At 46.2% G+C, this 72,089-nt stretch overlaps 1 protein-coding gene across 1 annotated transcript; it reads right to left on the bottom strand.

The window, feature by feature from the left end:
* Positions 1 to 19,014: 19,014 nt before the first annotated feature.
* On the bottom strand, positions 19,015 to 29,363 carry LOC125542062 (disease resistance protein Pik-2). The gene is made up of 5 exons (XM_048705139.2): positions 29,195 to 29,363; positions 27,294 to 28,244; positions 24,530 to 26,141; positions 19,852 to 19,906; positions 19,015 to 19,473 (listed from the first exon to the last, which is right to left on the bottom strand). The coding sequence occupies exons 2-5, from the start codon at positions 28,124 to 28,126 to the stop codon at positions 19,445 to 19,447; spliced, it is 2,529 nt and encodes an 842-aa protein (XP_048561096.2). The 5' UTR covers positions 28,127 to 28,244; positions 29,195 to 29,363; the 3' UTR covers positions 19,015 to 19,444.
* Between the last annotated feature and the right edge of the window lie 42,726 nt (positions 29,364 to 72,089).

Here is a 72,089-nt window from a genome sequence, read left to right as displayed (position 1 = left end):
TGCTGAGAGTCTGTGATAGCATCTACGGGGTAGCTAGCAGGAGCCGTGAAGACAGGCTCCTGAAGCAGCTCCGTGGAAGCCACGCTGCTTCTCCGCTGAGATGGCGGGGTAGCTTCGGCAGGTCGCGTGCTGCGAACTGCCTCTCGTTCCTCTAGCGCTTGTACCCTTGCGTGCAGCAACTGTATTTGGGTCAACTCCTTTTTCTTCTTCCTCTCCCTGCGTTTGTAACTGCCTGCTTCGGGAAATCCAGCCTTCCACGAAAGGGAGCCTGGCGTGCCTCGTGTCCGTTCGGGTGCTCAGGATTCCCGAGGGCCTCTGTGAGCTCGTCGTTCTCTCTGTCCGGAACGAATGTCCATTGCTGCGCCTTTTCGATATACTACTGAATCTTCTCGATGGGTGTGTTCAGCTGCTCGTCGGTCCAAACGCACTTCCCTGTTACAGGGTCCAATTTTCCCCCAACCCCGAAGAACCAAGTCCTGCAACGGTCTGGCCAGTGTCGCGTCTCTGGTTCAATCCCTTTGTCAATGAGGTCATTCTCAGCCTTGTCCCACAACGGCCGGGCTTTCAGGTAGCCACCTGACCCCTTGCGATGGTGATGCTTCTTCTTTGCAGCATTTTTCTTGTTTGTCACTGACATCTTCGCTGCTCTCTCAGATTTATTTTTGGTGACAAATTCGGGCCACTGATCTTTGATCTTCTCAAATCGACCGATGAATTCTGGAGTCTTGTCTTGGTCGACAAACAATGACTTCATCTCATTCTTCCACCTCCTGAATAGCTCATCGATCTTCTTAAGAGCATAAGCCTTGATCATTGGCTTTTTAACTGGATTCTCCGGATCCTCCTCTGGCGGGAAGGTAAAATTTTCCTGCAGCGCGGTCCAAAGATCAGCTTTCTGCCTATCGCTGACATAAGACACCTGAGAGTCTTTGTCCTTAGGCTTCAACCATTGATCGATGCTGATCGGGATCATGTCCCTCACTAGAACCGCGCACTGAGCATTAAATTTTTTCTTGGTCCGGAGGGCTTCAATCGGTTGGCCAGCGCGATCAATTTCGATGATCGGGTACCTTTCATCCGTGCGCAACTTTCTCTTCGGGCCTCGTCTCGTTACCGAAGTGCTGCTCGATCCGGAGGGCTAGAAAAGAAGAAAAAGAAGAGAGTTAATATGTGTACATACCAAAAACAATTATTGCTCATCAATTAGCTATATAGTCAGCACATGCTTAATTAATTAATATATATACCTGGCTGGACTCCGTTCAGTCACCGGAGCCGTCATCACGGTGTCCTTCCCCCTCCATTCGGTCTCCGGAGCCGTCATCACAGTGTCCTTCCCCCTCACTACTAGGAAAACGCTTATAGATAGAAGTTCACCAGTAGCGTTTGTTTATAACCCCACGCTACGACTAGTTAGTAGTAGCACTGGCTATAAAGAGCGCTATTGGTATTAGTTAGCAGCAGCGCTTGTTACATAGCCCCACGCTACTGCTAAGTGTAATGCACCACACCCCCCGGTCAAAAAATAGCAGCAGCGCTTGTCGTCCAACCTGCGCTACAGCTAGTGGGCTTAGCAGTAGCGCTGGCCCGTTGCCCGTGCTTCTGTTAGGCCCACTACCTCCCCCCGCCCCCCCCGGCCCGGCCGGCCTCACTCTCACTCACACTCCCACACTCCTCCCTCGATCCCCCGCGCGCCGCCGTCGACCCCCGCACACTGCCGTCCCCCGCGCCGGCCCTCCTCCCTGCGTCGGCCGCCCTCGCCCGCGCCAGCCCTCCTCCCCGCCGGCCGCCCAGCTCCCCCGCATCGGCCTCCCTCCTCCGCCCGCCGCCCTGGCCCCCGCGCCGGCTCTCCTCCCGCGCCGGCCCTCCTCCACCGAGAGGTACTCCTCCCTCCTTCCTCCTCCTCCCTCCCTCCCTAGTTATAGTTACTAGAGTAGTTATTTTGAATTCTATGTAGTTGAAAAAATGTAGGTTATTAGAATAATTTAGGGTTTGATCGAACCCTTGCTTGGACAGATTAGGTATGAACCCTAGGTTTTTAAATTTAGCTAGGTTTTAAAGTTAGGACAGAAATTTAGCTATGTTTTTAATTAGGTGTAGTTAATAGAATTTAGGTGTTTAAAGTGTATTTAAAACAGTTTTAGGTGTTTTAGTTGTTTTAGGTGTAGTTAACAAAATTTTAGGTGTTTTACTTGTTTTAGGTGTAGTTAACAGAATTCTAGGTATTTTTTAGTTAAAGCAATTGTTGTTATTTTTTTAGTTAAAGCAATTTTTCCTGCTATATGCAAATTTGAAGTGGACATGTCATATTTTGAACATGTCACATTTTGGACATGTCATATTTTTCCGAGTGGCCTATGTTAAAAACATAGGTGAGTAGCTGAGGCAGGAGAAGGAGGCGGACGAGGAGGCGGACGAGGAGGGGGAGTAGGTGAGACAGGAGGAGGAGACGGACGAGGATGCGGACGAGGAGGGGGAGTATGTGAGGCAGGAGGAGGAGTACGTAAAGCAGCCGGAGTAGAGCATCTCTTTCTTCTCCTCGACCCTCTGATGCAGTGCTTCACCGTGCTTAGGAGGAGGAAACAGAGGATGGGGATGAGGCATGTGAGGAGGAGGACGAGGAGGATTTTGCGGAGGAGGTGGTGGAGGATGAGGAGGAGATGGTGGTGGAGGACGACGCCACCGAGAGGAGGCTGGTTGTTCGTCAGGTTTCTGAGGGTGGGGATGGACCCTCACGGGTGACATAGCACCACGATGTGAGCGGTTCGCAACAGAGCGGTTAGACGTGTGGCTGAGCGGTTCGCACCACGATATCAGCACTACTTCCGGAGGGAACGTGTGGCTGCGTGGTCCTTCAAAGCTTCCAAAATGTCCATATGTGCATAGAGACGTGTTGATTAAACCAATGGGAGAGAATTAAGTGGTTATCTTGACTCATCCCATATAAATTGTACCTTTTGTTATTTCCTCACATATAATATGACTTCACTCTTCGAAATACACAAGCTTAGTAAAAGGTGGTGAGAGGCGTCTGCCACGGTTGCCGAGTGGCATCGTTGGGGGTCTTTGTAGGTTAAATTAACCTGGACTGGTCACTTTGCCGAACGGTATCTTGAGCCAGCTTGGTCATGGGATCACTACAAACTTGCACCGGATTTCCTGGATATGCGTCAGAGGGTTTATGATAATAGAGCCATGCGCGTGGTCAACGATTTCTGGGTATGTCCTTTCAAACACCTAAATGTCAATACCAAAAGGTTTAAATTTGCCATAGTCATGATTTAACCCTTCTCACATGTATGCATGTTTGTAGGATTTCTATACATGCGTTGAGGGTCAGAAGGATCGTGCAAATGTGGTGGTCGAGAATATTGCCAAGAAACTAGTCCACGACATGCACTATGAGGAGCGCGTCCGGTTAGTGGTCAAGTATCATGCGGACTATCTCAACCATAGGATTTCCAAACAGGAGGCTCGAGGGACGCATCTTTCACGGGAAAATTACTTCAAGGCAAGTGACGATGGATGCTTGCTATTCCCTACATTACCGCAAAATTAGAATCCTTACTAAGATGTATTTGTTTAATTTACAGGTGATTCCTCAGTGGTGCGCTGACAAATGTCCGTGCTGGGAGAAGATCGTTGAACGGTGGACAGATCCAGGGTGGCAGGATGAACACAAAGTAATATCTGAACGATGTAAGTTGATGGGGGGTCGAGGACACCGTCAAGGCAACCTCACCATCCAAGGTGTCGTCTCAAAACATATAGGAAACCACATCCTTTTCATCATGTTCTCTTTCATTTGTGAGCATTCCCTTGATTGTTTGGATCGCTTTCTTTTGCAGAAAGAAGACACTGGCAAGGATATCACTTACTTCGAGGCATGGACCATCAAACGTACCAAAGAAGACAAGGACAAGGACCCTCTACACCCGGAGAGGGACTGGATCAGCTCTAAAGCCCGGTCAGATGGAGAGAACTACACCAAACAAATTGAAGGAGACGTATGGGTCTGACGCTGATCCTCACGTGCTACCGTTTGACCCTCTTGTGGCCATTGCCGCGGCAGGCAGTAGACCGAATGGCCGGATGGCGGTTCACCTCGATTCTTTCATAACCTCCTCCCTTCCGAGAGTCAACATGCTCTGTGCTATGAGTAATGGCTCTACTCCTACCGTAGAGTGTCACGTACCACATTCCGTGAGCATTATTGAGGATATTCAGGTCAGTGCTTCTTCATTGATCCGTCATGGTCCTGCATATTTGCATTTCAACATGAATGACATTTGCATTGCCATATTGTAGACTCGACTGATTGACACCGAGAAAGAATGAGATGAAAACCGGGCCAAGCTGAAGGCACAAGATGATCTAGTGAAGTCTTTACAATATGTGGTGGCCAATCTTTATTCCATGCAAGGCCAACCAGTGCCAGAGATGCCACCGACGCCAGAGTGGAACATTGTGAGTTTCGTTCAAACTATTTCTATCACCATTTTCGGCATTACCATATGCATTCATCTCACTACAATCCATCACAGCTCAACCCATCACAAGGGTCGAACAATGTTCCGGTAGTTCCACCTCAAGTTGGTGGAGTTTGGGCAGCAAAGGGAATGATGCCTTCTAATGTTGATGTTATCACTCCGGTTGATGGAGTTGGGGCAGCAAACGGAATGATGCCTTCTAATATTGATGTTATCACTCCGATCTCCAAAATCGCGTGAACTTCATGTTATGTTATGTTTGAAACTGTTCCTTGTATGTTGAGAACTCTTGCATCTTGAGACTTGTAAACTTGTGGTAGTCGAGTGTCTTCACTACTATTTCACCTTTTATGCACTATTGCATTTATGTGGAATGCTTTTCAGAATCATTGCTTCTTTTGTTCAATGATGCCTATACACTACTAGGGAAAACCTTATACACCGAACTTTAGCAGTAGCGCGGGTCAAAAAAGCATGCTGGTGCTAAGTAGCAGTAGCGCGCCTGTGCAAACCGCGCTGCAGATAAAGTTCTAGCAGTAGCGCATCTTGTTCTAAACACGTTACTACTAAAATTCCCACGGCTTAGCCGATAAGCTACACATAGTAGTAGCGACCTATATCGAATCGCGCTACCGCTACTTTCTTTGTAGCAGCGCGTTTTAATCTAAACTTGCTACTGCTAAAGGATATAAAATTAAATGGAAAGCAAATAGAAAGGTAATTGAAAATGAAAGAAATAGAATAAGGTGAAAGGAAAAAAATAAAATGTGATGAAAACTAAATGAAAAAGGGGGGAAAGAGAAAGGAGTAGCAGTAGCGTGTATCCCAGAACGCGTTGTAGCTAACTTAGCAGTAGCGCACTTTCTAGAACGCGCTACTGCTACTTCTGACTTAACCACGGGGTTCGTCCTTCCCCACGGCCACTTCCCCCAAATCCAACTCTCCACTCTCGCCGCCGCACGCTCTTCGCACACCCTCTACGCCGCCCCCGACCCCAGATTCAACGCCGCCCCCGCCCCCGACCTCAACGCCGCCCCGGACGCCGCCCCCGACCCCGACCTCGACGCCGCCATCCGCCGCGCGCCCGAGACCCGACCCCGACCTCGACGCCGCCTGCCCCTCCCTCGTCGCAGGCACCCGAGGTGAGCACGCCTGCTCCTCCCTCTCCCCTACCTCTGCCTAGGGTTTCTTTATATTTTAGTTGCATCAAATTAGTTAGGGTTCATGTAAGGGTGGAAACGAATCGGATGCGGATGCGGCTCAAATGAGTTAGGTTTCATGTAAGGGTGGAAACGAATCAAATTTCTAAGATGAATCATAAAATGAGTAAAATTTGACCACTTATTTCACTTTATAGTTGGATAATGGAATAGGGCAGTAGTTCCTAGCTACCACTTTCCACCCCTAGGTTCATCAAATTAGATGGTAATTAGGGCAGTAGTTCCTAGGTACTAATTAGTTAGTAAGAACTAGGTACTAATTAGGTACTAGTTTATTTTTATTTATAGTAAGTTCATTTTTAGTAAGAACTAGTTGAATTAATAGAACTAGTTAGTAAGAACTTTGTGCTATTTTTTTACTTAAAGCAATTTTTCCCGCATCGACGTGGACGATGCCTATCCCGCATCCTCGTCGTCAAGTCGGCGGAGGACGAAACCTGCTTGACCAGATGGGCCATGTCCGGGACTGGGCTCCGCCGGGGTGGTACTGGGAGGCGCTACCTACTTGGGGGCGCAGGTTGGTGAGGAGCCAGCCTGTTGTTGACCTGAACCTTCTTTGGTGGCGGTCGCGTGGGCCAGTGACAGTCTAGAGGCTCGAGGACCCCGCGGAGGTGGTGCATCACCGTGTCAGTGAGGAGGACGCGCACGTCCGTCGCTACTTGTTTGCGTTGGAGCACAGGTTCTCCAATACCTGGCAGGTTCTCCAGGGATCTCACTTGAGCTATGATCCCGTGATGGTTCCTTCTCTGTGGGTGTCCACCACCCGCGCCGATACCCGTCATGTGCTAGGGTTTTAGTTGTATTAGTGATGTTATATGTATGACACTATTCGGGATGTATTAGTGATAATATTCGACGATGTACGGACGCATGAGATGATTTACTTTTGCTTATTGAATGCATGCTAATTTGAGTCCTATAAGATATTTTGAAATGTATATCTTGTGTTGCTCAAATAGGATATGTGCTTGCCCAAGTGGCCAGTCATGTTTGCAGGTTACACCTCCGAGTGGCCTATGTTTCGCCGGAGTGTTGATTCATTTCCGTTCCGGCAAATTTCAGGCGCACGATATGTCCTATTTTAGCAAAGGTCATGCTGAATTTTTTCGTGAATTTTGGCATGACTTGTGCCAGAATATGTAGGAAATATCCTGGTAGTTGTCTTCGATCGATTTTCAATTAATGTTTTAACTATAAAACATAGGAAATGTCTGATGACGAAAAGGATTTCGGTATTTGCAAATAGTGCGAAGATGAGCGCGGCCTGTGCGACGGAATCTTCCTAGATGATGATAGGCGCTTCAGCATCAAGCTGGACGAGAACTTCGAAGTGGATACAGTAAGTCATAACGACAAGTCTTTTTTCGTAATTAAGCATGACATCTGCTTCATTTGCTTCAACTTATATTTTCTTTACTATTCTACTAGCGTATCCCCTGCCATGCAAGAGTTTTTGTATTGGATAAGATAGGTTTCAGTCATACTATGGAGGTAAAGAAAGTTTACTTGAAGACCGAGCATGGTTATATTTTCCATGCAAAATTATACAATTCAGAGGACTACACCTATTTTGGATGCAAAACATGGCGTGCAAGACTTATGCATTTGAGCCTGATAGGTTATCACCTTTGATATTCGTCCAAAAGATGATATTGAAGGTAATACCGATATCTGGGTCGATGTGCAGACACCTCCAGTTATACCATTATGTAAGTTTCTCAACCATATTTATGTCTTTGATATTGTTTATTCAAAAATAGTTGACAACTAATTTGTATTGTTAGCTTATTTCGGTGCAAGCAAATATGTCCAGCGCTTGGTAGACAGGACCTACTACTATCCCGGGGCTAAACTAAACTGCGAGGAGCTAAGTCATTATATTTCATGGCTTGAGGATCTTGATACTGTCAAGACAAATTTTCTTCCTGCACTTAGAAATGTTAGTACTGAAAACGTGTGAACAATAGTGTTCGTAATGAACTACGGTCACATCTATTTAGGAAGGATGGTAAGATTTTTACTATTTTTCCTTAGTGCATCTTTTCCATACATTATTTTTGAAGCTAAACTTCATTGCTAAGTATGTTACCATACGATGTTCTTCAACAGGGACTCCCGATGAATGTTGTGCCTTATGGGATCGAGACTAAAGGTACCATGAGTATTATTAGCTTACGGCCAAGATATCCTACAGATTACTTTAGTGCATTCAAGATTAGCGACGGATGCTTAATAGTGCAAGACTGGACCAAATATGTGATGGGGGAGCGCAGAGAAGTACTAGGGGGCAGCAAACAGATGAACTACCTATGATTAGGAGACAGGTTCATCTGCATGCTCCAACTTGATCAAGGAGGAGAGCTACACATGTTTTATGTTATTTTACCTAAGAGAGAGCAGCAGGAGTGATTAGCTAGCTAGAAATGAGTTTGAGGATGATGATGTCCTACACTATTACTATGATGATAAAATAGCTAGTGTTGGTGGTAATGACTATGATGATTATTATTAGCTAGTGTTAGTGGTGATTAAATAAATACTATTGGTGGTAATGACTATGATGATGATTAAATAGCTTGTGCTGGCGGATTAGATTCAACTGGAGGCAACATGTGGTGCACATCAAAAGTACTACTAGTAGTATACTTTTGACATGCACCACATATTGCCTCCACTTGAACCTAATCCACCTTCATTTGACACATTGTTATGGACATAATGATGTAAACCTCATAACTGGTATTGTACCAATATTTGTACAATGGCGCATAAATACACTAAACATAAAAAAATAAAAAAAGAATACTAGTAGCGATGGAGAAAAAACAAGCTGCTAGTAGTTACATTAGGAGTAGCGTGGGAGTTAACAAGCGCTGCAGCTATTTGTCCTAGCAGTAGCACGTGCGGGCACGCGTTACTGCTAAGAAATAGCTGTAGTGCCTTCACTACAAGAAATATGTCAACTTATGACCTTCTGTCAGCGACCCTCGAAGAATTGGTCATAAATTTATGACCATTTTAGACCAATTGGTCAAAAGCTGTCTGGGGGGCTCCAAACCCTAAACCATTGCGACCATTTTGGTCAGAAAGGTCATAATTTCCTTACACGAAATGGTCATAAAGCAAACAGCGCTAGTCCGCTTCCTTATTTCTAGTTGTTAACGACCAATATAGATGGTCATAGCCTTGTAAATTATGGTGGGTTGCGATGACTAGGCGCCATCTCATCAGTTTTGCCTATGTGTCATGTCCATATGGCAGTTTTTGCCCTAGGTTGTGAAGCAACCTATATTTCTGTCATTCCCAAAATTCCCAAAAAAAATCTCGTAAATTCTTTGGGTCATATCTTCGTCAAATATGTAAAAACCTTCCTTTCCTAGTTCAAAAATAATTCAAAAATATTCATTTTCCTATTCTGTTCAGAACAACAGTTTGTGAAGGAAGTACCACTTTGGCATGTCCAAATGGTATCCATTTTCTACAATGCTTTCCTATGCCCAAATAACCATCCTCCACCAAATGCCAACTCAATCCATTCATTATTTTGAGCCCAGCTTCAACATTCGTATTTATGTCCAGTGTGGTACTTTGTAAAGCAAGTACCACCTAGGCTCCTCCTTTTGAGGTGAAAATTTGTGAAGACGGTCTTCTTAGTAACTGATCATCCTCAGCCAAAACTCACTCCCATTAGCCATGTGCATTTCCCGTACCGCAAATCAAACACTTGGCTGCTTATTCATTTTTGAGCATCGATCGGTCTCCTCGTGAGAATCTTATGTTGTGATTTTCTTCGTAGCACCTACCTGGGGAGTGCCCAACCCACTAGACATGCCTAGGCCGCCCAGAACACATGGCAACGCCACGGTCACGCGGTGACCACGCGGCGGGCATGCGAGCTTACGCGCTCTAGAGTTGGGGCCCTCGGCCACCGTCCAAACCTCGATGTCTCGCCATCAAACCAGGTATTTCTGATTAAATAGATATTTATTTACCTAGAAATGATTTTTGAAAAAATAAAGAGCAAACTATGAGGCAGCTGCAGTTCAAATTTGACCCGCTTCCAACTGAATCGACGGGAATTTATCTTTTTCACCAGAGGTGGATCAAAATTTTTGACACCCAACCATTTTGTCAATTGTGCATTAAATATGGACTAGTATTTTATAAAATTGATTAGGTCCAATTTTGCAACAAATATATGGTAGGTCCTTCACAAAAAAACTCATTTCAAGCACTCAGAAAATGGAAAATGGTTTTTTCGTCCAAAGAAAATGAAAAGTTCCTTAGGCAACATTGTTTGCCATTTCAATATGCACCCTTGTGCATAATATGAGATCATTTGAACAAACTATGCCATGAATGTGGCCATAAGATTGATCATTTGGCTTGAAAGCCATGAATCTTCACACTTGATAGCTCATTTCTGAGAACACTTTGTTAAAATAATTACCGTATTACAAGTTTATTATTTTTCCTGGAGACTTGGTCACATATAATGACACAATGCGAAGGTTTTCCAATTTTTTGAATTTTTTATGCCCGTTTCAAAATGCGGTCAAAACGGCGGGCTTGACCGTTCCTAGCTAGTGGTTGAATCTTGGAAAACCTTTTATGTTTCTCTGATTAAATAGATACTTATGTACCTAGAAATGATTTTTGGAAAAAATAAATAGCAAAATATGAGGCAGCTGCAGTTCAAATTTGACCCGCTTCCAACTGAATCGACGGGAATTTGTCTTTTTCACCAGAGGTGGATCAAAACTTTTGACACCCAACCATTTTGTCAATTGTGCATTAAATATGTCCTAATATTTTATAAAAATGATTTGGTACAATTTTGCAACAAATATATGGTAGGTCCTTCACAAAAAAACCTCATTTCGGGCACTTGAAAAATGGAAAATGAATTTTCCATGAAAAGAAAATGAAAACTCCCTTTGGCAACATTGTTTGGACTTCCAAGATGCACCCTTGTGCACAATATGAGATCATTTGAACAAACTATGCCATGAATGTGACCATGAGATTGAGTGTTTGGGTTGAAATTCATGAATCTTCACACATGATAGCTCATTTATGAGAACACTTTTCTAAAATAATTTCCGTATTACAAGTTTATTATTTTTGCGGGAAACTTGGTCACATATAATGACACAATGCGAAGGTTTTCCAATTTTTTTGATTTTTTTTGAATTTTTTATGCCCGTTTCAAAATGCGGTCAAAACGGCGGGCTTGACCGTTCCTAGCTAGTGGTTGAATCTTGGAATTTTTTTGGTGTTTTTCTGATTAAATAGGTACTTATGTACCTAGAAATGATTTTTGGAAAAAATAAATAGCAAACTATGAGGCAGCTGTAGTTCAAATTTGACCCGCTTCTAGCTGAATCGGCGGAAATTTGTCTTTTTCACGAGAGGTGGATTAAAAGTTTTGATACCCAACCATTTGGTTATTTGTACATTAAATATGGTCTAGTATTTTAGAAAAATGATTTCATACAGTTTTGCAACAAATATTTGGTATGTTCTTCACAAAAAAACTCATTTTGAGCACTCGAAAAATGAATTTTCGTGCAAAGAAAATGAAAAGTTCCTTATTACTATTTTGTTATTTTTTTTCTTCTAAAAACTAGGTCACATTTGATGACATGATGAGAAGGTTTTTCATTTGTTTCATTTTTTCCAATGTATCAGGTCAAGTAAATAGCTAAGATGATCTAACATCTTATTTTTAAATTTATCACGACCAATTCAATTGGTCATAATATTGTATTGCGTTCTGATTGGTCCGTGGACAAGGCACACGGATCATGCACAAAACACCATTGGATCTTCCCTGATCCAACGGTAGCCGTCGCTCCTCGCCTCCCCCACCAACCCCACCTGAGGCGAAACCCTAGCTGGCATCTTCCATCCACCCCCACCCCCCCGCCTCCTTTCTTTCTTTCTTTCTTTCTTCCTCTCCCCTCTCCCCCGATGCAGATCCCCTCGTCCCCCTCAGATCCCCCTCCCCCGATCCCACCAGCCGGCGGCGACCTCCCCGCATCCATGGCCTCCCCGCGCCCATCCTCGCCGCATCGCCACCCCGACCCCTCCCTTCCCCACCGCATTGCCACCCCCAAGCCACCTCCCTTCCCTAACCCTACACCCGTACCTCAACCTGCGCCACAACCCGTCGGATCCCCCTTCTCCGCTGCCACTCCCCCTCCTCTCCCCTCAACCGGCGGCTAGATCCACCCACTCCCTCTCCCCACCCACTCACCCAACTCCCTCTCCGTCGCCGCCATCTAGGCCGGCAACCATCTCCGGCGCGCAAGGCATCGGTGACCAGGGAGGAGGCATGGAGATGAGCTTCGGGGGCGGAGGTGGAGGGGAGTGCTCGTCATCGTTCGCGGCGTCGATATAGTTCAGTGGTGCCCCTCCCCCTCCCCGCCTCCCACCCCCCTCGCCGCCGCCTCCTCCTTCCTCCAGCACTACGTATCCAACCTCGCCTCTCGCTTCGCCGCCCCGCACTCTGGTCTCAAGAGCTCACCAGAATGGTCGCCCACAGGGTAAGCTCCTCCTCCCTCTCTCTCTCTCTCTCTCTCTCTCTCTCTCTCTCTCTCTCTCTCTCTCTCTCTTCCCCGCCCCGCCGTCCTCCCCCAGTCCTCTAGATCCGCCGCACCGTCGATCTTACCCCCATCGTGGCTGACCTCTTTGTGTTTGCGCGCAGTTCCACCAGTACCAGGTGGTGGGTCGCGCGCTGCCGACCCCCGACGATGAGCAGCCCAAGATCTACCGCATGAAGCTCTGGGCCACCAACGAGATCCGCACCAAGTCCAAGTTCTAGTCAGTCTCCTCCCCCGACCTCGATCTTCCTCGCGCGCTGGTTTCGTCGGCGCTTATGTGTTTGATTGTTTGGTTGTTTGCGCGCAGGTACTTCCTGAGGAAGCTCAAGAAGGTGAAGAAGGCCAACGGCCAGATGCTCGCCATCAACGAGGTATATCACTTCTCTCCAGTTGCCTTGATCCGTGGATGCAACTTCAACTGTGCTGGCTGGTACTAACTGCCGTGCTTGTGCAATAGATCATTTTTGGTACCGTGTTGGTCTTGTGTATGGCGAAGACACTTGATTTTAGTTGCTGCATAGGGAGATGTATGCAGCATCGGAGTGTTCTAGCTTTAACCAAACGGTAGAATAATATTTTTTCTGTGGATCGTGCCGAGGTTTTGGTGGTTTCTACTGAAGGTCCTTGGTTCCTTACTAGGTCATGTATATTGGTCGTGACCTCACTTGTATGTTAGGTTTAGTTCGTGTGTTCTGTGATGTTGCTGAAATAGGGTATTTGGTAGATTTATACCAGATCATGTAAGTTGGTTCTGGCCTCATTCGGTGTGAATTTAAATTGAACGAGCCGCTCTCTTAAACAACACTGCGACACTAAGTTCACTTTGCTCTTGTCTTGTTATGTAATAAGTGTTCTCAGTTGGTATCAAATGCGGTACCCTGTTCACCCTGCTTCTGTTATGTTACAAGTGTTTTGAATTAAGTCCATAAATGATTGTTGTCCAGTGCACGCAGTAGCATTGCAAAATGCAAGTATGCTGATTAGTTTTTGAAAACTCTACATCTTATTTCTAGCATCTTATACATGTAAAAAGAGAGTTAGAAAATGTGAATTAAGTGTAACCATGAGCTCTGTTTGTTCTTGTACTCTTTGTATGTTCCTGGTCGCCACCACCGACTGCGAGTGGGGGTCCTGGTCCTCTCCCTCGTCGTCCTTGGCGGCGGCATCGCGGCTTGGCGCCATCGCCGTGCCCTGCGTCAACGTCACGATCAGCTTCACAGATCGCCGTCTTCACGGTACGCACGCACACATTTCTGAAATCCATAGTCAACAGTTTGGTGTACACGCTGACTACTGAATCATGAGACATGCGTGTGGTTGTGCTTGTGCAGAGGTTGGTCGAAGAGGGCTGGAGTTCATGCCGTTCCTGCTGTCCCTGTTCGTGTTCCTCTTCGGCACCTCCTGGTTCATCTTCGACCTCATCCTGGTGAGATTTCCATCCAACCCTCCCCGTCCCCATGGTGCTCTTTCTAGTTAGTACTCGTCCGAGAGAGTTGCTTGGAGTAACTATACTCAAGATGCAGTCGCAGTAGGATTAGTTGCTTGGAGTATTTAACAAGACCGAACAAGATTTAACTTGTCAAGATTTAACAATATTTCTTAGTAAAGCTGAGTAGAGTATATATTCTGAACATGCAAGCATAAATATTCTTAGCATAATTACATGATTAGGAGTATCATGCTTCTGAATATCTCCAAGCTGGATATTTCCATTAAACATGTTTCTGAATACCTCCCATATATATTTCCGTTAGTCTGCTTAGTGCATCATTAAGATTATAAGCATCATTTTCATTGAATCCTGGTTACATATTTGTGTGTACTCAAGTTGAAAATGGGACATGGAATAATATGCAAGTTTCATCTTTTCTATTGCAGCGAGTGGGTCGGTTATGCACTGGCAGCATCCTTGCTACAAGCGGTGGGCGCGATGGTCCGGGCCAAGCAGAGAAAGATAGGTGAGATATGCTCAGAGGTGATCATCGACAAGTCCTCGGACAAGATGACGATGGAGAGTATAGTGGAGGCCCAGCACATCATGAAGAAGGTGCACGAGTACGTCAAGACAACGAACGTCGTGATCCTCAGGCTATGGTCCATTATTCTAGCCCGGTCACCAAAGGTATATATCATTGCACACTAGTCTTGATCATTGACCATCCTTTGTGTAATGTTGGGGTACCGTCCGTCACATATGGTTCTGGACTATAATGTTTTGTGTACTATTCATTGTCCTGATCATTGTTTCAGTTAAATTCAGTCCAAATTCAGTACAGGAGTACTCCAAATTTAGTCCAAACACAGTCTAGATATTGTTTTCGTTTCCTTGTACTCCAAATTCATTCCAAACACAGTCCAGGAGTATAAACAAGTTTACAGATTCAGTCCAATTTCACTTGTGCAGGAAATTCACCTGTGCGGCGGCGGCGAGGAAGGAGCAGCACCGGCAGCCCTGACAGAGGAAGCCATGTTGCCGTTTTGTTTGTTCCCAACCTTGACTATGGTTGTCCAGCGAGTCCGGCATGTCGTCATTTTCTTGTAAAGCAGTATTGTATCACACTTGTAGAGCTCGTTACACATGTAGATCTTGTAAAGTACTGTATTACACATGGTCATATGTATTGGCAACGTGTGATCTGGTTGCTCTTATTTGAAGTATCATGTGTGCTTTTGTCTGCCAAGTTAAATACTAGTTGAAATATGAAGAATATGAGCCTGATAGATGGGACTCACTTACCAGACGCAAACCTGACAACTGGGACCCATCTGACTGGTGGACCCATTTAATAAAAAAAGGAAATTATAATTATTTAGACGAAAAGGCCAAGGCCCAACAATAAAAAAGGCTGCAATGTTGGGCCAGGCCCATGAAGTCGACCAAAAATTGACAGAAAAAAATATAGAAAGGCTGAATTAATGGGCTAGGCCCATGTAGAAAACTGAATTGGACCGGGCTGAATCTTGTGCCACATCAGCTTGCCACGCTGGATGCCTACGTGGCATGGGGAGGTTGCTAGTGACCAAAACGCCATAGTGGACATATTTTGGTCGTAAACGTCTTCGACCATTCCAGAAGAAAGGTCGCTATAGTCAGTTTATGACCGCCAGCTTTTGACCTTCTGTTTTTGGTCATAAAAAGGTCGCAAACGGAAATTTGTGACCTTTCAGTGACCAATAGTGGTGGTCACAAGTTGACATATTTCTTGTAGTGCTTATTAGTAGAGCGTCTACCCGCGCTACTAGTGAGCACAAAACCAGCGCTACTGCTAGGGTTTTCCCTAGTAGTGATATGTGACATGTTCTATGTGTGATGAACTATATGCTGCTGCTGTATATGTTTCGCTGCAGGAAAGAAACAGAAACAGGAAAAAAAGGCTCCTGGGCACACCATTACCTAGGGTGGCTCTCGGTAATGACTGTGAAACTGGACCAGAATGCACCCTTTACCGAGAGGCCTCTCGGTAAACATGTACCAACCAGTAGAACCTGACACCGTTACCGAGAGGCCTCTCGGTAAAGGATAATAACCTGTGGCGCCCCTGACAACTTTACCGAGAGGGCTCTCGATAAAGGGAAAAGGATTGCCGAGGGTGGCTCTCGGCAAAGTTGGCCCTCGGCCTGCTCTTGTGGTCCCACATGTCAGGAGGTGACACGTGTAAGCCTCCTAGTAGTTCTCTTTGCCGAGAGTGGCTCTCGGCAAAGTTGGCCCTCGGCCTGTTCGCCTGGTCCCACATGTCAGGAGCTGACACGTGTCAGCCACCTACTGGGTGGCTTTGCCGAGAATGGCTCTCGGCAAATATGGCCCTCGGCATGTTCGCCTGGTCCCACATGTCAGGAGCTGACACGTGTCAGCCACCTACTGGGTGGTTCTCTTTGCCGAGACTGGCTCTCGGCAAAGATGGCCCTCGGCATGTTCGCCTGGTCCCACATGTCAGGAGCTGACACGTGTCAGCCACCTACTGGGTGGCTTTGCCGAGAGTGTCTCTCGGCAAAGATGGTCCTCGGCATGTTCGCCTAGTCCCACATGTCAGGAGCTGACACGTGTCAGCCACCTACTGGGTGGTTCTCTTTGCCGAGAGTGGCTCTCGGCAAAGATGGCCCTCGGCATGTTCGCCTGGTCCCACATGTCAGGAGCTGACATGTGTCAGCCACCTACTGGGTGGCTTTGCCGAGAGTGGCTCTCGGCAAAGATGGCCCTCGGCATGTTCGTCTGGTCCCACATGTCAGGAGCTGAATGTGTCAGCCACCTACTGGGCGGCTTTGCCGAGAGTGGCTCTCGGCAAAGATGGCCCTCGGCATGTTCGCCTGGTCCCACATGTCAGGAGCTGACACGTGTCAGCCACCTACTGGGTGGCTTTGCCGAGAGTGGCTCTCGGCAATGATGGCCCTCGACATGTTCGCCTGGTCCCACATGTCAGGAGCTGACACTTGTCAGCCACCTAGCTACTGGGTGGCTTTGGCGAGAGTGCCTCTCGGCAAAGATGGCCCTCGGCATGTTTGCTTGGTCCCACATGTCAAGAGCTGACACGTGTCAGCCACCTACTGGATGGCTTTGCCGAGAGTTGCTCTCGGCAAAGATGGCCCTCGGCCTGTTCGCCTGGTCCCGCATGTCAGGGGATGACACGTGTCAGCCACCTACTGGCTCTCTTTGCCGAGAGTGGCACTCGGCAAAGAAGCCCCTCGGCCTGTTCCCCTGGTCCCACGTGTCAGGAACCGCCGGCACCGTCTGCTATCCGTTAGCTACTTTATTTTTCCGAGTGGTACTGTTTGGCTCTCGGCAAAGTCTTTGCGGAGTGCCCGTATTCTGGCTCTCGGCAAAATCCTGTTTGCCGAAAAGGTGTACGCCGGGTGGCTTTCGCCGAGGGTGACACTCGGCAAAGGCTTTGCCGGCGGTTTTCGGGCCTTTGCCGAGTGTCCGTGGCACTCGGCGTAGCCAGAATTCCAGTAGTGTTTCCTTTTCTTTATGCCCTCATCTCTTCTAACTCCATATAGATTGCATGTCAGTACTACATACTAGACGAGCTAGCTAGCAGCTCTGTGAAATAGTATTTTGTATATGCTCTGCTGGACACTACTTCCATTACTCGTGTGACATATCAGCCGGATTTAACTTTTTAAATTTGTAAACTGGATCGATTTGTTCATAATACTTCAGTACAGACAGTAGAGACTAGATGACGGACGCTCATGTGTTTATGTGCGTTTTTGGGTTAGGCCTGATTGACACTTGTACCTAGGTAGCAGAGTATGTTTACAGCAGACCACACTGTTTTACTTGCTGAATTTTGTGAAGAGCTGATCATCACTCAGTGGACGTGGGTATATATATTTTATATGACGCTTCCTTTTATTTCTGCCGTGATTTCTTCTAGCTCGATATAGATTACAGGTCAGTACTACTCATACTAAACTTCACAGCTACATAGCAGACTAGCATGTGTCAACCATGTCAAGTTGATATGTTGATAACCACTGTGCCCCGTTTTTCTAATAAAATGGGGAGGGGGGAAACCCCTTTGGATCAAAAAACGTTGATAACCTGCATGTGTCAACCTGCTTCCCGGGCATGTCAAGCAACAGCAATTCAATGCTGGAGTTGCCGTCCAAACTCTGAATCTTGATGTGAGACTAGTGTTCTGCTAGTCAAGGGTGGTGGTGACTACTGACTAGTAATAAGACGACATATTCTTTGGTTCTTCCTGATGATATGGTAGTAGTATTGGACCATTGGGTGATGCACTGTCCGTTCTTAGGATTTGGTTTGGTATGTGTTAATATTATAATTCTCAATAGCACGCTACCTCATCGCGCTGTAGTGTTTGCTGGGTGGTAACGCTTCGGCCTTTATTTGTCATGGCCTACTATTCAAAACTTATTACCTCATACGGAGTATTGAACACAGTAGCAGAACAATTGATACAAGCAGGGTCAAAATGTTCATTTATCATCTTCTACTTACACAGTTTACACGCATTTTCCTTTGCTTTGGCTGTCATACAATTGCTTGACTACAGAGTTTACATGCATTTTATTCTCAGCGAAAATATAGGTTGAATCTGCCTAGTGTTTAAGCCCATCAAGGTTCGGTCTCGACGGTGTCCTCAGTTAGTTCAGTTTCGTCAGTTAACACTGGCAGTGTTATTTCTTCAGCAAACTTTGCAGCTGTGGTGCGTGCGCCCGTGCGAAGCCAGAATGTTGCTTGCGTTTCCTTGTATAGCTACTCCAAAGCCATTTAAACCTCCAATGAAACTACGGAATGAAAGATTCTTGCGCAGAAAGGGAACTATATCTTCTGCATGCATTTTGTTTGGTTCAACTGCATGCATTTTGTGTGTTGAACCAAACAAAATGCATGCCAAAAGGTAACTATAGCAGCAGCTACTAGAATGTTCTCATCTGAATTTTACACATCTGGCCATAGGAAGATACTCCTATGATTTACTGTTGGGCTCGTCTCTCTAGAATTGCCAACACAACACCTTGCCAAAGCCATATTCGTCACTTGTCATGGTCTTTGTGCTAGTCCACAGAAACTGCATGCAGTAACTGTGGCTGCAGAAGCTAGAATATAAACAGATTCACTATAGCAGAAGACTGCCATGCCCAGACCACATTTTGTCAATCTGATTAAAACACTAGTGCAGGCCTTTTGATAACTTGTGGCCTGATTTTGCTAGGGCCTCAGGCTAGTTAATAGACTGAAATCAAGCGACTACTATGGGAATGTTTATAAATCAACCAAAATAAGCATGAGAACCCAATCATGTTACAAGGTTTCAGATTATCCAGCAAAGTCATTTAATGTTGCCATTTGTGATCATTGACACTCCAACTCCATCCATCAGGGTGTGCTGATGAACAATTGTCGATGGACTGGCTTTGCCTTCCTTCAGGGACAAAAGGCACACTATTACAAGGTTTCATTTCTTATTTGACCAGGCAACGGTTTTGTAGGGTCTTGCTGTTGAAGATGAGCAACTAGCAACTGGAGCAAGCAGAGCGTGAACACACGCCTCATGGAGTCAGAAGCAGAGCTGCCGGATGAAACCAGCTGATCCTCATGGGAAGATCTTCAGACAAAGAGAGCCAAGGCGCCAGCATCGTTTCCTGGGCAGCACCTCTGCTCTGGTTATTCCTCTATGAACAGCACTTCAAAAGCTGCACCCACCAAACAACGCATTAGATAGCTCCCATACAAACTAATTAAGATGCATCTTTCATTGTCTAGTTTATCTCTACTGTTTCTGAAATTTGTCAGAAATATCAAAGTTCTCATGAATAATCATTTTGAATTCTCTAATAATTCATCCCAACAGCCACGCTATGAGTAGAATAACGTAATCTACAAACCCCTAGTATTACACCATTTTGTATGGAAATTTGCGATATTTTCTACAACATTTTACAACCAATTATTTATGGCATCTTAAGCAGAAATTTACTATATATGTACCACTCTTATCAAAATTACGAAATAATAGATACAATTATTCGCTTAAACTGAATGCAATTCCTTGAGAGGATTTGGTGGCATACCCTTTCCCAGCATAAATTCCTCCTGCCAGTCAGTTCCTACAAACCCGCCAAACATCTGTGGAATAAAGTGGAAATATCAGCAGGAAACATTTCTAGTGTTTTCGTGTGTGTATATATTTTCAGATTTGACTGAATTCTATTATCCAGAATGCTCATTTTCCCTCGCTCCATACTGATAAATAAATTGACAAAATGATCCAAAAAGATTATGAGATATGAATGTACACCAGTACAACTTGCATAAATAAATTATTATAAAGTACTCCCTCCGTCCCATAATGTAAGACGTTTGTCGAAAAACTTCTTACATTATGGGATGGAGAGGGTATATTATTATTCCCTCTGTTCCATAACTCCTGTCGTGGTTTTACTTCAAATTTATAGGAATTATGGAATAGAGAGAGTAACAAATAAAAAGGCAATGAGTAAGACTAAACAAAATATATATAAAATGAGAAAAGTCCACTTTTACAACCCTCAACTAAACACAACGTTTAATCTTTATCCCCCTCAATTCCAATACTGGTTAGAATAAATTATCTCACCCATTAAGTTTAGATATTAACGGCTCAGATTTAAAGATGTAAATGTTACATACTAATATTGTTATGTACAAACAGATCAAACTTGTCACGTACAGTTAATTTTAAGAAAGTCATGTATATTTAATTAGAAACAAGAAAAAGAAAACAAGGACTGCTTTTTCTTTAACCAATGAGCGCTCTTTGAACAACAACAAAAGAGATCACGCCTGGGTATCGGTAATTAAAAGTCTAGCATGGCTTTTTAGCGGTGACCTATACTAGCAGGTTACGTGGAAATACGACATACTAACTACAACATGTATGAGGAAGTGATTTGTATACAAACAAAAAACATATATAATATAAAACGTTCATTTCAATTTCAAGTATGTTTTCAGCTATCCATGGAAAAAATGTGTATATCATATTGTATTTTTTTATTGATTATTAAAATAAATATAAAAAATTAAGATATAACAAAGATATAGATAAAACTATATGACAAAAACACCAACAAAAAGTAGTAATTCTAGAGCAACTAAAAAAAGAGTAATCATAGAGAGAGCACGTTCGCTATGGAGTCTTCCAGCGCGACCGCTTTTGTATCATTGGATTTTGGTTACCAGCCACTGTGTTGCACGTTGCAATGAAAGAATGACATCATCATGGACATCCTCGAAACGCATTGAAACAGTCGCACGATAGCCACGTCACGCCGTCCTAAAAATTTCCTCCGTAAAACCAAAAGCCGCTTTGAGGTCACTTGAAGTTATAGAGTGCTATGATCATTGAACATGTTATTGGCTACATCACCTCCTGACACATGCAGGCTACCATTTGAGGCTCCATGTAAGTATGTCCATGAAAAAGTCATGATGATGAGTAGCTCCATGGGGTGGCTTTCAACAGTCACCACATGAAAAAATGCAACCGGGATCGAAAAGTTCTTTATGTGGGATCCTAGTTATTAGTTTGACTACAAAAAATATAAATGTTCCACCTGATTTAAATACGCCTTGTGTGATGTCACAAGGTGAAACTTATAAACTCCCCACTATAACTATAATTGCGAGTTAATGCCGGAAAGAGCGATCTCTGGTAACTTGACGTGTGCTCGCTTACAATTACTTTTAGATATAATTTAATTCCTTTTTTCATATAAAGTTTAAAAATTGTAAATATTCAACCATTAGAAATTTATTAACAAATTTGATTTAATGTAGGAGTATAAACACATAAAATTATTTCTATAGATAACAATCAGTTTGACTGTTTTAAACCAAAAGCTATTTTAGTGTAACCGGATGGAAAAATAGCAATTGACCTTGAGTCTTCATTCCTTTCTTGATATACTTAAACACACATTGCTGGCGCTCTATGGTTTCTTATCTATTAAATATAAGAGATATATTTTCAAACGTCTATTGAAATCAACTATTTGTTAAGATGCCAAAACTATGTCGCCCTTGGCGCTGTAGTTATGTGTTACATGACTTAAAAGAAAATGCTTAATAATAGTGCTGTTAGTGTTTCAAAATAAATGACATTCTCGAAATCTTGCGATGATACTCTGAATATTGATGTGTGCAAAATCTATACTATTTAAACATGTTGAGTTATCATTACATTGATCTGAAAAATATAGTTTTCTTTCTATTCGTCTGTTTTCGAAACAAACTCAATAAATACAATAGAAAAAATTTGCATGTTTGAGATTATCCATATAAAAGAACTCAGATATTTCAAAACAGATGAAAATTTCACGTATTTCTGGAAAACCAAAGTAAATGAGGGGAAACAAAGAAATATCACATACTTTAGAATAGAGGGGAATTTCATGTATTTTGAAAAGAAAGAAGTATAAGATGGAAAAATACTTTCACTCGCTCGATAAAGAAATTTATTTTACTATTCTATTCCAAAGGACTTCATTGCTACCGTTGACTCACAATTTGGACGTTGTCATAAAATAATGACCCAACATCACAACAAAAGTATATGCTAACTCACATATGAAATTTAATTATATGTATTAATTAAACATCAGGTGTAGATAACACATAATGTCACAGTGATTAATTTACTGCGATCTTATGACCATACTGCAAGTCCTGACCATGCGCACAAATGTTATATGATTCAACGAATCAATGTATGATTTGGCCCCTTATTGCTAAAATCATAGACTATTCTCATGCCATGTGATGCTTTGTACAAGTTAGTATCAGGAATGTATAGAAGTCACCATGACCCTGCTAATGGACGAGTATCGATAGAAGTACTAATTGCTAGAACCGAAGGCTTGATGGTGTCGTGATTGTTTATTTATTTTTTTATTTTCTTTCAGATAGATAGATTCAATTATTTATGCAAATGAGAATGTCCATCCAAGCCTACTTTTTGCAAAGAGGGTAGGAACATACAAAATGGATTGCTCGGTACGTCCATGGATCTATATATCTGCGTTAGCGAGCATATAATAATTGATCTAATGGATTTGCAGATTGTTTGTTTGTTTGCGAAGTGTCAGCATAACTCAAAGCCTAACTATATATAGAAATATGTTGTGAGAAAATGAAATCAATATCATGAGATTTATTTGTTAAAAATGTTTTGTTACACCTTTCTAATCTATTACCAACATAATCATATAAAAATGAAGATTAAACGTGCACCTTAAGGAATATTTTGATGACTACAACACCGTCTGTTTTGTAGTGAAGTAGTAAAAACAAGAAAAAGATTGTATACAAATATAGAAAGAAGTACTTAGCCCATTCTATATACTAAATATGATGCCCTCACATTTGCGAGGGCCACCGTGCTAGTTTCCGAAAAAACGAATTTCGCCCGTTTCGCTGCAGATCGGTAAAAATCACAAAACGAAACCCAAAACTCTGGGTAGGTGAGGCGGAACTACAGGTCATGGGGAAGCTCGGGAGAGAGAGAGAGGGGGGGGGGGGGGGGGGGGGATACCAGGCGGTGTGTGCTCGGGGTCACGGAGCTTCAAAGGTACAGCAGCAGAAGCTTCGTTACGGCTGTGGAAAGCCTAGGAGGTTGATGGAGGAAGCCGGGATGTGCCAGAGCAGGAGATCACATGGCGGCGGTGAGTGACTAGCCGGAGGCAGAGAAGGGGGTCACTGTGTAGGCGATATAGAGCCTCCCCGGTCGATTCTTTTCCACCCTAGAGCACCTAGAGACGAATCGAGGCTACTGGACAATGTTTTGTGGCGCATAGCGGACGTTGGCCTCCCAAAGGACGGGCAAGGGCTGCGCTTGGGCGCTCTGTGTTGGCTACAGGCCCGACTCGACGAGTACTTTCCGTCAAGACGACTTCGTACGCAGCAGCCGCTAGCGACACTAGCTAGCCAATTGTCCGTCAGATGATGCGTACGTACACAAGGAGCAAGCAGGCAGACTAGCTGGTGGATGGATTCCTCGCGTACGTAGCTAGGTAACTAGCACATGCCCAAACCAAACAACCAGCCGCCGGCGCCTTCGATCGTAACTAGCACAACTCGCGGAGACACACGAATACGCACGCGATATTATGGCCACGGGACCGTGTCGCTCCCGTTTGATTGCTTTGTATTGATCTGTTTTGCAATTACAGAGGTAGGTTACATATAGCTATATAAAGCAGCCGGAGCAGCTATACTAGTCCTATACGAATCCTATTTGATGATTGTACTAGTCCGAGCCCGGACACAGTCTAATTATCGTGGTTAATTCCAACACTCTGGACGTCAAGGTGGGGCGCACGCGACCCCGCATGTGCCTATCGCTCGCCTTCGCGTTGCTTTCTTTCCTCCAGCATCGCCGTTCGCCAGTCACCGGTGACGGACGGATTCGTGGTCGTCGGGGGGCGGCTCTGGTGGTGGCGACTGTGTGGAGAGGGGTTGGATCGCGCACGCGCACACACACACAGCACGCACGGTTCCGCACCCAGCGGCACACGGCACACCGCACCTCACAGCTCACGCGTTGGCTGTGCGGCCGCATTAATTCACTAGCCTATGAAGCTGCATGGACTGAACTAGTACTTGAAGCGCCAAATACCAGAATGGAGAAAGAATCAATATACAAATAGTAAAGAGCAGACAAGTAACAATAATTAAGTTACTGTGAACAAAGGTGAATCAGCATGGAGTTACCTTCGGTGTCAGTGTGGGCTTGTTGGGATTAATATCAAGCATTTTCTCAAGTGCACCGATCAGCTCACCCTCACTAACATAACCACGAACAACCGCATAAACATGCTCAAGCGAAGAGAGGTTCTCCAGCCCAAACTGATAATCACCAAATTGGTCTTTTTTCCAAATATAAAATTCTAACTCCAGGATTTGGAGCTTTTGCAAGGTTCCTTGTGCAAACATAAAACTAGTGGCTTCTATAATATTTATACTGAACCTTTTCAGAGACCGGAAGGGACAACCATTGTCAATGACTAGCCTTTTATGTGTGACTTTTCCCCAATACATTACAAAAAGAGAGAGGTCACGCAGAGACGGCATGCTCCCAAGTATTTGGAGGTCTTCCTTTCTCAGTTCTCTTAATCCAATTGCAAGGGAAGAGAGGGAGGGCAAGGTGGACATTGATTTTAGAAGCAATGGAGAGACTTGCCTTGTACCCATGTCAATAAACACCAGTTGTCTTAGCTGAACAAGGGTTGATGGCAATTTTTCCAATCCGTAGCACCTTATGTCTAGCACTTGCAGAAGCTGTAGGTTGCCGATCTCTTTCGGGATCTCAGTGATAGGTGTCCATTTTAAACTCAGATACCTCAGGTGAAATAACTTGCAAATATCCTTCAAATGATGATTACCCACTTCGCTACAACCACTTAAATCCAATGCACGTATGACAAGAAAACCTGAAAGTGCGGACAACAAACTGAGGTCTTTACTGAACACAGTAAGTGATCTCACATGGGACAAGCTGCTCATGGTTGTCATTGGCTGGACATCCTCTTCATTGCAGGTTTGGAGAGACAGTCGACGGATCTTACTTGCTAGCGACCTGGTCTGCTGACCACCCAATGTTGCGAGAAAGTTCTCCTCATTTGACAAGGAAGTGATAAGGTCAAGCACCATGTCGTGTACACGGACAGAGCTCGCCTTATTAGCAATATTGATATCCATTGGTTGGACCAAGCTTTTGTTAATGAGCTCAGCAATGTAATCCTCGCCTACTGCATACAAGCTCTTCCCCTGCTCTTCATGAATGAATCCTTCACCTATCCATTTCCATATCAACTCTTTGGTTTTAATATGATAATCCTCTGGATACAAACTGAGATACAGTAAACAAGTCTTCAGATTTGGAGGCAGGTCATAGTAACTGACATATAGTATCCTCCTCATGTCCATCAGGTCGGGATTATTTCCAAGCCCAGAACCCATAGATTGGTACACCTTGGACCAATACGTATATGTATTTTCATGTTCCTTTTTACTAGCCAACATACTAGCCAGTGTAATGATAGCCAATGGTACTCCACCACATTTCTGCAAAATGTTCTCACTTACTTCAGCCAACTGAATATGAGGGCACTTGTCCTCAGTTCCAAATATTCTTTGGTAGAATAACTTTCTTGAGTCACTAGTAGAAAGAGGTTTAAGCTCATAAACACCACCAACTTCTTTGGCAACATCTAGAATGCGAGTTGTTGCGATTACTCTACTACCACATTCATTCTCAATCAGAGCACATCTAATATTATTCCACACAGATTTATCCCATATGTCATCAATGAGAATGAAGTACCTGTGAGGGAATACCAAAAGGCCATATATTAGTAAAAACTAGGGTATGTGCTTTGAGCACTCTTCAGCTATACCTAAGTGAAATATTGCAGCAATGAATAATCAGGACATGACTCATCAAGTATGGTTGTGACATACCATAAATAACCTGATCCTAATTTGCAGGATTAAGGGATGGTTCTTGAGTAGGAATCTGCAAATCGAAACCTAATTTAAAATCTAATCTTTGTTTAACGACCAGACTTGGTAGTTCTGTTCATCTCCTCCAAGTGAACAATTTGGATTATATGTTTGTCCAAATTAGAGACCCGATATGGTTGACCAATAAAGACAGTTGAGATAATTTGAAACTTAATAAAGATAACAGATAAGGGGCTAGAGGAGCCATCGAGCACCATGCCGGGACCTCCCCTGGATGTCTAAATGCCACCTCATGGCATCCGTGCACTAGTTTAGATATATACTTGTGATAGTATTATGATATTCAATTTCCCGTCGTGGATGTTCCTAATACAAGGGAGGTGTAGTCTAATTTTATATTAGAATAGCATTTGAGGTGTGTGGTTAGCAGTGTCAATACATCCTTAGTGTTATGAGCTGACGTTAATAATGTTACCAATATTCAAACTACATCTAATTATTGTAGAGAAAAGCCTCTAAACCAAAAGAAGATCCAGAAGAATAAAGAAAGATACGAACATATAAGCAAGTACATGATATAGCAATTAATTAATTATTTTACTACAGAATTTCAATATTAGAAATTTTAGCTTCAAAGTTAATTAATTATTTTACTTCAGAGTTTTAAACGCAAAATGAGCATATTTCTTTATATAACCTCAAAGCTTATTTGACCTTTTTTCTTTCTAGAATAATTTAAGAACTAAATAGACTTTACTTTTCATGATCTATTCATATATATATATATATATATATATATATATATATATATATTCTAGTAATGGTATAACAAATGTTGTTTTCGGACAGGAGTATTCTCTTAACACTCTCATCAAATCTAAATAACAGGAAAAAGATGAAAAAAAATGTAATGATAGATCAAACTGTAGGAAAACTTGCCTACATGAACTCCAGAGCTAATAACATGAACTCCTAGATAAAATATCAATGGCAGGGGCACCAATGTACATACCTCTTGTCTCGAAGGAAATCTCTTATCTCACTAATGAGTTGTGTTTCACTCCACGCTGACTCGTCCATGATGTTCTTGTAGTTGCCCTTGTCAAGTTGATGGAGCAAACTCTTGAAAAGCTTCTTCATGTCAGGATTAAGAGACACAGAAACAAAAGCTCCACAATCAAAGTCCCCACGAAGCTTCTCATATACCACGTTAGCAAGAGTTGTCTTCCCTAAGCCTCCAAAGCCAACAATAGAGATCATCTTGGGCTGTTTCTTGAAAACCTCGTCTCCCTCCATTAGCATCTTGACTATGTCAAGGCTCTTCTCTTCGGTGCCAATAAGCTCTGTCGCCTTTTTGAACAAGGCTAACTGGCGAAGTGTATCAGTACTTGTGCTAGTGGACTTGGGCACAACGCTATCAACCTTGTACCTATCACGCCTCTCACTGACCTCCTTGATGCGCCTCTTGATGTCTTTGAAATCCATGCCTATATTGTGTCGGACCTTGCCCTTTGTAAGTATGTTGATGCTTCTATGAATGAAACCCATGAAGCTGTGTGGCCTCTTTTGCTGCTGACATTCAAGGCATGCCAAGAATTTGTCAACGTTGTCTTCAATCTCATAGGACAGATCCCTGACATCCCTCGCCCACAGCTTGACCTGTTTGTCAGGTGGCTGGTCCAGCGGTGCCTCTGAAACCTTGATGAGGGCAGCCTCCATGCTCTCCAGCTCTGCTTTGAGGAACTTGATCTCACCCCTGGTGTTCTTCTGCAGGTTGTACTCCTCCTTGAGAAGGTTGCCGAGGATGGGTAGGAGGGTGCTCATAGCCCCAGTCATGACCTCCATGTTACTCGCCTTGCCGGATCCAAAGAGCTATATGATGTTTTGGTTGATGATCAACCTGGTGATGCAATGTGATTCCTACCTCTAGCTCCGGCAGCTTCTTCCTCCAATTCCTTTTTCTCTATTAAAAAAAAGAAAATTGTGATTTCCAAATGAGAAGGTTGCAATCCAGATTTTGAAGATTTCAACCCCCAAACCACAGTTTTCAACATGGAGAAAGTGTAACTTTCAGCCACAATATTTTTGCACACGTTTGAATCAACTAGATCCGAACAAATCTGAACCTAGTTCATCACATATTTTGACTAAACTCAAGTGTCAAATCAACATAATGCCAGGTTTCGACGATTGGATATTTATATCTGTGTGCATGAGGAAAATAAAGAAAAGGCACAAAGAAAGACTCTAAATGAAGCTAGCAATACAGGAGTGAAAGTCAGTGTTAGCTTTCCGGTTTGCCCTATGTTAGATCATGGCAAGATCCTCACTGAATCAGCTCCTAGAAGGAAGCAAAGCAACTTTGAACATGGATTTTGTCACATGGAAAAAAAGGTTTGAAATAAAAAAGATACAGATCTAAACTACCCTCCAGTGTGTCATTTCCGTGGCCAGTGGAGGCCGCCGCTATTGGTGGCGCGAGCAGGCAGGACATAGGATTCACCCGGCGGCGTGGGAGATGGCACCACGTTCCTCGTGGTGGCGGCCAGCACAAGCACGGCGGAGAGAGAAGCCTAAGTTATCTTAGCGGGGCAGCCGGAGCGCGGAAGCAGCACTCCAATGAGTGAGAGATCGGTGTACACTGGTTTGAACTTAAACCCATCAGACCAAGGCTCTCATGTGTTTAGGAGGTCCTCAAATCTCGTCCCGCAAAAAAAAGTCATCCAATCTGTACACAAGTAGTCAAATCTTACACCTCCTCCGTCTGCTTGCAGTTTTCGATCAGTAGAAGAAACACACAGTGCAACTATACCTAAGGTGATTGCAAAGGCAACTAGAGCAAATAAACTCTGGAGAAGATCCTGTGGAAAGAAAAACTAGAGAGGCTCGTTTGAACGAAACATTTGTAATTACCTGTAAGTCAAGTGTGAGAGCTTGAGATGATTTCTTCCACACTAGAACGATGGATCACTTCTCATGCTTTCAAAGGGAGAAGACCGGATATGAGACTTCCATTTCCATAGATGCGAGATGAGATCTAGAGGAGATTTTGTCATAGGGAGGAGACAGAAGATGGGAGACTTATATTCAAAGAAGCGACTCTCAAGGGAATAGTTTATGAATCAGTTGGCATTTTTCTAAGAGCTAGCACACCTCCACTACTGCTCCTACTAGCTAGTACTATTGCTGCTCCTAGTAGCTTTCCTTTTCATTTTCATGTTCTCTACTATATTTTCTCGTGTTTCTTTTTTTTACTTTGTTTAAAAAGTTAACAAGATATGCTGTAGACCAAGATGTAGTACACCACCATTAAGTTGAACCACCTAATTAAATGCATGTGAGTTGCCAAAGAACAACGGAAAAAACATACACTCACTGACATAGGAGGTGTTTTACGATGTAGAAGCCGGCGACCACTTGGACAACAACCTAGCCTTGCTCCACACAGTGACCTCCTCATGTTGTTCGGTAGCGAGTTGCAAGAGGAGTTTATGAGGGAGGAGCTCGGTGATGCGATGGAGCCGGAGGCAACCCCAGTGAACATGGTGATGGACGTGGTCCTCAAAACATTATAGGTATTTTGCCGGAGGCAAATATATGGATATTTGGTAACATTCCATCCCCATTTAATTAGCTGCTGAAGACATTTATTCTAATCATGCAGAAATTGTTCACTCAACGATGGATGAGCTTGCTGTGTGGGGTTAAGAAAAACACGCATGGAATCACTCAATGATGTCGACACAAGGACAACGGATCACCAGTTAATTAATTACGTATCACATGCTGCGGCAGGTCTATTGTTTTCACAGTTACCAAGTACCACCCACTTGGAGCCCTTTATCGAAAAGTACCACTCACTCTAAGCATAGTTTAGGAGCCAAATGAGAGACGATAATCCTGCTTACTACGCTAATAAACTAGAGAGAGAAGCTTGTGGCATTCGAGGAGATGTCGACATCCATAGGCACATGGCTAAGCATCGTTTTACGATCTGGATCCAAGATTAGCACGGTACTGATATATGTTGTACATGTATAAGAGCGCTTATAGTCCGACCAAAATGATGGGAGAAATTGGAACGATATAGCATCCAACGATGGAACATGAAAATGCTCGAGGGAAAATAATACTTCAGCGCTGTTAGACGTTGTACTTATATACGTTTGAATGGAAAATACCTTACATCACACATGTCGACATCCATATGTTGTACTTATATGGTGCATCTGTGTGGTGTGGTGAGTTACTTTGTTGACTATTTTTTTTTTTGCAGTAGCAGAGACAACAACGACTGGTTTGGACATGGGCATGGGCAGCCAACACTCGTGACAAGTGACATGGTGTTCGCACAGGTGCAAAGGCCGGAACAAAAGGTCTCAGCGGCAGGGCAGTGAAAGAAGACCATGGTCCAAGTTGTTGTGAGGAACCTGATTTGCATGTCTCAGGAAAGAGCTCCCTCGGCAAAGACAGCGGCGGGGCCGGTGGAGGGTGCAGAGACTCTACAGTATCAACAGTTTTTTACAACTCCTTGATATGTGCTCACTGGCCAGCTGTTAATTCTCTCTCTACATTCATTCAACCACCCAAAAGAAAATCATCCTTTTCTTAAAAGGAAAAAAGGAATGGCAACACCGCATCTCGCGAAGAAATCGCTCAAAAATACTAGAATGCCACAATCATCTGCTCTACCTATGCTTGTTGGCACCATCACAAGTCACGCCTTGGCACACAAATTTCTAAACCAATTTGCACAAATCCATCAAGATAAACCTCGTCAGCAGACTGGGGATCCATATATACCGTTATAGATAGAACATCAAGTTGCAGAAGCATCTAGTACATACGTTAGTGATAGGCGAGACGAGAGTAGACCAACAAAGAATTCCTTCACACTACGCTATGATTGTTAACCAATATAACTTAGCCCCTTTTATCCCAAAAACTTTTACCAGGATTCTGTCCACACTGTTCTATTCTTATCTATTACCAGCAGTCAGGACTCAATTTTCTAAAAAGAAAGAAGATTCAGCACTAAAAAATCAGGGTGCGGGACAGAGCCAATGTATTGGTCGCCATTCTATGCTGATGATGTTGCGGTGGATTTGCTAACTTTTGGGTTGCGCCTGGTATATTGCTGTGTAACTAGACATATACCATTTCCAACAACACTAGCCGTCCTCAGTGATTTTGCTCCTTGAAAAATATATGATTTGTCACCGTGAATGTCGGTTGAGAACTTGAGACATACTTCAATTCTCCACTTAGCTTAATTAGCTGGTATATACACGTTATGTGGCCAATTGCCACACACACCATGACTGGACTGATGCAGGCATTACCAAGTTAATTATGTGCAATATGGTGTACTTACTAGCATACATTATTCTATCCTAGGTAGGATGGTTAATTAACCAAAAAAGTAGGGCACGCCGTCTCAGAGAGCATATGCAGTGCACTCTCATTAACCATGGAGCGGTATCAGGACTCAGGGTTCCAAAAATCATAGGAGACCAAATCGCCGCAAGTTCTACAAATCATCATGTATTGAATAAAAAACATGACATCTATTAGAAAACACAAAGTATTTGTCTATCCATGTTGTGATGGATGACGCGTTGGGTTATTACCAAGTAAATGTTAGCCACTATATGATTGTTTGACTAGGTCTCCACAAAGGTGAAAGGTCCCATGTACACACACACACAGAGGAGTACTATGTTTGTTATATACTGCGTATATAGGAGTATACGGGTGTGTACCCCCAATTATAATAGGAGATTCTCGCCCACTTCTTCAGCATGATGGTCACACTTGTTGGTCTCACTGGCTACCTTGTCTATATTTCTATATTGTGTTCATGATGGGGCTCTGGTACGGTGTTTGGTGCTCACGGCTACCATATCCGCCTTTCCGAGAGTCATTGAGAAATACAGATTTTTTTTCGAAAAGGGGGGACTCCCCGGCCTCTGCATCAGAACGATGCATACGGCCAACTTATTAAATAAACAAATAGGTTCAACAAGGTCTTAAAGTCTCAAACAAAAATAAAGAAAAGCTCACAAAGAGCCAAAGGCCAGTAACAAACTAGCCAGCCACAACCGTCTGGCATAAGAAAGGTAGGTAAACTAATTGCCTATCCTATTACATGACCGCCATCCAAACCGGTTGAAGATATCCCGAGCTACCATCTCCCAGCGGATAGATCCAGTAACCAAACACTCCCTGGCCTCCGTCGGAGTAAGTAGCGACCACACACGGATCAACGCAGTGGCTCGGAAAATAACCTGCAAAAAATAAATATTTGTTGTTCTGTTAAAAACCAAATCATTTCTGCAGTTCCAGACTGCCCACAATAAAGCACATACTCCTACGCATATGTGTCTCGCTATTTCGAGCTCTATCCCGTTAAGCCACGTTCCAAATAACGTGCTAACAGAACTCAGTGGAGTAATATTAAATGCAATATGGACGGTCCGCCATAGAACTTTGGCTAACGGGTAATCAAGAAAAAGGTGTTTGATAGTTTCATCCCGATCACAGAAATTACACCTAGTAGGTCCTGTCCATACAGATGGTTGGCGTCCTCAATCACCATTGTTTTCCTCTTCGTGCTGAAGGATATGCCGTGGCTTGCTCTGAACTCTGGATTCACCTCCGCCTTGCCTTCCAGTGTCTCTGACATGAGGGCCACCTCGTCAGTATGGTGTGCATGATGGGGGCGTCACTTCTGGTGCTCATCACGGGCCTCTTCGTCGCCAAGGCATCACTAAGGTCGCACTCTCAGAACGAGTGTCCCAATTGGTTATTCGTCATCACCATGGGCACCGATGTGATGGTGATGGACATGTGCATGAAGCAATACAGTGTTCTGACACGCTAGCCACACTTCGAACCTTTGTTGGTAACCTTGTGAGCATGATAGCCACACTACCTCTTGAACTTCTGGTGCTGCCCTTTCTAGTGGAAACTAGCAATGCCCACGCGGCGGCACGCCACGCCCTGTCGATACGTTATGTGTATATGTATATGTATATATGTATATGTTATTTTTATTTCTTGTGATGAAAAATAAGTCTTTTATGAGCATATGTTTGGAGTCACAAAAAAGCAAGACATGCACATGAACAATTTGGAAAAGATATATTTATTATCAGCATGAGTGCTACATCTTGCAAGATGGAAATTACACATTGGCAATTTTTTGAAGCAACGCTGGACACATTACATCTATTTGTAGCTTATATCCTTCTTGTGAATCCTCCCGCGGGATTGGCACATGCGTTAAAATGATAGAGAACCTTTACAAATTGTTTCATGCGACCTATGGGTGCTTAGAAGCAGTGTATCCAACAATGATTTTGAACAAATAAAAGAGGCATCAATATGATATGCATTTAGTTTAGAATTGACCACAGTTGCTCTATCAATAAATAAAAAGGTGAGTTGAAACAGAAGTAAAATTTCTCATTCAAGCATATTTACCCTCTTTGCCCTCCCATATATTCTATTATTTTGTGATGTTACATAATGATGTTCGTGTCATGTTTCATGTAAGATTTCCTATGCAAAGTTACATTTGTTAAAATAGTAAATCAAATAGTGTCATGTTGATTTGTATCAAGAACGAAAGGAAAATATATCAAAGAATAAACTAATACTTAGCATCGTCAACACTGTTAATCAAAATGGATACTTCCTAAATTTAGACAACACTTCGTAAAATCCAAGCAAATCTTTTTGGTCCAATGTATATCCTAGCCCTTATTATAAAGTGGATGTGCATAATTATGAACCAGCAGGAAAATAGTTAAGCGGTTAGGCATCATTTGCCACAAATACTGCAACAAGTATATACCTAAGATCTGAATCCAAGCACTTTATTCCCAACAATTACAGCGGCGGCACGCTGCGTCTGTTGATACGTTGTGTGAGAAATTCAATAAAAATAAAGAAATTATGTGTATGGTGATATCAAATTGTATCTTATAATCATTTTATTATTATTCAGTTTTTGCGTATTAACTATTTTTTTATGTTATGGTTTATGTCAGAAAAATTATGTTGGTACGGAGGCTGAAATATTCCAAAAAGAAAAACTTTATTGAATGAAAGGAGTCGGTGCATTACAGATAAATTGGATGCATAGTGATATTGCATGATATATATTTGATTCTTTGGCAACTCACAGTGTCCTTGTTCAACCGTCCGCTGGATTTGTAGCGGTGATAAGATGATACAGATTTTTGTGTATACTTTGTGTTGACATTACACATGATTAAAGGAAGACACATGTATTCATTTTTCAACTGTTTGATTGATTGCTAGTTTGGACATCATTTTTATGGTTGGACGTACTGCATGCCGTAAGGTGATCAATGAACCATGCTCAGGTGAACCATGGTAGCCGGAAGCCAAACACTGCAGGCTTCAGAAATTAACTTGTAAACATATTGAAATGGAAGACACGAACATGACATATTTCACTGGAGCACCTGTTTTAGAATCATCTTCCCCGCCAGTAGCTAAAGCAAGAAACGCCACAGAAGTAGCTCTGCTTTTAGGATTTGAATCATCTTTTGAAATGTTGACATAACCATTCCTTCTCCAGCAAAATCACTTTCTAGAATACACAAAGCAAAATCTCCTATCCCGAGGTGTAGTCCCATAATTGTGAACTCCTGCACCCCCCGTTTGCAGTTGCTATAGCATCATTAGGTCCCAATTCTACCTGGTTGGCATTGAATGAATTTGATAACAGAGGAACAACATTTGAGCTCATCTTTTTCTCTATCAGCCAAGGTGTTCCAACTTTCAAATTTAACAACGTCTTGACATCATTAAACAAAGTTGGAAATATGTCACTTTTGAATTAGATAAAATAACCTCTATATGTTATCCCCGCCTGCCCTTCAGGAGGGAATAAAACTAACTAAAAGTGTGCCTTAACATGCATCAGCCATATACTGATATACACATAAACTACACAGAGCCAGGCCGATAACAACTGGGAAAAATTGATACAGTACGTACCCCTTGAAAGCACCTTGGAGATGCACATGCACGTAGTCACATCAGCTTTTGCTAGTGCACACAAACGCTGGACAATCACAACTCTGCGTAAACTAATAGGACACGCGGTTGCCATGCAGCAGGCTAACTTTATTCAACAAGATCAAATATCGAAAAAGGCTTTCGCCCCGTTTTATATATAAAGCAAACTTCAACAAGATAAAATCAAGTGATACATAGCTTCAAGCCCGTAAAAGTACATATACTCAGGAGCCAAGGTTACACGTTGGGCGTTCACTCAGTCGCCCGCGCGTCGAACACACGCTTCCGCAGCCCGCGCTCACCTTGGCCGCTGCCGATGGCAAACACGTGTGTCAGCGACACAGTCCTGTACTGAAGCAGCCGGCGGCACCATGATGGCATCACGAAGGGCTGCCCTCGGGTCGGCAGCACGCGGCGGTGCTCCCCGTCCCGTGATGGCGCCCAGGCCGGCCCCGGTTCGATGCATCTGAGTCTGAGCACAGAGACCATGGCAGATGGCACTATGGCAGCAACGGACGCAGGAGCACAGGGAGGCATCCCTCGGCAGCGCAGACCGTTGGCACACACATTGGACACAGGTGATGCAGAGGCGGGCGTCGTGGCCGTGTGCCTTGGTCGACCCGGAGTGAAGCGACGGGGCAAACATGGCGTCCGCTCGCCACTTCGCCAGGGAATGTCACGGCTGACAGTGCGATCCCTCAACTGCGTGAAACATAGTACACACATGGATGCAGACGGCACAAAAGCAGGTGCTGTACTCGCACGCCTTGGTTTTTTTTTGGAAAAGGGGTGATTCTCCGGCCTCTGCATCAGAAAGATGCATACGGCCATCTTATTAACCAAATAAAGTAGTGTTAATATGGTTTCAAAGGTCTTCACAAATAATAAAAAAGTACAGACAGCTCACACAGAGCCAATAGGGGCTAGAAACACCAACTAGCTGAGAAAAGACGCCACAACCGGCTGGCTAAAAAAATAGATAGGAAATCTAAATGCCTATTCTATTACATGACCGCCATCCAAACCGGTCGAAAATATTCCGAGCTACCATCTCCGAGCGGAAAGACCCAGTAACCAAATGCTCCCTGGCCTCCGTCTGGGTGAGTAGCGACCACGAACGGATCAGTGCCGTAGTTCGGAATATGACCTGCAAAAAATGTATACATGATATTCTGTTAAAAACCAAATCATTTCTGCAAGTCCAGATAGTCCACAGCAAAGCACAAACACCAACCCGAATATGTCTCGCTAAGTTAGGCTCAATCCCATTAAGCCATGTCCCAAATAACGCATAAACAGAATTCGGTGGATTGATACTAAAAGCAATGTGGACCGTCTGCCAAAGTACCTTGGCTAACGGGCAATCAAAAAAGAGATGTTTGATAGTCTCATCCCGATCACAGAAACTACACCTAGTAGGTCCTGTCCAATTACGCTTTATGAGGTTGTCCTTAGTTAAAATAACTTGTTTATGGACAAACCACATAAACACTTTTATTTTCAAAGGAACTTTGACATCCCAAACATGCTTGGACGTAGGAATGGAGTTTGAATTAATAACATCAATATACATTGATTTAACCGTAAATACTCCAGACTTAGTCAGTTTCCAGCGTAATTCATCGGGTTGTTGTGAAAGCTGGACTTCCATTAGTCTCCTAACTAGATGGAGCCATTCTTCCCAACGATTGCCCGCTAGCGTTCGTCGGAACTGAATATTAAGGGGGATAGATTGAAAGACCGATGCAACGAACACCTCACGTCGTTGAGCAATACGGTATAAAGACGGATATTGGATGGCCAAGGGTGTCTCGCCAAGCCAAGTATCCTCCCAGAAACGTGTACTCGTGCCGTTTCCAATAACAAACTTCGTCCTATTAAACAACGACTGTTTGACTTTCATCAAGCCTTTCCAGAAAGGCGAATCGGTCGGCCTGACAGTAACCTGGGACAAAGTTTTTGTCTGGAGATACTTGATGCGAAGGATTTGAGCCCCAATAGCATCATTCTCCAATGAGAGCTTCCACAGCCACTTGCTAAGAAGGCATTTATTCTTAACTTCTAGATTCTCAATACCTAGACCCCCTTGGTCTTTCGGTCTACAGATGATGTCCCATTTAGCAAGCCGATATTTTCTTTTAAGCTCATCACCCTGCCAAAAGAAACGCGATCGATAGAAGTCCAGTCTCTTCCTAACACCAACTGGGACCTCAAAGAACGATAGGAGAAACATTGGCATACTCGTGAGCACCGAGTTAATCAGGATTAATCGGCCTCCGTATGACATGAGCTTACCCTTCCAACAACTCATTTTTTTCTCAAACCGATCCTCAATGCACTTCCACTCTCTGTTAGTCAGCCTACGATGGTGGATTGGAATCCCCAGGTAAGAGAAGGGTAACTCTCCCAACTCACACCCAAACAATTGCCTATAAGCCTCCTGTTCATCTTTGGCCCTACCAAAGCAGAACAGCTCACTCTTATGAAAGTTAATCTTTAACCCGGTCAATTGTTCAAATAGGCATAACACCAGCTTCATATTTCTGCCTTGGCCAAGTCATGCTCCATAAAGATGATTGTATCATCAGCGTACTGAAGGATGGATACACCTCCATCAATTAGATGAGGTACCAATCCACCTACTTGACCATTTTCCTTAGCCCTTCCTATCAAAATTGCTACATCCACCACAATGTTAAACAAGATAGGGGACATCGGATCTCCTTGTCTTAGGCCTTTATGTGTCTGGAAGTAATGACCTATGTCATCATTAATTTTAATTCCCACACTACCTTTTTGCGTAAATGATTCAACCTGTCGGCGCCAGGCTTCATCAAAACCTTTCATACGCAATGACTGTTGGAGGAATGGCCATTTGACCTTATCGTACGCTTTCTCGAAATCCACCTTAAAAATTACTCCATCTAATTTTTTGGAATGGAATTCATGGAGTGTTTCATGCAGGACGACCACCCCTTCAAGGATATTTCTGTCCGGCATGAAAGCAGTTTGAGACTGTTGCACCACAGAATGCGCAATCTGTGTGAGTCTGTTTGTCCCGACCTTGGTGAAAATTTTGAAACTAACATTGAGGAGACAGATCGGCCTGAATTGCTCAATTCTCACCGCATCCGTCTTCTTGGGAAGCAGTGTGATAGTCCCAAAAATTTTATAGAACTCTGCCGGGAACAGATCATGGAACATAGGTAGTAAATCCCCCTTAATAATGTGCCAACACTTTTTATAGAACTCTGCCGGGAATCCATCCGGTCCGGGAGCCTTATTGTTTTTCATCTGTGCAATAGCATCAAACACCTCCTTCTCCGAGAACGGGGCAACCAGAATATCATTATCGGCAGCCGATAGCTGAGGCACATCCTCAGTCCTGGACTCATCGAGGGACACACAATTATCCTCCGGAGGTCCAAACAACTGCTTATAATAGTCGGTAATATATATTTTTAGGTTATCCTGGCCTAAAATAGTACCCTCGTCTTGCTCAAGCTGAAAGATACGCTTCTTTCTGTGCTTGCCATTGGCTATCAAATGGAAGAACTGAGTATTCGCGTCCCCTTGGACCACTTTGCGGACTTTAGCACGCAAAGCCCACTTCAATTCTTCTTCGCGGAGCAGTTCTTTCAACCTCTTCTCCGCCTCATTTTTAGCCTGAAGCTCAGTTGACGTTAAGATAGTGGATTCGGCCTGTATGTCCAGGGCCTGTATAAGAGCAAGGAGTCTATCATTTTCCATCTTATACACACCACTGAGGTGCTTAGCCCAGCCCCGTAAGAAACTCCTCAAATGCCTAATCTTATTCTTCCAACGCTCTAACGCAGTCTTGCCTCCAACACCTCTATCCCATTCCCTGGCAATCAAGTCCAAAAACCCCTCACGTTCAAATCATGACACCTCGAAGGAGAAGGTGTTCTTGTTACCCACATGGTTCGGCTCACCTGAGTCCACGAACAATGGGGTATGATCAGATATTCCCCTTGAAAGAGCTTGCACCGTCACCAGAGGGAACTTTTGTTCCCACTCCACGCTCGCAAGAACTCGATCAAGTTTTTCATAGGTTGGGTGTGGCAGAGCATTAGCCCAGGTGAACTTTCTACCAGAAAGCTCTATCTCTCTCAGATCCAAGCTTTCAATAATGGTATTGAACATAAACGACCATCTGCCGTCAAAGTTATCATTGTTCTTCTCCTCTCTCCTCCTGATGATATTGAAATCACCTCCAACTAAAATTGGAAGCTGTTCTGACCCACAGATACGAACAAGGTCCGCCAGAAACTCCGCTTTAAGATCGGGCTGTGCGGCACCATACACCGCCACCAAAGCCCAGTTAAAACCATCTATCCTAGACCTGACTCGAAACTTCACCGCGAAGTCGCCCATTGCTACACTTCGGACTTCAAGCGAGTCACATCTCACACCCAGTAAGATACCACCCGACCTTCCTCGCGGAGGGAGGCAATGCCAATCAAAATCAATACCACCCACTAGAGAAGAGAGAAACTGGGGTGCAAAGTTATCTCTACCCGTCTCCGATAGAGCAACAAAATCTAACCTCTGCTCTAAAGCTGCCTCGGCAAGGAATCTTCTTTTAGCCAAGTCCTTCAGACCTCTGCTATTCCAAAATATTCCTCTCATAATTCATCATGGAATTTTTTAGTGATTCGAATCCTAGCACTCCTACGAACTGCGGAATCGGGATAGATCTTCCGTTTCCACTTACGCTTAGGTTTACTAGGCTCTATTGCCCGGTCCTCATAACCGGGTTCACAAATATTACTATCATCATTCTCTAGGGGTACATCATCTTCATCAGAGTCATGATTGGGGGGTGCTAAATCCGCACACAGATTATCGAGCACTCTGACCCCTAACGCATCAATCTCCTCATCCTTCATTGGTTTAACGGCTGCAAGATTACGAATAGTCTCTAAGGCACGTTCCGCCTCCAAATCTAATAAATCATTCACCGAATTGGTAATCTCACTATCCGTAGCACCTAGTGAAACTCCTAATTGGTTTGCATTATTTATAATCTCCTCATTAGAAAAATGCAATAAGGAATTAGATAGGTTGATGGACATACCAGAAGACAAGGCAGCCTCCTGAAGCTTGGCCGCCCTCATAGCGCACCGCTGCTGCATATCATCCACCTCAGGGATGTCGAGGATGCGAGCACTCATCCGTCTCCCCTCGGCGATAGGGTCCGGGATCCCGCCAAACGCGACAACCTCCTCCCTAGTAACACCTGGCACAGAGTCCCTCAAAGGCTCTACCGGGGTTACCAGAGAAGGCGTCTGCGGACTCCCGATCCCCTTAGACGGGAGTCCCACACTAGGGACCCTGGCCATGGGTAGGAGCGAAGATGAGATGACGGGGGCCGCCTGCCCGCGCCCTCCTCCGACCTCAGCTGCCGGCTCAGACGTATGAGCCATCGGCGAAGGAGAGACGGTCCTCCTCATCGTCGAGGGCGGAGGAGGAGCCAAGGCCTCCTGCCCCAGCACCCCCCCCCCCAACGCAGCTGCTGCCGCGGTGGTTACCGCCACCGTCGGGGAAGCAGGAGCCGAGGCCGCCTGCCTCGGGCTCCCGCTCCCCGCACCGGCCGACCCACATGGGGCCGGCGTCACCGACGCCACCGAGATCGGGATGGGGTTGGGAGAAGGCGAGGCCACCTGCCCCGAAGCTCCTCCCCCATGACCCATCTCACCCGTAGACGCCGACACCGGAGTCGCGTCCACGTGAGACGCCAGGACAAGGGAAGCACCCTCCGGACTCCTCTCCGTAGCTCCGACCAAAGACCTTGCCGGCCGTCCAGCAAACAATCCAGCATCCCCCTCGAACTCCAACGGGGGGAGCGTGTGCTCAAGAGAATCATCAGAATCTACCCGGTCACTCCATAGTCTGGGAGGTGCCGAGGCTGGCTCAAAGGACCCAAAACGCAGAGTAGTCATGGGCACCGCTGGGGAAGCTGCAGGCTCAACCCCGATCCCATCCCCATGCAACTGAGAAGTTGGGTGAGAACCATTAGACCCCTCGCGTGTGGGCTCATCTGACGGTGCCCCCTTGGCCCCGGCATTGCCATCACTGTCGTGCATGTCAACATCGTTACCATTAACCGCATCATCAAATAAATCAGTGTCCTCAAACTCGATGTCTAGCGGGAACACCTCTCCCCTGTAGGTCCAGTTGACCTTATCGGGCATGAACTCAATATCCAGAACACTCACTAATAGTCGGGCCACCCCATGGGCACGTGTGAAAGCCATATCCACTTTTTTCTGTCTTCCCCACCATGATGCCCATACTAGCCACCACTCGAGCGTCCTGCAGAGGCTTAGATGGAGCCCCTGTAAACCGCAACCAGACCTGCGTAAGCGGCTTTCCCTTAGGCTCAACCTGCTTCCACTCGTGGAACTCCAGGATACACTTAGTACCGGGTACTCTACACAAGCCAAAGCTCAACAATCTCTGCAAATCATCCACAGTTGGGAAATCAACCTTAAAAGACCTGTCCTCGATAAGCACCAATTCCCATCGAAAATCCCCAGGAGCCAGCTCCTGAAGCCTCCTCACAATCTGTGCCTCAGTAACCTCGCCCTGGGTTGCTTTCACAATCCCGGTAGTCAAGCTCAGGGTATCCTCCGGGACCTCTCTCGCCGCCGGGGACTCAAAAAACATGAGCTCAGCACAATAGACTCCATAAATATTCAGCGTCGGAAGCAGGTCACGCAACAACGGGCACTCCCCCGAGTCATGTGCAGGCTTGCCACACGACTCGCACAGCTGGGCCACACACTCAGCAATGAAGTGGCCCTTCTCACCGCAACGGTAACAAATCATCCTCTCCTTCTTACGTGCATATTTGGACGCCCTGTCGGCATCAGACCTGTCAGTAGCCTCATCCACCGTCCCAGCCTCAGGAACCTCGACACTGGCCAAGGCGTTCACCACCTCCATCGCCTGGGAAGGAAGCTCAGTGGAAGTATGGTCAGACTCCGTTGTAGACGCCGCAGGATCAACTGCCCTGGGCAGGGGCGGTCGGCGAAATCTCCCATGGCCCCCACCCCGATCACCACGATGGCCACGAAAGCCTCCTCTCTGACGGTGATCCGGGCCGGAAGCCCCCTCGACAAAACCACCTACCGGGCCGAGAAACGGTCTCTCAGCAGACCCGTCACTCTGCCAGGCATAGCCAGGCCGCCTCCCGTAGATGAGGAACCACGATGCTGTCCATCTCCATACGCATCAGAACCATCGTCCCCCCACTGACCTAGGGGCGGATCAAAGGACTCTCTAGTGTTCGAACTCTGTCTCATCTGCAACGGTCCCGAACGATTCTGAGCAGGCCGCGCGACGTAGTGAGGCGGAGGCGCGGCACGAGGCTGGCTGCCGAAAGGTGTTGGCATAGCCCCTGTGGCCGCACCACCCCGACCCGCCGCCAGCTGCACTACGGTAGCCACGCCCGGCGCTGGGGGCCGAGTCCCGCCCCGACCCGCAGCCGGCTGCACGGTAGCCACGCCTGGCGCCGGAGGCCGCGGCCCGCCCCGACCGGCCGTAGTCAGCAGTGGCACATGCCCCGGCGGCTGGGTGCCCAGGTTGCCAGCGCCGCGACCAAGGGAGCCAGGCGCCACACCACCACCCGCCGGCGGCCTCTGGCCAGTTGGCACCGGTGCACCACATCCGGCTCCCGCAGCCGGCGGCGGCGCAGCCCCACCCCGACCTGCTGGAACTGACGCGGTGGTTTTTTTGGCAGGCGGCGCTGCCGCCCCGCGGCCAGCCATGGCCTTGAGAGGTGGGATTCTCTTCGCCCGACCAAATCCGCACGCCGGGAAGCCAGGAGTCCCCCGCCTAGGAACCCTAGCAACAGCAGCCAGCGGCGAAGTATCGGAAGAAAGAACGATCGCTGCGTACGTGCATGGGGGATCGCTACATGAGGGACTCGGGTCCAGTCTAGCCTAGGCCACATACCCATCCATCCCTGGCCCATCTCCTCGCGGCCCCGACCGCCACAAATTTGGCCCATCGCAGCCCACCAGATGATTCAGACGTCTCGCTCGCATCTCAGTGATCTGGGTTGTCACCGCGGACGCCACGGCCGCCGCCAGCGCTGGACGAACGCCCATCCGCTTCACGTTCTTTCTTTTCTTAACAGTAATCCACGAATCCGGCCTAATCATGTCGAAAAGAGTAAGATTTGGAAGGCGTACCTTAGGTAAAGGTCCCTTTCACGGCCTGACCGCCGATGCCGCATTTCACCGGTGAACGACATGGCGCACCAATTCCTTCCTCTCGTCCGGAAGAAGCCCAACCCGCGCCGGATCCTCCACCGGCACAACCGTGTCTACGGTAGTGGCCACCTCATCTTCGTCATAACCTGCATGAAATAAATCACAAATCAAATCCGAAGGCGTAGGCGACGGCGGCGAACCCTCTGAGTCATCGCTATCTCCGTCGGCATCCTCCTCGTCCGTAGCCAATAGGGCCCAGAAGCGGCCGCCGATGCCCGTCTGAGCAGCCGCCGCGGGAGGACACGGCGCGGCGGAGGCCTCCGCGGTCGCCCGGGGAGTTGCCCCAGTCGCCCTCATTTCGCCCCAGTCGCCCTACGTCTTTATACTCATAAGTGCATATAGGAGAGGATCGCCCGGACGTGCCCGCCACTCGCCAAGGAAGGAACGACGCTACCATCGGCATCGGCAGAAACGAACACTAAGCAGATTGCTAGAACCACGTGAAGAGCAGCAGAGTTATCCTGGCGACGCCGCCGCCAACAACCTGGGTGTCCGACATGGAATAAAATGAAAACACGTACGACGCCCGGAGGGAACCAAGCCAGAGGGCGTCGTTGTGCCGCGCGTCGTGTGCCGGAGGGTGCTCACGGGATGGCCTCGCATGCCACCACACCGCTCCACCACCGGGATCTTGGCCGGGAGCCGCCGCCCGCTGCTTCCACGTCGAGATGGGTGTCTCTTCGAGACCAGGTTGAAAGATTTGGAAGCGTTCCTACTCCTCGATGAGGAGCCGCGTTGATTTATATTGCGAGAGACAGAACAGCCCTGTCGTGGCTTACAAGAAGAGGAAACCAAGTCGAGAGAGGAGTTGGTTGTTTACAGGAATCCTAGCAGGCTACGGGAGAGAGATAGAATAAGGTTGAGATTACATCAAGGAGATAAACACAAATTCTAGCACCCTCCCTTAATCTCAACTATCCTACGTTTAGATTCCTCTTGAACTCTTCAAATGGTTTTGCTGGTAGTGCTTTAGTAAATCCATCCGCCACTTGATCTTTGGAAGGAATGAACCGTATCTCAAGTTTCTTTGCTGCAACCCTTTCACCTACAAAGTGAAAGTCAATCTCTATATGCTTGGTTCTTGCATGAAACACTGGATTTGCTGACAAATATGTTGCTCCCAAATTATCACACCATAAGCATGAGATGCGATTCTGCTTAATTCCCAATTCTTCTAGTAGTGACTCAATCCAAATAATTTCTGCAGTTGCATTAGCCAAAGATTTATACTCAGCCTCTGTACTTGACCTTGACACAGTGGCCTGTTTCCTGGCACTCCAAGAAATAAGATTAGGACCAAAAAATACTGCAAAGCCTCCAGTTGATTTTCTGTCATCATTGCAATCCGCCCAATCAGCATCGGAGAATGCACTCACAAGAGTGGAATTGGAGCGTCTGAAATGCAGTCCTGTTCCCATAGTATGTTTAACATACCTTACAATTCTCTTGACAGTTGTCCAATGTGTAGTAGTAGGTGCATGCAGATATTGACAAACCTTATTAACAGCAAAAGAGATATCTGGACGAGTAAGAGTCAAGTACTGCAATGCTCCAACAGTGCTTCTATACCTTGTGCTATCTCCCTCCTGAAGTGGCTCTCCTTCATATGCTGAAAGTTTCTCTGAGGAGGACAAAGGTGTAGGCGCAGGCTTGCAATTTTTCATCCCCATGTGAGATAGAAGCTCAGTAACATATTTCTCTTGATTTAGTACTATGCCATCTTGAGTCTTCTTAACTTCAATGCCTAGGAAAAAATGCAAATCACCCAGATCTTTCAAAGCAAATTCTGAGCTCAAATCATGTAGAAGAGCATTAGTAGCACTTTGTGATGAACTTGCAACTATGATATCATCCACATATATGAGCACAAAGATGACTACTTTTCCCACTACTAGGAAAAGGCCTACTAATGGCGCACCTAATTTGGCCATTAATGGCGCATTAGTGGTGCACCATTAGTGCCACGCCATTAGTATATTTTACTAATGGCGCACCACTGGTGCGCCATTAGTATCTGGTATACTAATGGCGCACCCCAGATGCGCCATTAGTATATACAACAGTGCGCCATTAGTATGCCTCCCAGGGGGCCATGTATACCCAGGTGCTTTGGCATACTAATGGAGCACAACAACAGGATGCGCCATTAGTAACTTCGGCATACTAATGGCGCACTGTTTAATGATGCGCCATTAGTATCCTTTGGCATACTAATGGCGCACTATGATGTGATGCGCCATTAGTATGAATATTAGGTTTTTTTATTTTCTAATTTTCTGTTTTTTGCACAGGTTACAAAATGTATAATTGGACGAAATATAGACAGCACACATCAACAACAGATTCATCGAATACAATAGAAGATTAGTCTCTGAATACAATTCATCATTTTAGTCTCCGAATACAATTCATCATATTAGTCTCCGAAATGAAAAGACCGAACAAAGATAGAACATTATATTACAAGTCTCGAGACCGCGAGTTTGTCTTCACATTACAAGTCGATATCGATCATCTAAACTACCATCACATAGAAGAGAGCTGCGGTCATCACGATGAGCATCATCACGATGAAACTCGTCTTCATTCGGTTCCTCCAACGCTCCCTCCCCTCTCCCGCTAGATAGCGGGCGTATCTAGATTCGGCCTCGGCCCTAGTGGCGTACCCTTTGTAACTGTTACCGCTGAATCGGTGAACCTGTCTCTGACACTCCTCCCAGTCGTCGTAGACTCCAGGAACCTTACCCTTGTACATGACATACCACGGCATCGCTATGCAGTAGCCAAACGAAACGTTAGTACCAATTCACAGACAATACATAAGCAATATATAAGTATGCAACAGAACAATCGGAAGAGAAAAGCAAGACATTAATAGCATCGATTACATCTAAGTTGAACGACTCTCGAAACCAAAGAGACATACTACAAGTTCATTAAAGTTTAATTGCAACATGAGCCAATCGATGTTTCAGAACTAGACACAGCATCACTGCTTTCGACTCGACTCAAGGGACCGGAGCATGGATGAAGCCGCCGTCTATCGTGGGAGTCATGAAACAATGGGCGTTGTCAGCCTGCATTTGTAGGATTGTGTCGATGTCACTGTTGGACGGTTGATTTCTGAGGTAGAACTGCCCCGAGGTACGAAGGACATCTTGATGGATGATTTTCGCAAACTCCGACTGGATGCGAAAGAATTCTTGTCTGATGTCCGTGTCCTAGATTGCCGACACGCTCGCGGCCCAATCTTTGAGTCTACTCGGTAGCAGAAGTTGATGATGGTCCCGTACGATCGCCCGCATGTGATGGATGGCGTAGTAGGCACCCTTCTGACTGCCAGGCGGCTGCTTGACGCAGCAGAACGTCATATTGTGGGAGAACACGTGCTTGCCGTACTTACGAATAGGCCTGGTGAAGATGCCTCCAGATTTGACGTAGCCGGGGAGAACATCATCAAGAACCTTCTTGACATTTGTGTAGTCTACGTTCGACTGACGGTCCGGGTCGAAATACGTGGCCATGGAATATTTGGAGCTTAGGAGGATGAGCGTGTAATGTGTGTCACTGCAGAAAACACGGAATGTTAAAAGAAAAACGATCGAAATCTAAGAATTCATATGTTACGGGGCGGTTGAGGGAAGGACTTACTCGGGAAAGTAAGGCACGAGGAAGTTATCCTTATCTTGGTTTGCCAGAATGACGCCTTCGAGGTAAGAACTCGCGACTTGCCGGTCCCCAGCGCTGCCCAAGATCTTGGCACGCATGTAGAAGGAGTCGACTATCATGATGTCCGGGGTCTTGTCGCGAATGATCCGCATCTCCATACTCATGCACGTAGTAAGTGTTTCTGCTCTCAGTGTTTCAGAACACATATTTTAGCTACCTAGTACCGGTGCTATTACCCAGCAGTTAATTAGCTTTTGCTTTTGCTTTTCAGTGCCAAATTCTAGCTAGTACCAGCAAATTAACATCTAGCAGCAATCATTTTCAAATATATATACACTGGGCATTTTAATATTAACCTAAGGAAAAAAGAATAGTTAGGTTAATATTAACCCAAGATACATCAACTATTGCACTGTCCTGCCTAATAAAAACAGTCATGCCAGCATATAGTATATAAATCTGAATTTGTGTTTACAAGAAGAGTGCCCATTGCAATGTAAACCTGAGAACACAACTCACCTCAAGTGCAGGATATAGCAGACACCTACTTCTTCAGTCAAGTGCAGTAAAAGACCGTTTGCAGAACCTGTTTAGTCAGAGTTGAACATTACATAAGATGAGAACTCTACATAACTAATATTGGTATGACAGATAGAAAACTGAGAATGGATAAAAAAACTAAGCATGGCAGCAAGACGCTGATGCATCTTCTGTGTCGCCAACTGGACTAAAAGATGAGTGTTTTTTTTATGGTTCTTAGTTAGGCATGAAAACTAAAGCAGCAGCAGCCTGCAGAAAAGCAAGCACCAGCAGGGAATAATGGCCAACCAAAAAAAGGAAGAACTTAATTGCATTCATCACCGGCGGCTTAAATATTGATAAGATGACAGTGAAGCAGTTTCAGTTTCCGTGTAAAGGTGCTGGATCAGAAAATACTGAAAACAGAGCAATGACTTTCCCTATATATATAGCAAGCAAATAACCAACCAACCAACACTTGGGATTTAGGAAGCACGGGACATCGCATTCGCATCAGTGCTGCTACTTGCATTCAGTAAACACTTGGGACATTAACCAGCTAAAGATGCATTTCTGTTCTTGCATCTGTATACTTCACCTATGTGCCAGACTGCTGTACTGAGGCATGACACCTATAAGATATGATAATTGTATCACTCGTGCGACGTGTATAATATACTAGTGTATCAATCAAAAGATAAAAGTTGCATCATGTACTATAAACAGGCGACATAGCAATGCACACTCTCTCCACACATATCAATTGGCAAGTAAAATGCACACCGTGTATACATGCTTCAATTGACAAATTCACATAGCAATGACCATCGTGTACACTGACTCTACATATGCTTCAATTGAAAAATTGACCATTTTTTTAGAATAACGGCCACTAGCTAGCATCAGCACAACCACCCATCCATGGCACAACAGAACAGTAGCGCAAGCAGCAGCACAGCACCAGTGGCTCAAGCGGCAGCCGGTAGCACGCGCACGAGAGTAGAAGAGGAGCTCACCGTCCGGTGACGAGGCAGCGGCAGGTCGGCAGCGGCCGGCGTGGAAGAGGAGGCAGAGGCGGGGCGTCGTCGAGGAGGGCGGTGAAGAGGGGGGCGCTGGCGTCTCGCCTGGATGCTCTGCACGACAGGGGAGGGGCGGCGTCCGGCGGCAGTGGGAGGGCAACAACTTCCGGCGGCGGCTGCTGGTGGGAGCGGGAGGAGGAGCCCGACGAGGTGGACGGGGCGGTGTGGACGGGGCGGCGTCCGGGCCGCCGGCGACGAGGGGGAGGAAGGGGAGAGGGAGGCGGCGGGGGCGCGTGGGCGGCTGCGGCGCAGTGGGTCGGGGCAGCGGCGGCGGCGGCGCGGTGGAGGGAGGGAGAGGGAACTGGCGAGGGGGAGAGGGAAGGGGGGATCGGGCGAAGGGGGAGAGGGAAGGGGGGATCGGGCACAATACTAATGGCGCACCACCCCTCGGTGCGCCATAAGTACATCCATACTAATGGCGCACCTCACCGTGGTGCGCCATTAGTAGTTTTTTTTCTTATAGCAATGGCACAATACTAATGGTGCAACACCCCTCGGTGCGCCATAAGTACATCCATACTAATGGTGCACCTCACCGTGGTGCGCCATTAGTATTTTTTTATAAGACAGTAATAATTTTTTAAACTTGTTTAAATCATAACAGTAATATTTTTTTATAAGACAGTAACAGTAATATTTTTTTTATAAGACAGTAATAATTTTTTTAAAAATATCATCAAACAGTAATGCCGGTGGAGCGGGGGAGGGTGCGCGGGGTGCGGGGGTCGATCGGCGGCGGCGGTTGAGTAGGGGAGGGGTGCGGGGGGTCGGCGGCGGCGGTTGAGTAGGGGAATTGAGGGTGCGGGGGTCGACGGTGGCGGCCGGTGGACCGGGGGGTGCTCGGCGGCGAGGGGGACCGGATCTGGCGAGGTGGGATAGCGATCGAGATGGAGGGGGATCGAGATCGAGTGTCCATGAAATTTAAAAATATTCATGATAGTTCAAAAAGTGCCCATGAAATACAATCGAGAAATGAAGGCTACGATTTAAATACAATCGATCTTAGCTAGCTATCTGTTCACAATCTTCTTGCCCTTCTTTTTCGCAAATGGAGTTCTTCTGTGGAACGGACGTCCTTTAGGTAGGGTGGTCCTGCTTCTTCTTGTGGTGTATGCTGCTACTTCATCATCGTCGTCATGTTCGATCCTCGGGTCGCCATACTTGTCGAAGTCTTGCTCATTGGCTACTCCATCCATTCCGATGATCTTCCTTTTGCCTCTCCTCACGACAACATGACTGGGCTTTGACGGGTCGGTAATGAAGAAGCATTGGTCCACTTGGGAAGCCAGTACCCATGGCTCATTTTTCGCGGTGACGTTTGCGCCCGCGGTCTTGGATTTGGCTTCGGGTATAACCATGGTGGTGAAATACCGGTCTTCTTTTAGGACGCTCTTGGCCCATCTGACACGGAATATCGGGACCTTCTCTCCAGCGTAGCTCAGCTCCCAGATCTCCTCGATCCTTCCGTAGTATCTGTCCTTGTCGTTACCGGTGTAGGATTCCATCGTTACCCCGGAGTTCTGATAACCATCGCTCTTCATGTCCTTGGCCTCGGTGTAGAATGTGTAGCCGTTGATATCGTACGCCTCATAGGTCATCAGGTTGTGCTCGGCGCCCTGTGACAAGGCGAATATGAGTTGTTCTTCCGCAGAAGAATCCTCATGTAAAGGGTACGACAGAAGCTTCTGCTTGAACCAACGCGTGAAACATGAGTTGTGCTCTTTGAGTGTATCTCCGTCCGTCCTCTGTTGGCCTCGGTCATTGTACGTCTTCTTAATAAAGATTTTGTGCTGTACCACCCAAGGATCGACCACGTCTATGTGTTGTAGCGCGACTAGGTTTGCTCTTTCAAAGTCGGCGAGTCGACCCTCGAAGTCGACATGCATTTCGCGACGACCCTCACGGTGACCCCATCCAGCGAGCCTGCCGAGGTGCCTGTTGACGGGCAGACCAACGGGGTTCTCGATGCCTAGATAATTCGTGCAGTAGGAGATGCACTCTTCGGTCAGAAAGCCCCTGGCTATGCTTCCCTCTGGACGTGACATGTTGCGAACGTATCCTTTGATGACACCATTCATCCTTTCGAACGGCATCATGCTGTGCAGGAACGTCGGCCCGAGTTGGATGATATCGTCCACGATATGGACCAGCAGATGCACCATAACGTCGAAAAATGCGGGCGGGAAGTACATCTCAATCTTGCATAGTATCACCACGATCTCTTCCTGTAGCCTTCCGAGTTGCCTCACGCCAACAGACTTCCGAGAGATGACGTCGAAAAAGTTGCATAGGCCAAATAGGGTTTCAGGGACGTGCGCGTCCATGATCCCATGGATTGCAACTGGAAGTATCTATGTCATCAGCATGTGACAGTCGTGAGACTTCATCCCGCTGAACTTCAGCTTCGCTGGGTCTAGGTATCTGCTTATCTTCCCCGTGTAACCGTAAGGAAGTTTTACTCCTATGAGGCAGGTGAAAAACTGCTCGATCTCCTCCTGACTTAGAGTGAAGCACGCGGGAGGGTAGTCATTTCCGGTCTTCTTGGCCTTTTTGCCTTTGCGACGCCTTTCCGTGTCCTGCTTCGCCTCATCATCATCATCATCATCATCATCATGATCATCATATATAGCGTGAAGCTCCTACCTGATGCCCATTGATTTCAAGTCTGCCCTTGCTTTCGGCCCATCTTTAGTCCTCTCTGGCATGTTGAGCAGGGTACCAAGCAGACTCTCGCACACGTTCTTCGTGATATGCATGACATCAAGGCTGTGAGGCACACGGTGGATCTTCCAGTACGGCAAGTCCCAGAAAACAGACCTCGTTTTCCATACCTTCAGCAGCGGCTCTGGCGCCTTTCGCTTCTTTCCCGGCTCTGGAACCTTTTGCTTCTTTCCCGGCAGTGGGCAGTCTTTCCAATTTTTCAACAGCTCGTCTATTTCCTCGCCGCTCCTCGTACGCGGGCGTCCTCGGGGTTCGGTTTCACCATCGAACAGATCCTTGCGTTTTCTCCACGGGTCATCGTCGCGAAGCCACCTTCGATGTCCCATGAACATGGTTTTCGAAGACCCGGGATCTCTATCTAGCTGGCGATACGTTGTGTCATCCATGCACCTGACGCATCCAGAAAATCCGTGGACCGCCTGCCCCGCGACATATCCATAACCGAGATAGTCGTGCACCGTCGTGAGCAGCGTGGCTCTCATAGGGAAATATTCTTTCTCTGCGGCGTCCCACGTATTGGCTGGCGTTTTCCACAGCGTGTCAAGCTCCTCTTTCAGCAGCCCCAGATACAGATTGATGTCGTTCCCTGGTTGTTTCGGTCCTTCAATTAGCATACTCATGTGAATGTACTTCCTCTTCATGCACAACCAGGGGGGAAGGTTGTACATCCACACAAACACAGGCCAGGTGCTATGTGTGCTTCTCTGGCTGCCAAACGGATTGACTCCATCGGTGCTCGCGCCCAGCACGATGTTCCTTGGATCGTTCCCAAATACTGGGTCTTCGAAGTTCAACGCTTGCCACTGGCTCGCATCCTTAGGGTGACTCAGCATCTTGTCTTTTTTATCTATCTCCGGATCATTTGCGTCATCTTCTCGCTTCTTCTCCTCCCTATCCGCGTGCCAACGCAGGAGCTTTGCTACCTTAGGGTCCGCGAAATACCGCTGCAGACGAGGAGTGATCGGAAAGTACCACACCACTTTTCGAGGAGCTTTCTTCCTCTTCTTGTATCGAGTGACGCCGCACACCGGACATATGGTAGACTCCGCGTGCTCGTCCCGATAAATGATGCAATTGTTCATGCACACATGGTATTTCACGTGCGGTAAATCCAGAGGACACACGATTTTCTTCGCCTCCTCCAAACTGGTCGGGCACTTGTTCCCCTTGGGAAGACGTTCGTGCCAGAATGACATGTTCTCATCGAAGCATGCGTCGGTAATTTTGTGTTTTACCTTCATCTCCAGAGCCATGAGCACTACCTTCAGGCAGGTATCCTCGGGCCTGCATCCTTCATACAATGGAGTAACCGCGTCTAACTCAAGTTGATCCATCTTGGCTTTCTCTCGGGCGGCAGCTCTTGCGTTATCCGTCTGCTTGAGAAGCAGCTCTTGAATATGAGGGTCCTGCACCCAGCCCATCGATGGTCCAGCGTCGTCTGCTCCGCCGGCATCATCATCTTCATGATCATGCCCGTCGTCTGCTCCGGCATCTTCCTCATCATCATGTCCTGCATCTTCTACATGATGACTGTGTACAGCATCACCGTCGTGATCATCTCCTAGGGATTCTTCGTCTTCTCGCCCGCCCGAGCCGCGGTGGTTGTCTTGCTGCCCTTCCTCATTTCTTGCTCGGCCCCCATGGACGACTTCGTAGTCATCTTCATCACCTTGCCACTGATAGCCATCCATGAAACCACGCAAGAGCAGGTGGTCCCACACCTGCCCGGATTCCGGGTCCGCAATAAGGCTCTTCAGCTTGCATCTTCGACACGGACATCTTATCTCCGTCTCGTTCTTTTGAAGCATCTCGGCCTTCGCGGACCTCAAAAACCAATTCACGATGCCTTCGGTCATCATGCGGACCATGGTCGCCTGCGGGGTAGAGCAAAACGATATTTTAGAACCAAGAAAAAATTTGGCATGACTTTCCCTAAAAATAGGACCAAAAAGAATGCTTAATGCCAAAATTCTCGCCGAAACGGAAATGAATCAACATTCCGGCAAAATATTGGCAACTATCGCATTTCAAATACCGGTACACCTCCAAACACAAACACATATGCAACACCACAAACATATGCAACACCACAAACATACATAGATCTAGCTAGGCCATAAAAAGTGCATGTGCACATTGTTGTAGGGAGAACAACATAAATATAGCTTCCCCCCTTACTTACCTATCAAAACAAGGTAATTTAACCACTTAAATTGAATGAATCTATGGTGGAAATGAGGTGAAAAAGAGGAGGCACCCGAGACAAGGAGGAGGTGGAGAGAATGAAGTGGGGAGAAAGTGAGTGTGGGTAGGAGAGGCTGTCCAAAATATCTTGTTGCTGCCCACTTACTAATGGCGCACCAACTCTAAATGCGTCATTAGTAATCCAGGTTACTAATGGCGCATCTTCTGGTGGTGCGCCATTAGTAGTTTTGCAAAAAAAACATACTAATGGCGCACTGTTCCACAGTGCGCCATTACTAGTTTAAACTAGTAATGGCGCACGGTGGAACAGTGCGCCATTAGTAGTTTTGCAAAAAAGGGAATAAAAAATATAATAGAAAAAACAACATTAGTGGCGCACTTTCCGGCAGGTGCACCATTACTAGTTACAACTAGTAATGGCACACTGTGTCTGGATGCGCCATTAGTATGTTTGGACAGGTGCACTAATTAAAAAAAATTGATACTAATGGCGCACCCTGGGCTAGGTGCGTCATTAGTAGTTTCAACTCTAATGGCGTATCAGAAGGTGGTGCGCCATTAGTATATACTAATGGCGCACCGCTTGTCTGGTGCGCCATTAGTGTCAATCCCATCTATAGCCCTTTTTCTAGTAGTGTCCCTTGTTATAAATGAACAGAGATGTGTTAGCTTTGGAAGCAATAAAACCAAGATACTTCAGCTGTGAGCTCAACCTGGAGTACCATGCTCTAGGTGCTTGTTTCAAACCATAGAGTGCTTTGTCAAGCTTGCAGACATACTGTGGCATTTTCTTATTCTCATATCCTGGTGGCTGCCTCATGAACACCTCCTCTTCCAGAACACCATGTAAAAACGCGTTCTGTACATCTAGCTGTCTTAGACTCCATCCCCTGGATATAGCAATGGCTAACACAAGTCTTATAGTTGCAGCTGTTACAACGGGACTGAAGGTATCCTCATAGTCTAAACCATAACGTTGTTTAAAGCCCTTTGCAACTAGACGTGCCTTATACCTGTCAATGGAGCCATCTGCTTTCTTTTTGATTCTGTACACCCACTTGCAATCAATAATAATTTTACCTCTTTGGTCAGGCACAAGACGCCAAGTTTTGTTCCTCATAAGTGCAGAATACTCCTCATCCATTGTTGTCTTCCACTTAGGGTCACCAAGTGCATCAGTTAATGTTGTTGGTTCCCCTGAAATACATAGCATGCCATACGGTATAGTACCATCAGTACGTATTTTTGGATTACGTATACCTTTTTGTAATCTGGTCATAACTCGCAAGGGATCTTCTTCTTGTTGCATGTGTACAGGGAGTATGGGCGCAGAAGATCCACTTGCTGCTGCTAAATCTGCTGGTACAGGAGATCCATCTGACGTGTGCGCAGAAGATCCAGTAGATCTCGGTGTGTCCCCCCTGCCACTGGACGCCCGAGAAGCTGCAGGACTTGCAGGCGCAGAGGATCCGCCAGCGTGCATGCGCGCGGGGCACGAGGAGGAAACAACCGCGCGGCTGGTCCCGCTGTCGGGGGACGCGTCGGTGCAGGGTTGGCCCACCCAGGAATCTGGGCCGCCTGGGACGCGATCCAAAAAGGATGTGCGCGCCCGATCCGAGGCCTGCCAGCGGGCAGGAGTACCAGGCGCCGCCAAATCATCACCGGGATCAGCGCCAGGTTCGTCTTCTTCTGGAGCATGAAATAACACATCATCTTGAGCGAAATTTTCATGGTTTTGACCGTTTTGAACGCCGTTTTCTTCAGGACCTGCACAGGCATAAGAGTAGAGGGACTGGCAGGATTATCATCATATTGGTTAGTACAATTGTATCCCCCGTGATCAAAATTTCGAAGATGTGATGGAAGAAGGAGAATTTCCTTTCGAAGAAGAGCACCGGCATTTGGATGAAGAGATGCAAAGGGAAACACCAAGAAGACAACGTCTCTAGATATATAAACCCTACCAGTGGGAACATCTAGACATTTAACCCCCTTGTGCATAAGGCTATAGCCTAAGAAAACACATTTTTTGAACGGAAAGCAAGTTTGCGTGTGTTATAGGGTCGAAGATTTGGCCAACATGCGCAATCAAAGATACGGGGAGATGTGTAATCAGGTGTGACACCAAGAAGCCGTGTAATGGGTGTTTCAAGTTTAATAACTTTGCTTGGGAGCAAGTTGATAAGATATGTAGCAGTTAAAAAAGCTTCATCCCAGAATTTGAGTGGCATGGATGCATTTGCTAGTAATGCGAGTCCTACATCAACAATATGACGGTGCTTTCTTTCAGCCGATCCATTTTGTTGGTGAGCATGAGGACAAGAGACATGATGTGAAATACCAAGTTTTTGAAAAAAGGAATTTAACTTCTCATACTCACCACCCCAGTCAGTCTGCATAGCAATGATCTTAGAGTTTAGTTTGCGTTCAACAAGATTTTGAAAGTTGATGAAAACTTGAAAGACATCAGATCGCTTCTTCAATAAGTAAATCCAAGTAAATTTACTATAATCATCAATGAAGCTTACATAATAGGAAAATCTACCAACCGAAGTAGGGGCTGGCCCCAATACATCTGAAAAAATAAGTTGCAATGGAGCGGTAGATACACTAGTAGAAATAGGATAAGGTAGTTGATGACTTTTGGCCTGTTGACACGGATCACAAACTGACTCAATACTAGACTCATATGAGATTTTATTTTTTCTAAGAACATATCTAACAATAACTGAAGATGGATGACCCAAACGACTGTGCCACTTTGCTAAAGACGGCTTGGTGACGACATAAGCATGTTTATTTGACCATGATGACGATGATGATGATGATATGAGTGGATAGAGACCTCCCACGCACCGTCCTCTAAGAATGATTCTCCTCGTGGCTAGGTCCTTTACCAAGAAAAAATAAGGATAAAACTCTATAAGAACATTGTTGTCAAGAGTGAATCGATGAACGGAAACAAGGTTTTTGGATGTTTCAGGAACATGTAAGATATTTTTCAAGTGCAAAGTTTTTACGGGGTTTTTAACAATTGAACTACCAATGTGTAAAATTTCCATACCAGAACCACTCGCCGTGTGAATTTGGTCTCCACCATTGTACCTCTCTCGCATCGTCAATTTGTCATGTTCCCCAGTGATGTGGTTTGTAGCTCCGCTGTCGGCATACCAATTGGTATCCACACCATAGGAGACAGCATGTGCCCCCTTTTCCTCCTGATTATTTTCTTCATAGCGCCACCACCATGTGCGTGCACCCCTGGATGATGCTTAAAGCAAATCCGACACTCAGGGTAGTCATGTTGTTGTTGCTGATCACGCCCTTGTTGCTGTTGTGGTTGCTGTCGAGGACGTCCTCTGTAGGCACCGCCTCCACCAGTAGGAGGGGGCTGGCGGTCGCCACGGCCGCGCCCCCTTCCTCCTCGCCCGCGATAGAATATTCCACGAGCTTGGCCACGGCCTCTGTAAGCCGCGTTTGCAGATGTATGGAAAGTGCCTGAAGATGAATCACCCAACATCTCCATCCTCTGATCAAAAGCGGAGATTTGGGTGAAGAGGTCGTCCGCCGTGATCAAGTTCTTGACAGCACCAACCGCGGCAACCACAGGATCATAGTCACGGTCTAGCCCTGCAAGAATATAATCAACCATCTCCAGATCTGACACCGGACGGCCAGCAGCAGCTAGTTCATCTGCAAGGTTTTTCATCTTCGCCATGAAGGCAAAACTTGACATGGAGCCCTTCTTGGTTGTGGTGATCGCAATTCTCAGGTTTGTGATCCTGGATTGCGACTGAGAGGCGAAGATATTTGGCACTGTCGTCCATAGCTCGAAGGTAGAGTCCTTCCCGACGACCTGTCCAAGAATTTCTGGAGTCATAGAATTGAGTAAGTATGAGAGGACCTACTGATCTTTGGCAATCCATGGCCCGTACAGCGGGTTCGGCTCCATGGCCGAAGTTTTGTCCGCCTTGGTGGTCTCCACCATCTTGGGGGGAGCAGCATCGGAGTTGTCCAAAAGCCCCGTCACCTGTGCACCTCGCAGGGCTGGGAGCACTTGCGTTTTCCAGAGGATAAAGTTGCCTCTCGCAAGCTTTTCAGACGGGGGCGCGCCGAGGTTGAGGGCGACAGCCGTTGACGACGACATGGGGGCGATGCTGATGTGCTTGGTGTTTGATTTTTGTGGCTAGATGTGTAAGGAAGAGGATGCTCTGATTACCATGAAAGATTTGGAAGCGTTCCTACTCCTCGATGAGGAGCCGCATTGATTTATATTGTGAGAGACAGAACAGCCCTGTCGTGGCTTACAAGAAGAGGAAACCAAGTCGGGAGAGGAGTTGGTTGTTTACAGGAATCCTAGCAGGCTGCGGGAGAGAGATAGAATAAGGTTGAGATTACATCAAGGAGATAAACACAAATTCTAACACAGGTCACATGGGCGAGCGCTTCTGTGCGTGTGGCTCCATAAGGGAACTGCACCGACGGCCTACCCAGTCTGCCGGAACTGCAGGTCGAGGCCGCTGGAGCAGGGCTGCGCCGCAGCCCGGAAGATGTCCTCAGCCTTTGGGTTGCTGCAGGTGGCCGACATCAAGGGTGCTCGCGGGAGAGGATGAGGAGAGCAGACTAACCTGATTGCGCTAGGGGGAACCGATAGGTGTCGTTGCCGTTGTGAAGCCGCCGCCACGCCATATCGGCTCCATCCGGCCGCCGCGTCATGTTGGAGTTGTTGGGCCTGACTGGGAGGAGGACGACAGCATGAGGAACGAACCATGGAGGTAATGTAAGCAAAAAGAGGAAACGAACCAGAGAAGATAGGCGAAATACAGGAAGGAAGAACACCTATTTATATAGTGTACAAAGATGGAAAGAAAAAAAAAACTCAAACACAAATTGTGGAACAGCGGCAAGGCTAGAATGATCCATATAGGCGGTACCGCCTGCAAAAAGCAATCAATCAAACAGTTTGTTGTCGATGAGCCGGCTGTCCGGCCGCCCACGCCCTCTTGTCTTGTTGTCATTGGACGGACATACGCATCCCCTGGGAACCGCTTCGGCCGACTACCATTGGCCAGTCATATACGAAAGCGCCCCCACACCGATTGGTTATGCCCTCTCTACTCAATTCATCAGATCCATGGAGATACAAGTAGTATTTGGGGAAGGAGGAGGGATTCAGAGAGGAGGCGCAGTTCGAGGGGAAGAGGGGAATGGGGATAGGGTTACATCCAGTAGTCCGCCGTGCCTCTCACCACGCACACACAGCTACTTAACCTACATCTCCCAGGTCTCTGGATCGAAAAGCCGGTTGGGCCTCTTCTTCCTCTTGGGCCGTGCCAGGCCGTCTTGCTCCTCTGGTGGTCCTTGAGTAGTAGCAGGGGACGTGACATTGTCCCCCCCTTCAGATGCGGCTTGCCCCCAAGCCGCTGCTCCAAGGAATCTGCTCCGAAGCTCGAAGTAGTCTTCCCACGTTGCCAGGGAATGAGGCTGAGCAGCCCACTTGATCAGCACTTGAGGAATTTTGGCCGCGCCCCTGGTGATGACCTGACGCGCCAAAACCTGCTCTGGGATGAAGGGCATCGCATGCACCGGTGGAGGGGTTGGCAGCTCCGGCGTCACTTCGGTGGAGGGAGGCAGAGCGCCACGCAGAAGGGACACGTGGAAAACCGGATGCACCTTGCTCGTCGCCGGCAGCAGCAGACGATAAGCCACCGTGCCCACCCAAGCCTCGACCTGAAAAGGACCAAAGTAACGAAAAGCAAGCTTATGACTGGCCCGTTGCGCCGCTGAGACTTGCACATACGGCTGCAATTTGACAAACACCCAATCGCCCACAGCAAAGGATCTCTCTGATCTATGCTTATCCGCTTGAGCCTTCATACGTTGACGAGCGCGCTCCAGATGTTGTTTGAGCAGAGCTAACATGAGCGATCGCTCGTGCACCCAGTTGTGCAAGTCTGAAGAAACTGTGGCTGTTGCTTCCATAATGCCAAAATGATGGGGAGGGTGCCCATACAAGGTTTCAAAGGGTGATGCTCCGAGCGCAGAGTGATAAGCAGTATTATACCAGAATTCTACCAAGTGAAGCCATTGATACCAGCGATGTGGACAAGCATGAACAAAACAGCGGAGATAAGACTCCAAACACTGATTCACGCGTTCTGTGGTACCATCCGTCTAGGGGTGATAAGCCGATGACATGCGGAGTTCGGTTCCTGCCAGCCGAAACAGCTCTCTCCAGAGTGTGCTTGTAAAGATCTTGTCACGATCCGAGACCAGGGCATAAGGCAACCCATGATACTTGTACACATTTGCCATGTATGCTGACGCCACCTGAATTGATGTGAAGGGATGCATCAGAGGAACAAAGTGGGCATACCTGGTAAGTTTGTCAACCACCACCATGATGCAAGTGTATCCCCTAGAGGCTGGCAACCCATCTATAAAGTCCATAGTCACCGTGTGCCAGGGATGTGGTGGTATTGCTAGCGGCTCAAGCAACCTAGGAGTTCTGATGTGTTCCGGCTTAGCTTGCTTGCACACATCACATGCGGAGACGAACTGGGTGATGTCAGACTTCATGTTCAGCCATGCAAACAATTTCTTGGCCTTCTCATAAGTAGCATGGATACCTGAGTGTCCACCGAGCGGGCTAGCATGTAGTGACTGAAGAATTTGGCTCCGTGCCGCTGCATTGCTTCCCAGCCACACACGCCCTTTGTAACGAATGACCCCATCCTGCACCTTATAAGGCGACTCCCCATCCGCAGACCCACTGTGTTGCTGCAACAGTTTACAGGCTTGAGGGTCCGCTGCATACCCTTTTGTGATATCCTCTAACCAAACTGGTAGGGCCACGGAAACTGCACAAAGTGTCCCATCGTGACGGGAGAGAGCGTCGGCAGCCTTGTTCTCGACCCCTTTACGATAGATTATTTTGTATTGCAAACCTAACATCTTGGTTAATGCCTTGCGTTGCCACGTGGTATGCAACCGCTGCTCATCCAAGTGACCCAAGCTTCTCTGATCAGTGCGAATCACAAACTCCCCGGTCTGCAAATACGGACGCCACTGGTCCACGGCAAGCAAGATTGCCATGAACTCCTTCTCGTACGCAGAGCATCCACTGTTGCGAGGGCCAAGGGCCTTGCTCAAAAAGGCTATAGGGTGCCCCTCTTGCATAAGAACAGCACCAATTTCATGGTCAGAAGCATCAGTCTCCACCTCAAACGGCCGATCAAACTGAGGAAGTGCCAGAACTGGGGCTGTGATCAACAACGACTTCAAGTGATGAAAAGCCGCGTCAGATTCTTGACTCCAAACAAAAATGGCACCCTTCTTGAGCAAATTTGTGAGTGGACGACTGATTAATCCAAAGTTTTTCACAAACCTCCGATAATACCCAGCCAGCCCCAAAAACCCTCGGACTTCTTTGACAGTAGTGGGAGTTGGCCAATCTCGGACTATCGAAATGTTCTTGTCATCTGTAGATACACCCTCAACACTAATAACATGCCCCAGATAAGTCAATTTCTGTTGAGCACACTTGCACTTAGAGAGGTTGAGGTGATATTTGTGTTGAGCCAGGAGTTGAAATACTTGTCGCAGCAACTCTATATGCCTCCGCAGAGTCTGACTATGCACTAAAATGTCATCGATAAACACCAACACTCCCTTGCGAAGTAATGGCGCAAACAGAATGTTCATTGCACCCTGAAAGGTAGCTGGTCCACCTGTAACCCCATTGAGCATCACATTAAATTCGTAATGGCCATGGTGCGTCTTGAAGGCTGTTTTATGCTCATCCTCTGGTTTCATGGGAATTTGATGATACCCTGCCCGCAGATCCAAACTGGTGAACCAAACAGACCCAGCCAACTCATCCAGCAATTCTTCTACGATAGGTAGAGGAAAGCGGTTCTTGACAGTGATGGCATTCACATGGCAAAAATCAATGCAGAAACGCCAACTGAGATCTTTCTTCTCAACTAACAGCACCGGAGACGCATAAGGACTGCAGCTGTGCTGAATAATCCCTTGCTGAAGCATTTCAGCCACTTGAGCCTCAATTTCATCCTTTTGAGCTGGAGTATAACGATATGGTCGAATGTTGACCGGCTGCACCCCTGGAATCAAAGGAATACTGTGGTCGACTGCTCGCTGTGGAGGCAATCCAGTAGGTGGCTCGAACAAGTGAGCAAACTGCTTCAAAAGTGTCTGCACAACTTCAGGTACAACTGCACTGTCCGGCTCACACTCAACAGCACACACCTGAATAACTCGGTGGACATCATTGTTGGCCATCAAAAGATTTAACTGAGCTGAGGATAGCTGAAAACACTATTGGGTATTCGGCTGAACCCCCTGCACTAAAATACTCTGCCCGTGATGCTTAAACCGCAACTGTTTCTGCCCCCAATGAATATGCATAGGACTGTGTGCCTCCAGCCAATCCATACCCACAATCATGTCATAACACCCCAACGGCAGCACTTTCAAGGTTGATCTGAACTTATGCCCTTGCACCTTCCACTGGCAAGCCGGAAGTTCATGAGTGCACTGCATTTGTCCCCCATCAACCACACTCACCCGAAGGGAACGAGTGGACGCCACCACACCAGACAAGCGAGCTGCTAAGGTAGAGCTGACAAAACTGTGTGAACTACCCGAATCAATGAGCATCAACACCTTGTGCTTTTGGATGGATCCTTGCAAACGCACAGTTTGAGGAGCGACGGTACCATCCATTGCTGCTCTGGAAATTGTATGGCACTCACTAGCGGAGTCGGACTGATCTGATTGACTGTCAAATCCAGAAATGCCTAAAACATCAAACAGCTCCTGCACAACATGCAATTGTACAGCAGTAGCACACTTGTGATCCCTGGACCATTTCTCACCACACAGATAGCAAAGCCCCCTTGCACGGCGATAGGCTCGGAGAGTCGTCAAGCGCTCATCAGTAGATGGAGTCGAGTGCACCATAGCATTGGGCGCAGCTTTCCGATCCCCTGCAACGTCAGTCACTGGAGGAGGACACCCGGGTGGTGGAGGCAATGGCATCACACCACGCAAATGGGAGCGACTCCCCACGCCACTATCCGTGCGACGAGATTCACGCCTTTTTGAAATTTCCAGCGCTTCTTCCTGCAAACATGCCAAGGAAACAACAGTATCCATGTCGCGGGGGTTGTGAACAAGAAAAACGACCCGAATTTCATCCTTAAGGCCATCAACAAAACGGGACGGAAACAAAGCAGGATCCCAAGAACTGCTATGCGCTAAGAGCGAATGCATCAGATCATTAAACTGAGCAACGTACTCAGAAACCGAGTCCGTTTGACGCAAATGAAATAGCTGACGCAACAGAGAATTGTACTTGTTGCGTTCGAATTGGTCACAGACCAGAGAGCATAACTTCTTGTTGGGGATCGTAGTAGAAATTCAAAAAAATTCTACGCAACACCAAGATCAATCTATGGAGTAATCTAGCAACGAGGGAAGGAGAGTGCATCTACATACCCTTGTAGATCGCTAAGCGGAAGTGTTCAAGTGAACGGGGTTGATGGATTCGTACTCGCCGGGATCCAAATCACTGATGATCCTAGTGCCGAACGGACGGCACCTCCGTGTTCAACACACATGCAGCCCGGTGACGTCTCCCACGCCTTGATCCAGCAAGAGGAGAAGGAGAGGTTGAGGAAGACTCCGTCCAGCAGCAGCACGACGGCGTGGTGGTGGTGGAGGAGCGTGGTACTCCAGCAGGGCTTCGCCAAGCACTACGAGAGACGAGGAGGAGAGAGGTAGTGCTGCGCCAAGAGAGAGATCAAATCGTGTGTTGGGAATCCCCCATACCTCAAGTATATATAGGGGGAGGGGAGGGGGCTGCACCCCCTCTAGGGTTCCCACCCCAAGGGGTGCGGCAGCCCCAGATCCCATCTAGGGTGGCGGCCATAAGGGGGAGAGGGGAAGGCGCACCTGGGGTGGGCCTTAGGGCCCATCTGCCCTAGGGTTTGCCCCCTTCCCCTCTTGGAGGCACCTTGGGCCTTGGTGGGAGGCGCCCTAGCCCACCTAGGGGCTGGTCCCTTCCCACTATTGGCCCATGTAGGCCTCCGGGGCTGGTGGCCCCTCCCGGTGGACCCCCGGACCCCTCCGGTGGTCCCGGTACACTACCGGTGATGCCCGGAACACTTCCGGTGGCCAAAACCATACTTCCTATATATAAATCTTTACCTTCGGACCATTTCGGAACTCCTCGTGACGTCCGAGATCTCATCCGGGACTCCGAACAACATTCGGTAACCACGTACACCTATTCCCTATAACCCTAGCGTCACCGAACCTTAAGTGTGTAGACCCTATGGGTTCGGGAACCATGTGGACATGACCGAGACACCTCTCCGGCCAATAACCAACAGCGGGATCTGGATACCCATGTTGGCTCCCACATGTTCCACGATGATCTCATCGGATGAACCACGATGTCGAGGATTTAATCAATCTCATATTCAATTCCCTTTGTCTAGCGGTATTGCACTTGCCCGAGATTCGATCGTCGGTATCCGATACCTTGTTCAATCTCGTTACCGGCAAGTCTCTTTACTCGTTCCATAACACATCATCCCGTGATCAACTCCTTGGTCACATTGCGCATATGATGATGTCCTACCGAGTGGGCCCAGAGATACCTCTCCGTCACACGGAGTGACAAATCCCAGTCTCGATTCGTGCCAACCCAACAGACACTTTCGGAGATACCCGTAGTGTACCTTTATAGCCACCCAGTTATGTTGTGACGTTTGGTACACCCAAAGCATTCCTACGGTATCCGGGAGTTGCACAATCTCATGGTCTAAGGAAATGATACTTGACATTAGAAAAGCTTTAGCATATGAACTATACGATCTTTGTGCTAGGCTTAGGATTGGGTCTTGTCCATCACATGATTCTCCTAATGATGTGATCCCGTTATCAACGACATCCAATGTCCATGGTCAGGAAACAGTAACCATCTATTGATCAACGAGCTAGTCAACTAGAGGCTTACTAGGGACATGGTGTTGTCTATGTATCCTCACGTGTATCTGAGTTTCCTATCAATACAATTATAGCATGGATAATAAATGATTATCATGAACAAGGAAATATAATAATAACCAATTTATTATTGCCTCTAGGGCATATTTCCAACAGTCTCCCACTTGCACTAGAGTCAATAATCTAGTTCACATCGCCATGTGATTAACACTCACAGGTCACATCGCCATGTGACCAACATCCAAAGAGTTTACTAGAGTCAATAATCTAGTTCACATCACTATGTGATTAACACTCAATGAGTTCTGGGTTTGATCATGTTGCTTGTGAGAGAGGTTTTAGTCCACGGGTCTGCAACATTCAGATCCGTATGTACTTCACAAATCTCTATGCTATATTTGGAGCCATTTCAAATAACTGTTCTACTTGGAGCTATTCTAAATTGTTGCTCCATTATACGTATCCGGTATCTCTACTCAGAGCTATCCGAATAGGTGTTAAGCTTGCATCGACGTAACTCTTTATGTCGAACTCTTTATCACCTCCATAACCGAGAAACATATCCTTATTCCTCTAAGGATAATTTTGACCGCTATCTGGTGATCTACTCCTAGATCACCTTTGTACCCTCTTGCCAGACATGTGGCAAGGCACACATCAGGTGCGGTACTCAGCATGGCATACCGTATAGAGTCTATGACAAAATCATAGGGGACGACCTTCGTCCTTCCTCTTTCTCCTGCCGTGGTCGAGCTTTAAGTCTTAACTTCATACCTTACAACTCAGGCAAGAACTCCTTCTTTGGCTGATCCATCTTGAACACCTTCAAGATCATGTCAAGGTATGTGCTCATTTGAAAGTACCATTAAGCGTTTTTTATCTATCCTTATAGATCTTGATGTTCAATGTTCAAGTAGCTTAATCCAGGTTTTCCATTGAAAAACACCTTTCAATAAGCCTATATGCTTTCCAGAAGTTCTTCATCATTTCGGATCAACAATATGTCATCCACATATACTTATCAGAAATGTTGTAGTGCTCCCACTCAGTTTATTGTAAATACAAGTTTCTAACAAACTTTGTATAAACCCATAAACTTTGATTACTCCATCAAAGTGTATATTCCGACTCCGAGATGCTAGCTCTAGTCCATGGAAGGATCGCTGGAGCTTGCATACCTTTTAGCATCCTTAGGATCGACAAAACCTTTCTGATTGTATCACATACAACCTTTCCTTACGAAACATGGTAAGGGAACTTGTTTTGACATCCATCTGCCAGATTTCATAAATGCAGCTTATGCTAACATGATTTCGACGGACTTAAGCATCGCTACGAGTGAGAAAATCTCATCGTAGTCAACTACTTGAACTTGTGAAAAACTCTTCGCCACAAGTCGAGCTTCATAGACGGTGACATTACCGTCCACGTCCGTCTTCTTCTTAAAATCCACATGTACCTAACAGCCTTACGACCATCAAGTAGTTCTTCCAAAGTCTACACTTTGTTTTCATACATGGATCCTCTCTCGGATTTTATGGCCTCGAGCCAATTTTTGGAATCTGGGCCCACCATCGCTTCTCCATTGCTCATAGGTTCATCGTTGTCCAACAACGTGACCTTTAAGAGACAGGGTTACCACTTAGAAGTTGTACACACCCTTGTCAACCTATGAGGTTCGATAGTAACTCGATCTGAAGCTCCATGATCATCATCTAGCTTTTTCTTCAACTGAGGCAGGTGCCACAGAAACATTTTTCCTGTGCTGCACTACTCTCTGGTTGAAGTAAAGGTTCAACAACCTTATCAAGCTCTATCTTCCTCCCACTCAATTCTTTTGAGAGAAACTTTTCCTCGAGAAAGGACCCGATTCGAGAAACAATCCCTATTGCTTTCAGATCTGAGACAGGAGGTATACCCAACTGTTTTGGGTGTCCTATGAAGATGCATTTATCCTCTTTGGGTTCGAGCTTATCAGCCTGAAACTTTTTCACATAAGCATCGCAGCCCCAAACTTTTAAGAAATGACAGCTTAGGTTTCTCTAAACCATAGTTCATACGGTGTCGACTCAAACGGAATTGCGTGGTGCCCTATTTAAAGTGAATGTGGTTGTCTCTAATGCCTAACCCATAAACTATAGTGGTAATTTGATAAGAGACATCATGGTATGCATCATATCCAATAGGGTGCAGTTATGATGTTCGGACACACCATCACACTATGGTGTTCCAGGCTGTATCAGTTGTGAAACTATTTCCACAATGTCTTAATTATGTGCCAAACTCGTAATTCAGATATTCATCTCTATGATCATATCATAGATATTTTATCCTCTTGTCACGATGATCTTCAACTTCACCCTGAAATTACTTGAACCTTTCAATAATTCAGACTCGTGATTCATCAAGTAAATATACTTAGCATCTACTCAAATCATCTGTGAAGTAAGAATATAACGATATCCACTACATGCCTCAGCACTCATTGGACTGCACACATCAAGATGTATTACTTCCAACAAGTTGCTTTCTTGTTCCATCTTACTGAAAACGAGGCCTTTCAGTCATCTTGCTCATGTGGTATGATTTGCATGTCTCAAGTGATTCAAAATCAAGCGAGTCCAAAGATCCATCAACATGGAGCTTCTTCATGCGTTTTATACCATTGTGACTAAAATTGCAGTGCCACAAGTATGTGGTACTATCATCTTACATCTTTTGGCATGAACATGTGTATCACTACAATCGGGATTCAATAAACCATTCATTTTAGGTGTAAGACCATTGCAGGTATTATTCAAATAAACAGAATAACCATTATTCTCCTTAAATGAATAACCGCATTGCGATGAACATAATCTAATCATGTCCATGCTCAACGCAAACACCAAATAACTATTATTTAGGTTTAACACCAACCCCGATGGTAGACGAAGCGTGCGATGTTTGATCACATCAACCTTGGAAACTCTTCCAACACCTATCGTCGTCTCACCTTTGGCTAGTCTCCGTTTGTTCTGTAGCCTTTTATTTCGAGTTACTAACACTTAGCAACTGAACCGGTATCTAATACCCTGCTGCTACTAGGAGTACTAGTAAAGTACACATTTAATATATGTCCAATACATACTTCTGTCAACCTTGTCAGCCTTCTCATCTACCAAGTATCTAGGGTGGTTCTGCTTCAGTGACCGTTCCCCTTATTACAGAAGCACTAAGTCTCGGGCTTGGGTTCAACTTTGGGTTTCTTCACTAGAGCAGCAACTGATTTGTTGTTTCATGAAGTATCCCTTTCTTGCCCTTGCCCTTCTTGAAACTAGTGGTTTTACTAACCATCAACAATTGATGCTTCCCTTTTGATTTCTACTTTCGCGGTGTCGCGAATAGCTCAAGGATCATATCTATCCCTGATATGTTATAGTTTATCACGAAGCTCTAGTAGCTTGGTGGCAGTGACTTTAGAGAACCATCACTATCTCATCTGGAAGATCAACTCCCACTCGATTCAAGCGATTGTTGTACTCATACAATCTGAGCACATGCTCAACGATTGAGCTTTTCTCCTTAGTTTGCAGGCTTAAGAAACTTGTCAAAGGTCTCATACCTCTTGATGTGGGCACTAGCCTGAAATCCCAATTTTAGTCCAACATCCCATATGTTCTGCGATGTTTCAAAAATGTCTTTGGTGCCTCAATTCTAAACCATTTAGCATTACGCACTGAACTATCATGTAGTCATCAAAACGTGTATGTCGGATGTTCGCAACATCCATAACCGACGTTCGAGGTTCAGCTCATTGAGCGGTGCATTAAGGACATAATCCTTCTGCACAGCAATGAGGACAATCCTTAGTATACGGACCCAGTCCGCATAATTGCTACCATCAACTTTCAACTAAATTTTCTCTAGGAACATATCTAAAACAGTAGAACTAAAGCGTGAGCTACGACATAATTTGCAAATTCATTTTGACTATGTTCATGATAATTGAGTTCATCTGATTATTTCATGAACTCCCACTCAGATAGACATCCCTCTAGTCATCTAAGTGATACATGATCCGAATCGACTAGGCCGTGTCCGATCATCACGTGAGACGGACTAGTCATCATCGGTGAACATCTCATGTTGATCGCATCTTCTATACGGCTCATGTTTGACCTTTCGGTCCTCCGTGTTCCAAGGCCATGTTTGTACATGCTAGGCTCGTCAAGTTAACTTAAGTGTTTCGCATGTGTTCCGAGGCCATGTCTGTACATTCTAGGCTCGTCAACACCCGTTGTATTCGAACGTAAGAATCTATCACACCCGATCATCACGTGGTGCTTCGAAACGACGAACCTTCGCAACGGTGCACAGTTAGGGAGAACACTTTTCTTGAAATTTTAGTGGGGGATCATCTTATTTAAGCTACCATCGTTCTAAGGAAATAAGATGTAAAAACATGATAAACATCACATGCAATCAAATAGTGACATGATATGGCCATCATCACTTTGCTCCTTTTGATCTCCATCTTCGAGACTCCATGATCATCATCGTCACCGGCATGACACCATGATCTCCATCATCGTGTCTTCATGAAGTTGTCTCGCCAACTATTACTTCTACTACTACAGCTAACGGTTAGCAATAAAGTAAAGTAATTACATGACGTTTATGTTGACACACAGGTCATAAATAAATTAAGACAACTCCTATGGCTCCTGCCGGTTGTCACATTCATCGACATGCAAGTCGTGATTCCTATTACAAGAACATGATCATCTCATACATCACATATATCACTCATCATGTCCTTTGGCCATATCACATCACAAAACACTTGCTGCAAAAACAAGTTAGACGTCCTCTAATTGTTGTTGCAAGTTTTTATGTGGCTGCTATAGGTTGCTAGCAAGAACGTTTCTTACCTACGCCAAAACCACAACGTGAATTGCCAATTTATATTTACCCTTCATAAGGACCCTGTTCATCGAATCCGATCCGACTAAAGTGGGAGAGACAGACACCCGCCAGCCACCTTATGCAACTAGTGCATGTCTGTCGGTGGAACCGGTCTCACGTAAGCGTACGTGTAAGGTTGGTCCAGGCCGCTTCATCCCACAATGCCGTCGAATCAAGATAAGACTAGTAACGGCAAGTAAATTGACAAAATCGACGCCCACAACTACTTTGTGTTCTACTCGTGCATAGAAACTACGCATAGACCTAGCTCATGATGCCACTGTTGGGGATCGTAGCAGAAATTCAAAAAATTTCTACGCAACACCAAGATCAATCTATGGAGTAATCTAGCAACGAGGGAAGGAGAGTGCATCTACATACCCTTATAGATCGCTAAGCGGAAGCGTTCAAGTGAACGGGGTTGATGGAGTCGTACTCGCCGTGATCCAAATCACCGATGATCCTAGTGCCGAATGGACGGCACCTCCGTGTTCAACACATATGCAACCCGGTGATGTCTCCCACGCCTTGATCCAGCAAGGGGAGAAGGAGAGGTTGGGGAAGACTCCGTCCAGCAGCAGCACGTCGGCATGGTGGTGGTGGAGGAGCGTGGTACTCCAGCAGGGCTTCGCCAAGCACTACGAGAGACGAGGAGGAGAGAGGTAGGGCTGCGCCAAGAGAGAGATCAAATCGCGTGTTGGGCAGCCCCCATACCTCAAATATATATAGGGGGAGGGGAGGGGGCTGCGCCCCCTCTAGGGTTCCCACCCCAAGGGGTGCGGCAGCCCCAGATCCCATCTAGGGTGGCGGCCACAAGGGGGAGAGGGGAAGGCGCACCTGGGGTGGGCCTTAGGGCCCATCTGCCCTAGGGTTTGCCCCCTTCCCCTCTTGGAGGCACCTTGGGCCTTGGTGGGAGGCACCCTAGCCCACCTAGGGGCTGGTCCCTTCCCACTATTGGCCCATGTAGGCCTCCGGGGCTGGTGGCCCCTCCCGGTGGACCCCGGGACCCCTCCGGTGGTCCCGGTACACTACCGGTGATGCCCGGAACACTTCCGGTGGCCAAAACCATACTTCCTATATATAAATCTTTACCTCCGGACAATTCCGGAACTCCTCGTGACGTCCGGGATCTCATCCGGGACTCCGAACAACATTCGGTAACCACGTACACCTATTCCCTATAACCCTAGCGTCACCGAACCTTAAGTGTGTAGACCCTACGGGTTCGGGAACCATGTAGACATGACCGAGACACCTCTCCAGCCAATAACCAACAGCGGGATCTGGATACCCATGTTGGCTCCCACATGTTCCACGATGATCTCATCGGATGAACCACGATGTCGAGGATTTAATCAATCCCGTATTCAATTCCCTTTGTCTAGCGGTATTGCACTTGCCCGAGATTCGATCGTCGGTATCCGATACCTTGTTCAATCTCGTTACCGGCAAGTCTCTTTACTCGTTCCATAACACATCATCCCGTGATCAACTCCTTGGTCACATTGCGCATATGATGATGTCCTACCGAGTGGGCCTAGAGATACCTCTCCGTCACACGGAGTGACAAATCCCAGTCTCGATTCATGCCAACCCAACAGACACTTCCGGAGATACCCGTAGTGTAACTTTATAGCCACCCAGTTACGTTGTGACGTTTGGTACACCCAAAGCATTCCTACGGTATCCAGGAGTCGCACAATCTCATGGTCTAAGGAAATGATACTTGACATTAGAAAAGCTTTAGCATATGAACTATACGATCTTTGTTCTAGGCTTAGGATTGGGTCTTGTCCATCACATGATTCTCCTAATGATGTGATCCCGTTATCAACGACATCCAATGTCCATGGTCAGGAAACCGTAACCATCTATTGATCAACGAGCTAGTCAACTAGAGGCTTACTAGGGACATGGTGTTGTCTATGTATCCACACATGTATCTGAGTTTCCTATCAATACAATTATAGCATGGATAATAAACGATTATCATGAACAAGGAAATATAATAATAATCAATTTATTATTGCCTCTAGGGCATATTTCCAACACTTCTCCCACTCCATATGACTAAGATCAAACCCCCCATTCTCTAACCAAATCATGGCAGGTCCTGCAAAATGCATTGCTGCCGTATCCACCCACAACTCCGGATCAAGATGGAAAACTCTAAAGTATGACTCACAATTGCGTTTCCAACTGCGCGGCCGCTCCCCCAAAAACAGAGGGAAATCCATCTTAGGTCGTGGCGGAAGGGAAGAACGCACACGCCCCGGACTG

This window comes from Triticum urartu, chromosome 1A, assembly GCF_056163025.1.
Source record: "Triticum urartu cultivar PI428250 chromosome 1A, HENAU_Tu73, whole genome shotgun sequence".
NCBI lineage: Eukaryota > Viridiplantae > Streptophyta > Magnoliopsida > Poales > Poaceae > Triticum > Triticum urartu.
Note: the sequence above shows the minus strand (reverse complement) of the source record. Positions and strands in the feature narration are given on the sequence as shown.

Excerpts from the sequence above, each read along its gene's own strand:
- LOC125542062 (XM_048705139.2), bottom strand. The coding sequence starts at position 28,126 with ATGGAGGTCATGACTGGGGCTATGAGCACCCTCCTACCCATCCTCGGC. Across the intron at positions 26,142-27,293 it reads GATTTCCTTCGAGACAAGAG|GTACTTCATTCTCATTGATG; the intron begins GTATGTACATTG and ends ATTCCCTCACAG. Across the intron at positions 19,907-24,529 it reads AGCCCACACTGACACCGAAG|ATGTTTGGCGGGTTTGTAGG; the intron begins GTAACTCCATGC and ends TTTATTCCACAG.